Source organism: Medicago sativa, chromosome 3, assembly GCF_051527215.1.
Source record: "Medicago sativa cultivar Bolivia chromosome 3, Bolivia_mono, whole genome shotgun sequence".
NCBI classification, from domain to species: Eukaryota; Viridiplantae; Streptophyta; class Magnoliopsida; order Fabales; family Fabaceae; genus Medicago; species Medicago sativa.
The window spans coordinates 61,625,805-61,697,135 of NC_140751.1; the positions used below are offsets into that span (position 1 = coordinate 61,625,805).

A 71,331-nucleotide genomic window follows, 5' to 3' on the forward strand; every position below is an offset into this window, starting at 1 on the left:
CAAACATTGTCCTAACATGTTTAAGAAGTCGACAAATAATCCATCCAACTCCACCCATCAGAATCAGCAACATAGCCTAAACTCCTGTCTCGTAACTGGTTTTCAAATTACTCCTTCCACTCATTATCATTATGATGATTATTATTATTATTATTTAATCAAACTGAAATGTATGCATGTATGAAAGATCCAAATCAATGACTCTACAAACTCAAAATTCCAATCAAAACAATTATATCGATTTGGTTTTTTCCATGTTGGGGTCATATAACGAATCAAACCAAACAAATTTTATCTCTACAGGTTTGAATATCAATTTCATATCAATCAAAATTGATCGCTTGAGATCTGAACGAACAATTATATTTTTTATAATTTATTTTAGTTTATACTATACTAGTGTACGAACCCGTGCAACGCACGGCTGGAATATTCTGTTAATTTTTATTTAAGTTCGAAAACAACGTGAGCAAACCAAATATATTCGGTTAAGAATAAATATTATCACTCAGCAACAGCAGCAATAATACAAAAACAACCAAAGCACACATACATAATATTAAGCATCAAGGGGAAATCCACAAAGAAGAATACAATCTCTCTTTCTGTACTCTGTTGTGCTAAAGATGCATTGATAAAGAGCACATCCTTTCACAGACTGTTCAACTTCACAATGTAAAAAATACTCCTTTTTGTTCGAAACTATTCACCTTGTTTCCCTTTTTCACCCATGCACTTTCAAAACACAAAGAAATATTAAACATATTGTAGAAAACACAATACAAAACGGACAAACTGTTTACATAATGTATTGTATAAACCATATGAATCTACATGCTTTCACAGACTAACAAAAAAGAAATCTAGATGCTCATCAAGTTCATTGTCCCCTAGAATAACATTCACAACCACCGATTGGAAAAAACTCAAAGTCAAACTTGGAATTCTGCACAGTAGAAGAAAGTTTTGCCTAAGTCTCAACGAACATAAAAATAAAAAAGTTTATGAGATAAGTGTGTAATATCAAAAGAAAAAAGTACATCACCTTCCTATTGAATAGATCAATGATGATTGGATTGCCACAAATCTCCACAACTCTATAACAACAATCCAAGGTTGGATTGGAAGTAGACTCCTTTTCCACCAAAAAAAGCAAATTCTTCCCAAATAAGGACTGAAATTGATGTGGGCAGACCTTTGAATGATTTCTGTATCGGTTCAATCAAGACAATAAATAAAGACGTTAAGTATTTCTCAACAAACAACCATACATGTAAAATTTTATGGCCTTAAGAATAAAAATTGAAATTGGTGTTAGAAGATAGTTGCAGAACCTCTGTGTTCGGAAGCAAATGAGCAAATCTTTCTTCCCGTGTATCATCGTCGAACAAAACAAAAACATCCTCATTGCTGCCATCAAAGACAGTTAGTTTCGCCCTATAACTGTTATCACAAAAAAAAACAAAGAATTAGGTACGGAGATATTGGGATGAAAACCATTATATACAAACCGGAATGAATCAATAGAGCAAATATCGACAAGAACATTCATCAACCTTTGAATTAAATGGAATTCATAAGCAGCATTTCCATGATCACCTATCAAACTTGATTCATCCTCCTCAACCTCTTCGCAAGAAAGGGAATTGGTCCAACAATCACCACCATCAATAAATCCAGTCAAACATGCTGAGATAACAAACTTCCCATCTTCAATGATTGAGTCAAGTTCAGCCATCGTCTTTTTCGGGTAGAAGAGCAAAAAATCAGCCTCGCTGTAAAGAAAATAAAAGACACACGCACGCACACTTTTCTCATTTTTTACGATTTACATTGACCTAAAACACATTCTAAGGGCTATGCAATAAAATAAATGATAGAATTTAAATATGCATATGATAATAGTAAACAATAGAGTGCAATGCAAAATAAAATAAGAAAAAAAAATGCATGAAAGACATAAAATAAAATAGAATAGAAGATAAAAGAGAAGGGGGTGCATGCAGTAATATGGGGTGCAAGAAGAAGAAAATGATGCAGATTGGACCTAAAGGATGCAGGGGTGTGGGCCTGACAGGGTTAGACCGATTCAGGCCGGTTCAAAGGCTGAACTGGTTCGGTTTAGTAGTATATATAGGTTGTACCAGGTTTTTTCTTCATTTTTCCTTTCCCTTGTTCTGCAATTTTTTTTGCCATGATTGTGTTTTATGCTGAACTATGTCTGTTTTATCTTAATCGCCAACAAGATGTGTTAAAAAAACATGTCAAATAATTATAAATTGATACAAAATCTTACATGAATGACATATACGACAAACTCTCTTTTAAAAAAAAAAAATATGACACAAACTTACGGTCTAGACACATTAAAGAATCCAATTTCTTTTTTTTGAACAAAAAGAATCCAATTTCTTATACACACGTTTGGTTGTGAACCAAATAAAACAAAATTGTGAACCACAAAATGACTTAATCTATACACATGTACAATAATTATTTGATATCATTGTACAATCAAACAATCAAAGTGATATGATAGTCTAAGAGCCTGTTTGGTTCAGCTTTTGCAAAGCCAAAAACAATTTTGAACTGTTCCAAAAACAATTCTACAATATTCCAACATGTTTGGTTTGGCTTTTCAGAATTGCTTTTATCCTCCAAAAGCAATTCTCCATGAAGCTACAAATCCCAGCTTCTAGCTTTTCTAGAATCAATTCTCCAATAAATTTTATATTTTATTATTACAACCTATTATTTTCCTTTATTGTCCTTTATAAATTTTCATTCTTTATCAATTCTCCTTTAACTATGTCTATTTTAGTAATTATACATTCAAAAGCAATTTTGATCAAAATCATCCAAACAACATTCAGTTTGTTTAATCAATTTTACATAATTGTATCCAAACATAAATCAATTCTCTCAGAATCAATTATGTCAGAATCAATTCTATCAGAATCAATTCTGTCAGAATCAATTATATTCAAAGCTGAACCAGACACACACTAAATAGTTGGAATATTTAATCATTGAGATTTTTTTCCCATGTATAGTATTAGTGACAACTTTTATTTGATTACTAATAGTTGATTATAATTTCAAAAATGACATATATACTTCTTTTTTTTTTCCGGAGTATATTAGATTTTTTCTAATTAGCATAGAAATTAAACAGTCAATTAATATTATAAATTGATTTTATTTAGTTAACCTGGATCAAATTATAGCAATCAAAGAATGTCTTATCATCCCAAATTCTACGTCATTATTGCGATTTTATGAATATTAAAAATTTAACAAAGGAGTCTTATAATAAAAAACAATTTTTTTTATCAAAAGAGTCTTATAATTTAGGACGAAGATAGTAATTAGAATGATGCCCCACCTTCCCAAATGATAAGATAAAAAACATTTTTTTTTTCCAAAAATATAATCCATATAATCATTTTTATTTTTCTTAAAAAATGTTATTTATGTTTACAATTAATAGCATTAAAAACAATTAATAAGTTGAAAAGAAGGAAAAAAAACGAAACTAACACTACACTACTCTCAAACGTTCAGACTCCACACCCTCACCTATCTACACTTCATTTGATTTAATTATTTTTCTCTCTCTTCCTCCTCACTTATTCACAGAGAGAGTTCTCTCCTCCCTCAAACAAACCCTAGCAGCCTCCCTTTTCCTTCACTTGGCTGTGGCCGCGCCTCCATCAGCACAAAGCTTTTAATGTCCATTAAAACACTACCAATTTCTTGATATCATCATTTATTTTCTTCTCGCGTGTATATTTTTTCAAAAGCATCATATTGACACTGTAGCACCGCCTCTAAAAGCACCATTTTCGACCTCATTCATGGAGTTTTGCAGCAGATCTGGAACCTTCATCTTGTAAGCTCTCCTTTGGACCTATTTCTTCATAAGTTGGGCATCAAACCGCTGGACCTCTTCTTACACACATGCAACAACAACAAAAAATCAAAGGGTTTTAAGATCAGCTTGTATATTCATTTCCTTAATCATATGAAACTGATTTATTCATCACTACTTATTTGATACATGCAACAACAAAATGACATTTATCAAAGGTAAAACGAGGTTTTGATTTGTTTATGTGGATCTTGTGAGAAAACGAAATTGGTTATAAATCAACAAAAAAAATTATGTTTTGCTGGTAAGTAATTTGTGATAAATAATTTTGTTGGTTTCAAAGATCTATCTATTTTTTTTAATATCAGATCTATAATAAAATCGATAAAAGGAATGATTTACATGATAGAAAAAAAAAGAAATAATTCTTTTTTAATTTCATGTGTAAACCGTGTTTAATATTTTTTTTCTATCATTTAAATGATTTATTTATGTGGATAGAAAGAACAGTGTAGTTAGTGTTAGATGATGATGATATGAAGAAAAAAAATATGAAAATACCTTTTTAGTTAAGAAAAAAAAAAGTTTTTGTTAGGAAGAACAATGAGTGAAATGGAGTTTTGAATCTTGGATAAAAGTTTGTTGAATATATAATTTTGGTATGATATATAACGAAGTTGTTTGTATTTGAAACAAATATGTTGCTACCTTTTTATCTTATTCTGTTTTCGATGTTTATTGCAGGTTGTATTTGAAGTTTGAAGATGATAGAGTTGAAAAAATCTTCATGATTTCTTCATTTTATTGTTACCACTTTTCTACTCATGTGTAGATCATTTTTTGAACTGTGTTGAATGAGAGAAGATGAAAATAAGAGAATGGTGAGAGAGTATTTAATTTGAAATTTTAATTTTTTAGAACTTGCCCCCCAAATTTGGTTTGTAATTGTGTAGAGTACACATAAAATATATTGATTTGAGACATGAATGACACAAATCAGCTGTCATTGGTAGTACTATCTTGTTTCCCTCTCAAATGACCCAGCCATCTCTAGTTGGAATTGAATGTTACTATGTTTTGTATTAAGTAAACTAACCAGCATATAGGCTATTAGTAGTTACATTACCTCATATTAGTTACATGACCTCATTTAGTCACAACAAGCAATTTTAAGACATAATTTACCCTCAAATGTGAGATGTGGCAGCCAACCATTGATGGGCATAAGTTAGTTTTTCACAACATACTATCTTCTTATATTAAGAGGAAGGATGGTCAATGTCAACCTATAACTTAAATTCGCTTTTAATAAACTGAATTTTGTGTGCAGGAATCTCAAAAGGGTGGAATAGTAATAGGCACAACCTTGGTTGCTAATTAGCATCTTCCACTCTGCAGCTGGAATCAGATAACAAACCATGGTAAGGAATATTGTCAAATAGAGAAAAAATTTGGTTTGTTTTTGTCTTGCTGTTTTCCCACTTTAACTGGTTTTACTTTTCAGGACAAACAGTACGGAGAGAGAAAGAAAAATTACCTCCTGAATCAAGGTAATCATACTTATCCAAGATACCATACGTTTACCTTTTGTCCACTTCTATGGACTACTATTGCACTGTTAAGATAATGCAACAAAGAGGCTTCCAATTCTGTCAATTTTGTTGAACTATATAACACGTTGGACACATTGCATTAACATTGAAATATTCAATTTTTCTCGTACACTCTAATCATATTCCCATTAAGATGAAAAAAGTGTTTTTCATCTTAGCTCATGATTTGTATGTAAAATCTAATCATTGCAAGTAAATTTGAACTTGTTTTGCTTTAAATAATTCTAATGGAAATAATGATAAGATGATACTATAATTTTAGTCTAAAAGAATGTTCTAAACATGTATTTCAATTTTTTCTTGTAGTATTTAAACTAAGAGAGAATAAACATTAACATAAGTTAATGTATTTTCTCTCTCTCTAAAATAGTTGGAAAGATTTTTCCATTATTGGCTATTCATTAAAAAAATAAGAACTACCTTCAATAAACATTCAATCATAGATCTAATAAGCAACAAAGAACTACCTCCAATAAAATAAAATAAAATAAAATAAGGACACTTTATTTTTTTGAAATACCCAAAGAAGAGTAATCCAGAGTTTCAAAACAGTGAATTGTGCATTTTCAGAAACAATGGAAGAAACAAAGAAGAGTGTTTGCTTCAAGAGTTTCTCCAACAATGATGTTTCTGATTCTTGGTTTTGTTGTTCTTCTAAAGTTACCAATGGTCTTAACTCCAAGGTTTATGTCTGATGGTTGAATTAGTTGGAACATAGATTTCAACTACACTACTTGGTCTAAGGGCAAGAATTTATATACTGGTGATTGAATTTGTAAGCTCACTCTCTATATCTCTCTAACTCTCTCTCTAAAGTTAGAATCTTTACTTTCATAAACAGTTTATCTTTTGTGCACTATCCCTAGATTGGATCTAAACTTTTGAGTATAGGTAACCTGAAAATGCTAACATTTTTATAGTTTTGAGACACAAATAATCATTGTGAATCATAGATTTGATTACTAATCATTTTTTCATATTCAAACAAATCAAGGCTATGATGTTAGCATCCCAAATTTAAACAAATTAAATAAAAAAACAAACAAAATTCTCTTTGTTGACCCTAAAATTAACAAACACCTTTGCATTTAGAAAATAATTAATGATGATTAATTAGATCAGTTTGCTAATATCTATTAAATGTTTTCTCTTCTTTGAAATAGCTACTCCAATATAAAGGAGTACTTAATGCTTTACTTTGATTTTTGTGCTAGAAACTCCAAACTTGGAGACTGATTAATATTATTTTTGTCTCTAATTTCTGTTCGGAATTTTTCAAGCAAAGGTTCTATTACTTTCTTCTTTAAGATCTGAAAATTATTTTCTTCTATTATTTTCTTCAAGTTTTTCATAAGTTCTATTATATTGCAATGTTGCATAGCCCGATCATACTCATAGACTAATTTATGGTAGTTTAGCCTCTTAAAAGGAATACTTAAGGCTTATGAATTGCAACTTAAATTTGAAACTTATGAATCAAATTAAATTTAAAACTAATAAATTTCTCATGAATTGAAAAAGTTAGGAAAGCCTACACTACACTTGCCTCTTCATTAAAATGTTATAAATTAAACTTCTCAATTTAGAAAACATATATCATTTGCTTTCTTAATGAGGCTTCCAATTGCAAAAATGAAGAGGATGAATATGATAGAAAATTAGTTAAAAAGTGGATAGCAATTGTTGTTTTCAGCTAGGGTTAAGATTTAGTGAAAAAAAACCCAGTTTTGCATGATAATTTCTTGAGTTTGATTTCATGTAACTTGATTTCTTGGGTTTGAATTTCAGATCAAGATTTGTATGATATACTGGAAAAAAATTCCAGCTATATGTATGATTTAATGTATAGCAGAGATTTGACGAATACCTTATTATAAAGTGTAGTTGGCATTAGTAAAACATTCTCCCCTATTCCTTCACATTTATTTTCTCTTTACCCACTGTTCTGTTGCAATAGCTTTTCTAATAATGCCCCTTCTTTCTTCACAATATTCTGTAGGAAAAAGAAGTCTCATTGTCCCTTTTGTTATTTTTTGTTGTTGCAGGAACTCTAATCCTCCATGCATCTCTTCCAACCTTGATATCCCTCAAACAATGCAATTTCAGATTTTACCAAAGAACTAAAGTAAATGTTGTAGATAACAATGGTACAAGAGAAATCTAACAAACAATGTATTTATAGGAGTTATTCTAGAAAGGCTCCATAACATATTTATGTTTATTTGTACAATTAAATATATCATATTTGATGTAGTCCACATTGATTACCGATAGCTTAGCAGCTAGCAGCAGCCTCTACTGGACCAGTTCCCCACTTAGTGTATAACAGCCTAATTGTAAAACCATCAAATCAGTTCACTACCAAACTATTGGGAGTCACACATAATTATAAAAAATCCTGTTGAGGGCAGTTGGTCAAATCAAAGCCTTCCATCTACTCTATAAGATGCACCGAATTTGGTCAAAATAAGTGTAATCATCATTATCAATAAAATTTTATAGCTTGAAGGCTACTTTGATACTAATTTTTTATTAAACTCTATTATTTTAGGCATGCTAAGATTTTAACTGGGCCACCCCCTACTAAAATTATTTACTCATTTAAAATAAATGAAAACTCTAAGATAATGCAATTGAAGGTGAACAGTTTCAGAACAATAAGTGGATAGGCAAGTGTTTTGATCTGTGGTGTTTTCTTAAAAAAATTATATTTTCTCAATAATTATATAAATTTTGCTAGTACTTTATATAATTTTTTAATGTATAAAAATATTTTTTTTTTTTTAAAAAGTTAGATTTTTTTTAGATTTTATAAAATAATATAAATTTTCTTCATAAGTTTCATTTTGTTTGAATTTTCGTTACTCTTGTTTGATTGGCTTATAACAAATATTATTTAGGTGGAGATGCTGAATTGGATTGAATTTTCTTTATTCTAGTTTGATTGGCTTATAACAAATATTGTTTAGGTGGAGATGCTGAAGAGCAAATCTGTATTCTTGAAGCCCTCTTCAACTCAGAGATGGTGAATCCACCAAGAGATGAGATTAAGAAGATACGTGAACAATTACAAGAATTTGGGCAACTTGGTGATGCTAGTGTCTTTTACTGGTTTCAAAACCGCAAGTCCATAAACAGACAAAAGAAAAGAATCCCCTACAACAAGAGACCAGAAACACAACCAAATGCAACTCCTAATAACTCTCACACAAATTAATACACCTCCTTCCAAATCATCTTCATCATCTTTCATTGATCATCAAAAAGCCTCTCCCGGTGAAATCATAATATGTCATTAATGATCAACTTCAAGGTAATTAATATCAGCATTTGCAAAGTGGTTAAACTCAAATAGTTAATAGTTCTAATTAAATACAAATGGTTTAAAATAAACTGAATTCAAATTCTAGTTGGAACAAATTTTTTTTTCCAGACTTTACTTACATTTTTGATTGTACCAAACTTTAAATTACCTAGTTCCTTCCTGAAAAAAATGTGATTATGTGTTATATTATTCCATGGACATGTGCCATGTGCATGACTTCATTTAGTTTATGTTTGTGTTTTCAGGTTGCATATGACAGATGAATTTTTGTGTGTTTGTCAAGTTTCGGTAAGGAAGATGGTATGGCAAAATGTAGGGTGATTACTAATGGTGCCGTATTCGAGGTTCATGCAGGGCCTTTTAACGTTCGTGAATTGTTTGGTGATGAAGCAGTTCTATTTGACTCCTTTGGTACCCCTGGTTCTAACCGATGAATGGGGTGTCCCCGTCAACTCACTCCACCATGGGGCGAATTATTTTCTAGTCTGCAATTTTTTCTTATAACCTAAGCCTTATTAGTTAAATTTTGGTTAATGTGTACTTTTGACCCCTTATGTTTTCCAATGTTACAATTTTGACCTCCTAGTAAAAAAAAATGACAAATATAGTACCCTATCTTTAGCCCCTTTTGCAATATTAGTCCTTTGTCCAATTTTGACTCAGTCAACGCCCGTGTGGCAACTCACTTAGCTTAGTGGTATGCCATATGTGTATTTTTTGAATAAAAAATATTAAAAATTCTGCATGTGTATCTCATGAATTAAAAAAAGTAAAAGAAATAGGAAGGGGCACGTGATGGGTATCAAACCCATACATTAATCAATTTCCTCTCCCTTCTTCTTCTCTACAGAGCCGCTGAAGTTGTTGGGGTGGAGATGAGACAAAATTCAAGTAAATGGTTTCATTATCACCCATTGTAGTAATTTTAAGATATTCAAGGTGTTTTAATACTATTACAACATCCCCATGTTCTCTTCTTAACTTACCTACTTAACTAACTTAACATTTTCATCTCTTGAACAAGATCTACTCCCCCATGGGAATAACAATCCAACACATGTTCATCTCAAGACAAGATTATACTATCATCATGCAATATATTACTTATCATGCAAGATTATTTGTTAATTTCTTCAAAATTTCAATCCTTCTAAAGTTTCACAAGCACATTCAATATTCAGTAAATCATACATCAAAGACAGAAAATCACATGTTTCAGTACCTTGGGCTTGAAAAAAAAAAGGGTTTTGAAAGAAAATGGGCCAAAAAAGGCCCAAAATAAAAAAAAAAGTTTTTTCTAAACGTAAACTCGGACAAGTTTAACAAGTGTTAACTCGGTCAAACTCGTCAAACTTTCCGATATCACCATAAACCGAGTTTTCGAGTTAACACTCAATTTGTGGAACTGATCTGCCCAATAATCATTGAACCCATCAAACGTGGGAATTGCAGGTGGCATGAAAGGATGATGATCCGCTATAGCTGAATCGTCAATTCAGCTTCAAGATCACAAGAGAACGATTGAAGAAGGATCTTGTTGAATATCTATGAGAAATTGAAATGAAAAACGGTTGTCACTAACTTTCCTCCAAAAAAACTGCGTTTTTGTAAAGATGAATGTTTTGCGAAACAATTCATAGTACCTTTAACGGGGCTCGTAGTACCTTTAACAATGCTTTATATAGCAAGTGTTCATGATAGAGGTTCAACTAACTAGTTTACTTGTATAATAAGTAAGCTCTAAAACTAACCTCTACCAACTAACCATATACAAATTAATGAAATATGCCTAACATTATGCCCCCCGTGATTCTACTTTTTTTGTTTTTATTTAATTTATATTTCCGTTTGCCTAGAAAATAAAACTTAAGCTGAAAAAAAGAAGAAATGATTTACTTGTAGCACAGGGAATAGTTATGTGTGATAAATTTAAATTTGTTTCACGAAGGTTCAACATTTTCATATACTATTGGTAATTATGAATTTTTGAAAGATGAATTATGAAAACATATGTCAATCAAATATAAATAATAAAACGATAATTTTAATTCCATTTGCATCTCACTCGCAGCAGTTCTCTCAAATAACTGAGTCGACTAAATGTAACATTAAAACCCTACACCATTACCATATAAAAGATAAAATCAGTAATAAAAAAAGAACAAAAGAAAAATGAAACAAAAAGAAAGTTTGCAACATTCGTACGGTCTTTTAGCTAGAACTAGAATGTCAAGTTTTTTTTAACGTCACCAGAATGTCATGTACCAAATCTTCCATCTTAGTGATCACTTTTTGCCATGTGAGCTTCTAATCTGAATGTCATCCGTCACGTATGAGCACTGTAAACATAAACAAAGAATAATTATAAGCATTAGAGAGTTTCATGTCCCACCCTCTACTCCTGGTTCGGATTATGAAGTCCGAAATGTTGCAAGGTGTTTTTAACGTGTTTTTAGACTGTTCGGATGATATAATCTGAAAAGTTGCAGGGCACGCGAGAAGCTAGTAGGATGGGATAAGAAACTATCTAAAGTCTAAAAATTAACAAATTGAATGGCCAACCAGAAGACATGTAGCAAAACAGAATGCAGTTAAAAAAAGGCCAAAACAGAACTTTGTACACACAAATGCTTTTCATTGAACACTCATTGTAAACAAGTGATTGAATTCTACCTTTTTAAGTCATTATCTTACAACATGTGGTTCTTTCCATGCACAATAAAACCTTGAATATTAAATTGAAGTGCAACTTAAACTGAATAATATAAGGATTCAAATTATTTTCAACACTTGCTTTGTTAGGAATGTTAACAAGCAACAACACATTTTTTTCAACACATTTTGTATTTCATTTTTTCGACACATTTTGAATTTCATTATTGACTCATTTTCTAGAAATCACTTGCAACAGAATCAACTTATTTGGGAGGTGAGACATTACGCCATATGGAAACATAAAACAGGTTGTGTATAATAGAATTAACATTCTACAAATTTTTTTATTTATGATCATTGATTATCAAAATAAAATGGATTTGGATTTTCTTCATTCATAATCTCCTCATTTTTTTCTCAAGTGGAATCTCATCCGTCAAACATGACAGAGAAAAGGAGAGTGACATTATAAAGAAAAGCGGATGGTATGTTATAATGGCGGAGATTGAACATGGAGAAAATTTGAGAGGATTCCCAATTTGATTCCTAATCCCACATGCTAAGAGTTTCATAGCTACTGGCCTACGTGAATGTTATAAACTAGATATATTGCTTGCTCGCAGCGGCGGAGCTAATATGAAACTTAATCAATATGCAAAAAAAAAAAAAAAAGGCTTAATTGCATGTTTGGTCCCTTATGTTTATTTTTAGTTTTCAAGTTGGTCCCTTATGTTTTGAAAGTTTCAAGTTGGTCCCATACGTTTATTTTAGTTTTCAAGTTGGTCCCTTACGTTTTGAAAGTTTCAAGTTAGTCCCTTATGTTTATTTTAGTTTTCAAGTTGGTCCCTTATGTTTATTTTAGTTTTCAAGTTGGTCCCTTATGTTTTGGACCGACTTGAAAACTAAAATAAACATAAGGGACCAACTTGAAAACTAAAATAAACATAAGGGACCAACTTGAAACTTTCAAAACGTAAGGGACCAACTTGAAAACTTTTAAAACGTAAGGGACCAACTTGAAACTTTCAAAACGTAAGGGACCAACTTGAAAACTAAAATAAACATAAGGGACCAACACATGCAATTAAGCCTAAAATATCAACTTACACTAAGAAAGTTAAACTAGACGAAACTTCAAATAGTTAATATTTTGTTCTGTACTAAAAAGATTTAGCAATGTTTTGAATGTTATATCTCTTTGGACAAGTGAATTCGTTTGGCATATTATTAGAGTAATTAAGTAAAAAAAATATGCTTACTTATTAAAAAAAATTCCAGTGCCGTTTGGTATTGGATTCGACCAGGCTACTAATAATTCAACGGATGTGCTCTCATCCGTTGGGTATTGCAGCGGATGAGAGCACATCCAACGGTTTTCTCTACACATATAGAACATTTGGGACATTTCTGCCACTTTTGTTTCTTACTCAGCTGCATAAACTTCTTATCCAATTGTTTTTCACCTAGACCCTTTTTCGATTTCAGAAAGTCTTGAAATTCCCGGCAATTCTTATCTGCGTGCCATGGAACGTTACATTGTACACAAAATAGCCTATGACAAGACGGACATTCACAACTTGTAACACCCTCTAGTCCGTCATTCACCAACAGAAGAGAACAATTCTTATAAGGACAATGAATTTTTTGCCTCTGAGCGATAGAAGGCTCATAAATTGCAGATTCCCAATCAACAATGACTTTTTTAGGTAAAATGGATTGCAAATGTTCTGGTTTCAATTCAACAGAACATTCTGGATCAGGACACTTCACTTTCACCACTTTTTCTTTTCTTTGAAATCTTCACATACTTGGATATGCACATGGTACAAAAGGGGTAATTGCATGAACCAGTTGCGAATATTTTAGAGTCTATTACAGAATCAAGACATATACCGCATAAGCTTTTTGAGAATTGAGCTTGCGAACGAGGCGTTATTGCTTTCTTTGTCTTCTTCTTCGTTACAATATCGCTGTCTTCGGAAAGAGATTTTCTCTTCATCGAATTCTGATATTCATTTGCTGAAATAAAAGTAACAGAAGGAGACATGGGAGGACTGTATTCGTTTTTCATCATGAATTTTTGCAGAGGCAGGCGTGCTAGGTTTTGTTGTTGGTGTTTAGTGATCTCACACAATTCTGAAAACCAAACCAATAGAGAAGTTTTAGTTTTAATCGTGCAAGTGGATTGTGGCATTTACGAGATTAAAGGAGAAAAATAAGTACATTAAATAAGTCTGGCACATTCAAAATCAAAGGTTTCCAACTTAAATGTTAACGAGTAATGTGCAATCTTTTCTAAACACTAAACAAATTTAGACGCTTTTCCTTTACATTTCTTCATAACTTATTGCAATATTTATTTACAAAAGTAATTCACAGCTCTTTCTCATTTTTTGTTATATCAAACCATTTTTACATTCATGTACTTTTATCTTATGCATTTTACTGATTTCAGTCAAATTTAACTAGTTTTCTTCATTATAACCATTCATTGTTCATTGTTTGAAATAATTAAGTACATAGACACTTTGGATTCCATATGAAATAAGATGCTAATTAGGAAAGCTGAGATTAGAGGAGACTTACATGGAATTAGCATATGTCATAATGCTCCGGTGGTGTCAAACCTTTTATTCGCAGATAATTGTTTTTTATTTGTCAAGGCTACGGATAGCGAATCGCTTGTAATGAAGACTATTTTAACAACGTATGGAGCCGCCGCTTTAGGTCAAGCTATAAGTCTCCCATAATCGGAAACCTTTTGTAGTACGGTTGTGGAGCAACAAGTGAGGAATTCTATCACTAATATTATTGGTGTACAAGCGGTGTTGGCACCGGTAAATATTTAGGTCGCGAGGTAATGATTAAGTCTGTTATACAATATACTCCATCCTCGTCAAACCGAGGCTTTTGGTGGATGTCTTGGAATAAGCTTACTGTTCATAAGATACATAGAGGTATGTGATTTAAAGACCTTTCCTCTTTTAATAGTGCTATGCTAGGTAAACAAAGGTGGAATGAAGATTGTCTGGTATCAAAGCTTTTTAAAGTGAGATATTTGCCTCGTAGTGACTTTTTCGGGGAAAAAATTGGCCATAATCCAAGCTATGTGTGGCGTTGTATTTTGAGTTCTAAGGATGTTGTGAAAATGGAGGCTCAATGGTGTATAGGTACATGTTCCAATATTTCATTGATGGATAATCCATGGGTGGAAAATGGCAGTTGTATCTCAACTGCACATACAGTAAATGTACAATTTTGGGCTGCGCACGGTGTTTAGCTTGTTGCAGCATTTCCAACACTCACAAGTTGAGCGCTTCACCGTGATATTATGGAGTGTTTGGAAGAGAAGAAATTTAAAGTCATACAGATAAGACCACGTGCTATTCACACTTTGGAAGACTTGAAGCAAGCACGCGTATTGAATTCGGGTAGCAACATGAACAACGCACAACAACAACATTCTAAAAGTACAACCACCAGCAATAGAAAGTTGAATAAACCAACACTCGGAAGAATGAAATGCAACATAGATGTCTCCTTTTCATCATCCCTCAACAAAGTGGGTACTGGTTTGTGCATACATGATGAGGATGGAAGTTATGTGCTTGCAAAAATAGTTTGGTTTTCACCTTTCTGCTCGGTTGAGGTTGGTGAGGCATTGGGTCTTTATCATGCGCTAATTTGGACTGCCGATCTTCAGTAAGATAATATGGATTTACGCTTGACTCGAAGCTAGTAGTCGATGCCTTTTACGGAGATAACAACTACAGAACTGAATTTGAAAGTATTGTCCAAAGTTCTAAGCAGATGTTTTCTTTGTATTTTCAGAACTCTATGATCAAGTTTAGTCGGAGACAAGCCAATAGGGTCACTCATGTTTTAGCAAAAGAAGCTCATTATATGCTAGCTCCCATGTGCTCCTTGATGTACCATCATGTATTTCTCCTTTGATTGATAACAAAATGCTATGAGTCTTTTCACTTCAAAAAAATTCACGTTTTATCCTTGAATCAGTCTGCATATACATAAATGCTTTAAAACTTACTTTTCAACTTGTTTAACACTAAACATTTTTTTGTAGAACAATAAACATTTTATTTGTTGATGTTGTTGATCACTTCCTGTCCAATAATTAAAATCAACGATAACATGTCCATAACTTTATTATTTATCGTCGTACCAAAGCTCATAACTCTATAAAATACTTAAGTCAATGTACCTTTTAGATTAAAACGTTGCACTATATAAAAATTGAAAATCACTAAGAAAAATAAGCAAATAAAAAAGAGAACTTCATAGCTAGAATGCCTTTGACCAACTGTTATGCTAGAAAGTCTTGTACCAAATTTAAAATTGTTTGCAACATCAAAACATTCAGTTTTTTTTTAAGATTCCTGCTCTTCTAGGTAGAAATAAAATTGTTTGCAACATCAAAACATAGGTTTTTTCAACATTCCTGCTCTTCTAGCTTTCCTCTGTGATAACTTCCTAGGACTTCTTGCACACTTGTCTCCCGCGCCTCCGACACTTCTGTCATCAGTATAAACATAGTACAAATTAGAGTTAGTTTAAGCTTTAAGAAATTGATGCCCAACCAGCAAACATATACCAAATCCCTCTTTACAGCAAGGCCAAAATTGAACCAATGTATTTTGTGCTTTCCATGAACACTCATCGTAAACAAAATTACCATTGAATTGTACTTGAGTGAGAATCTTCTCTCTAACTTTTTTATAATATGATTTTGTTAAAATTTCTTTTGATTGATCCAAATTTTCCATGAAGGCAACAATTCTATGATGTCGTTTTTGGTACAAACTACATAGACTCTAAATCCAGAGTCCCTTAAGAGATATTTGTGACAATAATGGATCTAGCATTGGGTTTTGTTGTCAAAAAAATAGTTGGCTTTCTTTATCATCTAACTTGTGATTGCACCATCAACACAAAATATGTTCTAATTTTCAAGCAGTCTGAAACTTAAGAAGTGGAAAGTAAAAAGAAAACTAGTACTCCATAATATAGCACTACATTATGTAAAAGACTTGAAAAAGAGCTATTGCTACTATTGCTAATATGCTTAAATTAATTAACATGTTTTCCATATAAAAATGTTTTAATACAAAATAAAAGTATGAACTGGTGTAAACATGACGTAGGCTATCGTTTGATCTGTTCTGCATTGACCAATCATTTTCTGAAAAGTTAATAGAGAAGGCATTGTACAAAATTCCTAAAAGTATAAAATAGCTGGATGTCAAGTCTACTATATTATGTAAAAGACTTGGAAATTTAAAGTTATCTATATGAATGATTTTCAAAATAATGAAATGATATGATACAGGTTCTAAACAAATGTTGGTACTCAATTTCCATACCAAATTATCTAAAAAAACTATTCTTGTTTTTGTTACGATACCAATTGAAATCTGGTTAAGAACGATAAAAAAACTTAAAATCCCATTATTTGAATGTCGTTCATGTCAATCGTATGACAAATCGATACAGAGAAACAATTATATGATGTGTCCAAATAATTTAGAAGACCACTTTGAAATTACTATATATTTCAAGACTCAAAACAGTTTGTTCATTTGGGAGTTGAAACAAATATTTTTTGACAGAGGGAATTGAAACAGAGGGAGTAAAAACTAATTCAGCATGTGAAGAGTTACCTCTAAAATAAGGGAGTCATCAATATTTTCTCCTCGCATAAATGCCCATGCTTCCATTCCTTTCCACAATGGTAGCAGAAGTTACATTTACACCTGAAAAAAATGGAGCTAGTATTAGGATATGATGCAATAATGAATTACATGTGAAAATGATAGAGATTGGCTATGAGAATGTTGAATACAAAATAAACCTGCATTTCATGTGTTCGCATCCATCACTTCTCTTGACATAGATAGAGCAATTTGGACATCTCTGCCACTTATTTCTTTTAGCCAACTCCAAAAATTTATCATCCAAATCTTGTTCCTTTTTACGACGTTTCAAATCTTGAAACTCCTGACAATTCATCTCCGCATGCCATGGAACCTTACATTGTGCACAAAATAGTCGGTGACAAGACGGACACTCACAACTAGTCAAAACCACACCCCTATCATTATCATTAACCAACAAAACAGAACAATTCTTAAATGGACAGTAAGTCTTTTCGTCCAATGCAATTTCAGACTCATACATTGCGAGTTCCCATCTGTCAATAAATTCTCTAGGCAAAATATGTTGCAAATGTCTCGGCTCCAATTTCGCAGAACAATTTGGAGTTGGGCAAGCCACCTTAACCACATTGTTGTTAATTTGAGAATCCACATATTTGGAAACACATTCAACACAAAAGAGGTGGTTGCAACTCTTTCTTTTGAACATATCTGAATCTGTTTTCAAATCAAAGCATATACCACATAAGCTTCGTGAGGATTCACCACCAGTCATCTTTGTGGATGGTTTTTCTGGCTTGTTATCAAGGATCAATGATTGTGATGAACTCCTAATCGGCGTGAGTGCAGGTTTCTTCTTCTTTTGATCATTGATGTCTGAATGCGATTTTCTCTTCATACTATTACATGCCGAGAGTGAGTGTTTCTTGACCGGTTCTTTTGACGGATCCAACCGTGTCTTTTCTGGCTTGTTATCAATTATTAATGATCGTGATGAACTCCTAGTCCTAATCGGTGTGAGTGCAAGTTTCTTCTTCTTTTCATCATTGATTTCTGAATGAGATTTTCTCTTCATACTATTACATGCTGAGAGTGAGTGTTCCATGACCGATTCTTCTTTTGACGGATCCAACCGTGTCTTTTCTGGCTTGTTATCAATTATTAATGATTGTGATGAACTCCTAGTCCTAATCGGTGTGAGTGCAGGTTTCTTCTTCTTTTGATCATTGATTTCTGAATGAGATTTTCTCTTCATCCTGTTACATGACGTGAGCGAGTGTTTCATGAACGATTCTTCTTTTGACGGATCTAACAGTGTCGAGAATGAGCGTTTCATGATTGATTCTTGTTTTGACGGATCTTGTTTAACTTCATCTTTCTACCAAAAAAACGAGCACTTAGTATACAATACGTCTTAGATGGTTCACATTCTTATATACATACTTTATTTTTGTAAAATTATATATGTGTAATTAAAATTTTTGGGTCGGTCCTGTACGTAATACATGCATACTATTTGTGAGGAATGATCATTTTGGGGTGGATTCCAAAAACAAGCAAACACGCCACTAGACACGTACAAATAGTTCAACAACAATAATAAACCAACAGAAGGTTCAAAAATAAAAAATAAAGAACCAAGAACTAGATTTTTGCAGCAGTAAAATAAAAATTACCTGTCAACAACAGTCGCAGATGAAGATAGTAGCTGCCGATGAAGAGGCGTTACGTTTGTGGCTTTCGTCGTCGTACCGTATAAAGGTGTTTTTACCACTTTTATTGATGAGAAGAAGGTTTTTGAATTCTGCTCTTTACCCAACAATTTTTGCTCATTCTCAACTGAAATGACCAAAATGCCCTTGCATGAGTTAACTCTTTGGAAAAATTCAACGTGTGTTAATTCACTTTTATTGATATGCAACTTTTTTTTTAGAATTTATTTAATACGCAATTTTAATAAAATCATAAAATAAATGCTAATATAAATAAAAAGAAAGGAAGAAAGGAACATAAATAATACACAATATTATTTAGATGACAAAATCATAAAATAAATGCTAATATAAATAAATAAAAAAAGAAGAAAGGAACATTTTTAATACATATAAAACCTCATTTTATTAATAATTGATACATTTACATAAATTGATACATTTAATCGAAATTACAGGGGGCTGTATTGGATTAGGATTTTGAAGGACAATTTTTGCTTAAAAAAGTCTCAAAGATTTTAAAAGATTTTGTAGGATTTTAATGACTTTCATGATTTTAAAAGACAATCAGGATTTTCAATTTGGATTTCAATGGATTTAAATCATAAGATTTTAAAGGATTTTAAAGGATTTTATGGATTTATAAGATTTCAAAAGATTTTATGAATTTTTAGTACTCATTGAAAAGTAATGATTACAACACACTCTCTATCATAATATTTTGAATACATGCTCTTATTTTTTATTTTATTTTTATGAGAGATAGAGAAGGGGAAGAGAGGAAGGAGAGAAGGGAGAAAATAGAGGAGATAGAGGGAGAAGAGAGAGAGAGAGAGAATGGAGAGAGAGGGGAGAAAAGAGAGGAGAGAGAGAGAGAGAGAGAGAGAAAAGGGGGAAGAGAGAGAGAGAGAGACGAAGAGAGAAGGGAGAGAGAGAGAGGAGGGAGAAAAGAGAGGAGAGAGGGAAGGGAGAAGAGAGAAGGAAGAAGGGATAAGAAAGAGATAATAAAAACTTTTAAAGAAAAACAATCCCAAGAAATCTTATGTCTTCATGAAAGACTTTTTTTTGTTAAAATTTCACTAGACAATCTCACAAAATCCATCAAAATCTAATTTATTAAACAATCCTTTGAAATTTGAATGATTTTGAATACCATGAGACTTTTTTTAAGTGATGAAAAGTCTTGATTGAATACCTCAAGACTTTTTTAAAATGACAAAGAATCTTGATTGAATACCACAAGACTTTTTTAAAATTGCAAAGAGTCTTGATTGAATACCACAAGACTTTTTCATAATTAAAAAGTCTTTTAAAATCCCTTAGAATCCTAATCCAATACATCCCCCTAAGTCTGCTTCTTTGAGGTAAAAAGAGACCAACCTTGGGGTAACAGAAGACCAAGGTTGGGGCAAAAAGAGATCAATCTGCTTGGATAAAAAGACATTAACCATTGACATAAATCTAAATCTGGTTCTTTTTATACGCCAAGAAGAGTCTTTTTACCCATGGTAAAAAGTTTTTGGGGTAAAAAGAAGCAGATTTACTTTTACCCCAAGGGTTAACCTCTTTGTCCCCCAAGTCGATAGACCTATTTTTATCCCTTGATTGACCTATTTTTACCCCTCGATTGACCTCTTTTTACCCTCAAAAAGGTAAAAAGATTGAGACAATAAACGTGAGAGGGTGAGGAGGAGGAGAGAATGTGAGATGATGGTGTGATGAAATGGTGAAGTTCGGAGGTGTATTTATAGGGGGAGATTGTAACATAGGTTATAACTACAATAAATATAGTAAAAAACGTGTAAAAATATATAAAAAAAACGTGTAAAACCAATTAAAATCACTTGACCACCGTCCACAAAACGTGTTCTTGATGCATGAACAACCGACTATTCTGCGCGAGTTAACTCACGCTGCCTCATGCATGCAACGTGAGTTAACTCACGCTAGTGTTAAACTACGCGTGAGTTAACTCACGCATGGCCGGTTGTTCATGCATTTTAAATGATTTTTACGTTTTTTTTAAGTTTTTTCACGTTTTTTGAGAGAGATTTGAGATTGGAAATGATGAAATGAGGTTCTGCCTGGCCTTAAAACAGCACGTAGGGTGACTTAACTCACGCAACGTGACTTAACTCACGCAGCGTGAGTTAAGTCACGCTAGTGTAAATCTCTGCGTGAATTAACTCACGCACCTTTGGTCAGTTGAAAAACGAGAGTGATAAGAAGAAAGATAAATCGACTCTGACATGACACGGAGTCGAATGTGATGGTTCCGTAAAAAAAACAGTTCGAAGGTGCCGGTGTACAATCATTCCAGGTTGAGGAGGAGCTGAAGGACTTGTTATTTTTGTCCTCAACCAAAAGCAGGTGCCTTAGGGACTGTCGAGGACAACCCATTTAACTTAAGCGACGAAGGAGATAATTAAATGTAATGACTTGCAATATAGTTGGATGTTTTCTACATTCCTTTCTAATGTAATGGCTTGAATAAATTTGAATAAAATTACGTTTTGAATAAAATTGCGTATTAACTAACTAACACTAGCGTGAGTTAACTCATGCAGGGGCGATTTCGTCTTTTCAGTTGGGAGCGAGCAATTTTTGTTGGGTAAAGAGCATAATTCAAGGTTTTTTTTACCACTTGCCACTAGTAAAAACCAACCCAATAGACATCATCCAAAAAAATAAAAAACCCAATATATACTAAAGATTTTCTTTTCCCACCCTCCTCATTTCTCGCGCGTTCTTAAATAATTTTAAAATAGTTTAGTTTGGAATATATAATCTAAATATTTTTAAGTTTTTTGAATTATACACTTTAATTTGTGATTAACCAGATTTTCAATCATCTTTTCAACGGTTGCTTACATTAAAAAAATGACCTAAATGAAAAATAAACATAAATTTAAAGAGACATAATATAAATTATTATAACAATTGAACGCATTTTATTATTTGATCAATAGTTCATACTACATTTTTATTAATATAATGCTTATTGCAATAAACTTTTAAACAGAGAAACCTTTACCTTTCCTTCGTTTCACTTTCGCTCCATCCAAAACAGAAAATAAAAAGCACTTTATTTTCTTCTACCTCACCTCAGAACTCATCGTAATCGAAACCTAACCCCATACAAAAAAAAAAAAAAAAAAAAAAAACCGCGTTTGGCATTGTATCAGAAACGTGCTGGAATCGCATTGAATTCCACTGACCGGAAATCGCAACGGAGTCAACAACGCATAGCACTTTACAAAGTTTTTGAATTTTTTATCAAACCAAAATTTCAATGGAAATTCAACATATTGTTTCTGGGTTTATCCCAAAATTATCATCCGCACCATCAATTCCAATCAAGAATCAACTTTACTCATTGAAATTCCCTTCTTTACTTTCTTCATCATACTCTTCTATTCAATCCCAAAATTTCGAGGTTCGGAGCGGAGCTTTGTGCCCTATCAGCATTGCAAAAAAAGATGGATGTTACAGTTCTAGGAGGAGAGTATGGTGTAGTAGTGATACTGCAGATTCAAGCAAGGAGCTTGAGGCCAATGCTCCAGCCACAGGGAGAAGGAAAATGCTGGCTGTGTTTGTGTCTGGTGGAGGGTCGAACTTTAAATCGATTCATGACGCATCCAAAAGGGGATCACTTCATGGAGATGTCGTTGTATTAGTCACAAATAAAATTGGTAATGGTCCTTATAACTAGCCCTCTACTTCTATATCATTGAGCTTAGCTACATTTTGCTTGGCTTCTCGCACTAGTTTTTTTTTTTTTTTTTTTATAAGCATATTGTATTCAATTTTGATTGATGAAACGGTTGTGGTTAAGCTTTGTTGTCAATAGCACCATGATCTCGCTATATCAGTTTTTCGGAGCAGTTTAGCGGTCTGCTGCGAGCCTGCGAAGCAATTTCAGTGCTATCTGTGACCAACAGCAGTTGCTGCTAATCGCGGAAAAATAGCGGCAGAAAAGTTGTTTCGCGGCCACATCTGTTAGGAAACCAACTGTGGGATCAGAATCCCTAATCCATGGTGTGAACAATTATGTAAGGGAAATAGAGAATAGGCAGTAATTGCTGATGTTGCAGAGTAGGGTATATAGTTGTGGGTGAGAATTCTGTTATAAGGAAGGAGTGAGGGGAGGATGAGAGAGGGTATGCGAAAGTGTATTTATGTTTTTAGGCAGAGAATTGAACTTCTCTGAGGAGCCAGGCACTATGGGTAGATTGGGATCTTAATCCAATCCGCATTCACCTTTAACATTGAATTATAGAAAGATAATTCCATTTCTTGTGCTTGTTTTTTTAATTGCAAATGTTAGTGGTTAGTTTGTTAGATTAATATTTTACTCCTTGTCCGGGTATCAACCCAGGACCTCCAACTCCTTTTCTCTTTCTTCTGCCTCTATTTTTTGTGTGTGCAAAGCCATTTGCTTCTCAATTTTTTGCTCAGTTTTTTTAATTCAATTAGTAGTTAAGAGTGACTACCCTTATGTTTGTGACAAATTCACAATGTTATCTATAAGAGTGACTACCCCTTTAATTTTGTGTATTTTGTTATTTTTTAGTATTTATGTATCTTGTTGGGATTGATTAGTTTGTATACTATTTTTTCCTCTTTGCAATAGCGGCTATCCGCTATACTGCTATAGCAGTTAAGGGGGCCTGCGCCTTCTGCCCTGCTATCTGAGATTAACAACAGTGATTATGATGGCAATGACATGCATATCTTTAAAGATATTTTTATTATACATGTCTTTTGAAGAAGGAAGCTTCTTTGTGTACTGATGCAACATGTTACATGTGACAGGATATTGGCACTGTTTTGATTTACTTTTACTTTGAATGTTTAGTTTACTTAATTTTTCTCTTTCTTTTTACATCAATACCAGACTGTGGAGGTGCGGAGTATGCTAGACAAAATGGTATACCGGTTATATTGTTCCCCAAAGCAAAGGATGGATCTGATGGATTAAGTTCAAATGACCTTGTTGATACACTAAGGTTAGATGCTTCTTTCTTTCATTTTCTGCTTTTGCATTTAAATTTTAGTATATCATGAATTTGATATGTGAATGCTTTACTTCAAATTTGAAATTAATTTAGCTATAACTAAATTTGCAAAAGCAATAAAACTTATGGTGAATGTGATATAATGAATTTGATATGTAAGTGTGATATGCTATATGTGAATGTGATATAATGAATTTAACTTTTAATATATAACTTTTAGTATATAATGAATTTGATATGTGAATATGATATGCTACATGGAGACATGTTTAGATTATCAGCTTATGGTGCATTTTTTTATCAGGAGATTCGGAGTTGATTTTATTCTTTTAGCCGGATATCTCAAGCTTATACCAGTGGAACTGATCCGGGCTTATCGAAGATCTATATTTAACATCCATCCATCACTTCTTCCATCTTTTGGAGGCAAAGGCTACTATGGGATGAAAGTACACAAAGCAGTAATTGCTTCTGGCGCAAGGTACAGTTATTTCAAAATAAGTATGTTATCTCTATGAAAAAACTTCTATACTTTTTTCTCACTACTTATCATCGCGTCTTTTTCTGTGTTAGATTTTCAGGTCCTACAATTCATTTTGTGGATGAGCATTACGACACAGGGCGTATCCTTGCTCAACGTGTTGTCCCTGTGCTTGCTAACGATACTGAAGAAGAGTTGGCTGCAAGGGTTCTAAGAGAGGTAATGGCAGTTTATAACATCATTCAGCTCCCCAATAAATTGTGGCATTTGAAACCATTGAACAAATTCAATCCTGAATTGAATTTAATTGATATATTTTTGTGTCAAAATATTTATGCAATAAAAATAGTAATAATTTAGCTTTTTGACAAGATAAATATCAATTATTAGTTGCTTGTTTTGATTTCCAAATTTAGGAGCACCAGTTATATGTTGAGGTCGTAGAGGCTTTATGCGAAGACCGTATAGTTTGGAGGAAAGATGGCGTTCCTCTCATCCAAAGCAAAGAAAATCCTAACGAGACTTACTGATTTATCACTTATATGGTCAGAACCAGAAATTCTCTTTTAATTTTTTTACTACACACTTTCAGATTATATTATGTTTGCATATTTTCTAACTTAATTTCTTCATCATCTTCTTACCACAAAGCCTTGCATCTGACGTGACTTTGTTACATTTGCAGGGGATTTTCACCACAAGTTTGCTCTGAAATCTTCATATTTCCACCGAATCAGTAGCTAAGATTTATCGCAGTCAATTCATATAAAGTGGGTAAAGTCTCTCCATAGAGTAGCGAATAGCAATCTTGATCCCCCCCTCACATGTGCATTATCATACTGCACAAGTATTGGCCCTCCTTAGAGAAAGTGACTGAAGTCTTTCCATGGTGTAGCAATCTTGATCCCCTTCCACTTGTGCATTCCCATATTGCAGAGAATTGATGAGTGTTTGTGTGCTGCCTGTGCGATGACTTTTAATGATACATGACTTTATTTGTATGTCCTGTTGTTGTTTTTGATAATGGACATGCTTGGATTAACTTAATTGAACATATTTACTGACATAAACACTTGTGAGTTGTGACACTGTTCAGAAGAGCTTATGAAAACAGCTTATGATATGTTCATAAACTGTTTTCAGCTTGTTTCTCTAAGCTCTTTAGGACATTTTATGAAAACAACTTATAGATTATACACAGTTTGATTAAATTATATGTTATAGATAACTTATTCATAAGCGCTTGTGCTATAAGCTGCACAATAAGTTATTAGTTCAAACAGGGCAATATCTTAGTTCAAACATGCAATCATTAAATTAATTTTTTTTAAGGAATTAAATTACTTTTGTTGTTGATCATCATTGTATCATAACATAGTGGAGACTGAATATTCTAGTTTATGTTTATCTTTTACAATTTTTTGCAGAATCATTTTAATTTAAATTCTTTGGTTCTGTATGTGTTTCATAAGTTTAGGAGAGATATGCAGCTGATCATGCATTCATTAAGTCTTTACTTAAGAAGCGTGATAGCCAAATTATATCTGTGTTTGGTACATATGAGAAATAGTTACACATTTTCAACAACAATATATAGTACTATACATATTTCATACTCTACTGATGGTACCACTAAGACTAAATAACTATAAGCTATTCTACTGTATTTGACACCAACACATTTTAAGACAAAATAATGGAATGCAATGTATAACATGTAACAGTAAAAATGTCATCATCCACTAGTACACATGCTCTTATCAACATTAGGATGGGATTAGAGATTTGTAAATGGTACTGTATATATTTTTTTTTTCCTTTTCATTACTGTAGAATCCATTCCAAAGCCATCCCCTGAGCAGTCAATATTATATCAGGGTATGATATGTAGTGTGCTGGATGTGTTCAATTATTTGGTTTAAACTAATGGCTGATTAACATTCCTTGGAATCTGGGTCATATCATTTGTTCTGGTGTAATTCGTTGAATTTTCCCTGATGTTGTTTTCATGGCATACTCTTGCTTGAGTGATTCCTATTATTTTCAGGACTGTGTATCTCTCTCTCTCTCTAAATGAATGAGAGTAATTAAATGAAAAAGTTGATTGTACTACAATTTTATGTAAGAAGAGCTTCATGTATTTCAATTGTACCTGCTAGCATGGATTGATTACTAATGATGTACTGTGACTTGTTCCTAAAGTGCTTCTACACAAGCTTAATCAATGGTATACAAATAAAAAACTCAATCATTGTGCTCATGACATAAATTTTGTTAAGATTAAGCGTATATATGTTTGGAAAAGATATCTGAGACATACATTTATCACCAAATGTGCATCTAACACGAAGATACTATTTGTAGCTTATTGTTTTGCTAAACAACTTTTAACTTAAAAATAACTGTAAAACTAAAAATAATAAAGTGACCAAACAACTTTAACTTCTTTCTTAAAGCCCTTAATTTTAACTTTGTTTTAAAGTAGCTTTTATGCAGTAAACAAGTCAGGCCAACCAATGCCTAATATAAATGAATGAATTTTCTGTTTTCATGGTACACCTATGCTTCCGAATTTTTGCTAAGATTTTATTGTTTGGATTTTGTGTAAATACAATGACTTCAGTTGTATTGTTTCCAGAACTCTTAATCTCTCCCACTAAATGAATAAGTTGTTGATTGTACTACCATTTTATATGTGAAATTGTATATGTTGGCATGGATAGGTTAATAATATGTGAAGTTGTCGTGAACATACGGAAATGACGGCTACTGTTGTGACTCCCCTCCACCTTGCAGAAAATTGGGCTTGGTTTTTCTTCTCTAGAGCTTGGCACCGAAAGGCCTCCGCGGAAACCTCCATGGGTTATTTTTGGTTGGGTTTGTTTAGCTTCGATTGAATTCTGCTTTTCCATTTGTGTGTTTTTTGTGGGTCTTGTGTTACTTATGTTGTTTTGTGTGTTGTGTTTTGTTTTTAAGTTTAGTTGGTTTTAAGTCTTTGTCTCAACTGAGTTTGAATTGCTGGTATCACACAAGCTTTATTGTCCTCTATGAAGATGAATCCAATTTCACTACCTTTGCCTTTTATCAATTGATTTATGTCCAACATGATAAAGTGAACAAATTTAAGATCAAGTGTAGTCGAAATGGGCGTGATGTGGTTGAAGAAATGATCTGTAACTGGATAAGAGAAAAGACTATGGATTCTCACATCTTTTTTAGAAATAGAAGATGGAAGCTCGTGATGGATGAGTTGTTAAGTTATGTAATTTAGCTTAAATTCTCATACTTGTCTGCAAAGTTTATGTATATTGCAAATCATGCTTTAGTAGGCTTTTTCTCTGGTATTGACTCTTCAAAATTGTTGGGAAATACCCCTTCAATGTTAACAAGAATGAAATCTAACAAAGTAATTTTTTCTTGAGTTATGAATCTAGTTAATGGTAACCTTTTTGTTTCTTTCACTATTTATAAAAACATAACATGAATATTTTTTTTATATATTTGTTTTGCTTTTGTATGTGTTATTAAAAGATAGTCCAGTTATCTAATTAAATAATTTTAACAAATTCAGAGACTCGGTTCTAATTTGGTTACTTACATAATAATTAAACTTTTTATATTTAAAGAAGAAAATGATGATCAATAAAAAAGAAAATGATGATTAAAGGGAAACTATCTTTTATATCCTTCTTTTTACATAATTGAGTCTCCGAATTAGCACCTCAAAAAAAGATGGATAAACAAAACTAGCAAAAAGGAAGAAAGTGGTGATCCGCACAGACGCAAAGAAAACAAATCGGACCGTTAAAGTTTACTTATCGACGTTCAGTATCCTTTTGCGTAACTACACGCGGATCGATAATATTGACCGTCGATAACTTGAAATTCAACGATGGAGATCAAAACTCAAAATTGAGTTTCCCTCTTATTCATCCCGCTCGCTAGTCGCTACCATTCATAAATACTCAGATCCGTTTCTCTCTTTCCCACTACAATTCAATCTCTTATCAAAACCCTAATTTCTCAAATTTCCCAAATTTTTCTATTTCGTTTTCTCAAATTTTCTCTTGAAAATGTCAGGCCGTGGAAAGGGAGGTAAGGGACTAGGAAAGGGAGGTGCAAAGAGGCATAGGAAGGTTCTTCGTGATAACATCCAGGGTATCACCAAACCTGCTATTCGTCGATTGGCAAGAAGAGGCGGTGTCAAGAGAATCAGTGGATTGATATATGAAGAAACCAGAGGTGTCTTGAAGATCTTCTTGGAAAATGTCATTCGTGATGCTGTCACATACACTGAGCACGCTAGGAGGAAGACTGTAACAGCAATGGATGTTGTCTATGCTTTGAAGAGACAAGGAAGAACCCTCTATGGTTTCGGAGGTTGAAGATGAAGAAGAAACACTATATTCTGTTTTATGCTTTAACTGTGTAATTTGAACATGTGATTGTTCTTTAAAATGCTTATTTGGATTGTTCCTTTGTAAGTTTCAACAAGATTTGAATCTAATGAATTAGACTGTTCTTTAATATTTTCTGGTGAATTTTGATTCTACTTTATGTTTTGACTTTTTTAATCTTATAGAAAATCATTTTTTATGTGGTTGATAAGTCTATAGTTTAGGTATTTGATCCACAAGTTTAGGAGAAAGATTCTGCTGATTATTTAAGCACTTATCTAATAGCTTAGTTTGTAGCTTGTTTGATAAGTGTTCATCATGATAAGCACTTATGTATAATCTAGTTTCTTAAGTTGTGTTAAAGAGATAATGAAAATAAGATGAAATTTTTTTGTATGCTATTCTCAGATCTTTTATACAGTTTTAAGTGCTTATATATAAATAAACTCAAATAAGTTAATCTAAGGTATTTAGTTTCTCAGTTTGTGATATACACTTTCTGGATATATTTTTTTACATATATATGCCAAATTGTTACATACATGGGTAAGATGGGAGAAATTCATGTAACCAGTGCTAGATGAACTTATCGCAATTTCTCAGCCAAATAGGAGGTGAAGTTGATTTCACACTGCACAGGCCAATGAAATGTGGAACAAGGGTAAAATATGGGGTAGACAGTTCTGTTTTGGAGGGTGTTTCTTAAACACTATACAGCCCTAGTTTCCAACAAAGTGTATGCAGTTCGATTGATTGCAAACCAATTGAGTGCATGAAAAGCAAGAAATACGAAATTAAATTGTAAGAAGAACACATGAGAAATTTGGTTACTCAGTTCAGAGATGAACTTCTATGTCTGAAGGATGAAATTCAACCTCAATGATTGAGAAAACTACACCTGAGAAATGATACACATTTTATGAATGCGTTGCTCTTAGTGTCCTATATATAGCCTCAGGAGTATGAAAATTTGCACAAAACACTTAAATATGTGCGTGATTCTTTAACATTAGAAGAGTGAGAAGTTGACACTTTGTAAGAAACACAGTCATCAAGGTATTGCAGAACGTTCTTGGCAAGGTTGAGGGACTCATAGTGATGACCAATAATCAATTTGCATCTCTAATGAAATGTTTGCCTTCATTCTAATGTCAACTCTCCACACAAAGAACTGAATGTATGAATTGAGTGACCACACCTTCTATTACCACAATGAATATATTTGCTGTATTGATTACTTTTTCTCAAGCATTCACAACTCACAAACCTCAATCACATATAAGGATATTTTCTCAATGTTCACATTTACTTACCTGTGCAATCTCCTCTCTCTGTCAATGCCGGTGGATCACATACACTCAACAATCTTCACTTTTGCACACTAGCCAACTCCATCTTGCTCCTTATCTCTACCTTACTCCTTAACATTCATTATGTCCAAAAACAACCTGAATTTTGTTGCTTCTGTATGTTGGAACAAAATGTTTTATGGCCAGTGTGTGAATTGATTTTTTTTTTTTTTTTTTATAAGTCCCACATAGGAGAGACTACACATAATGTCTTAAAATTATAAAATTACATATAAAATTTCAAATAGAAGGGTTCAGTTCACCTTGATGAAACACCAGAATGACGATGACGTGAAAACTACATTCTCTATATTTGGTCAGTATAGTTTGAAGGGCCGACCGAGTTAGTAGATACCTTGGTGATATATGTTCATGCTATTTGAGAAAGTTTGATTCTGCCCTGGACATAAGAAGAAATCACGGGGTCAATGGATGAATCCGATGAAAAAAATTAGATTTGCTCATCCATCATCTTGTTTGTGTTTTATTATGTTGCCATTATTATTGTTGTTATATTATGTTGTTGAATATACGTTGAATTATGTTGTTATTGCTATTGAGGTAGAATGTGATTTAAAGGAAGATTCTCTGGTACTCTATATTCTATTCTATAATCCAAAGATATCAAAAACCGCTTCAGATTATATAATCCCAACGGGGTAAAATGAGGATTTTGGAGGGCGCGCGAGAGGAGTGAAGGGTGGGAAAAGAAATTCTCAAACTGTAAAGCGATCTTAACATAGAAAAAACTAATAATTTTTAGTATATTATATTTTTTGCAAAAGTTTTAGTATGTTATATTATATCTTGCATCAAACTTGTTCACCAAATTTACTTAGTTTTAAATTATAATTTGGATCAACCAAAACCAACCCATTATTTTACTAATAAAAAGTTATCTTTGCGCTAACAACGAGAGTTGAACACACACCCTTGTGGAATAAGAGTCAATTCCTTATCCAAACTTTTTTTTTGAATAAGTTAAAATGGAATATATTACTAAAACCCTGGAAAAATGAGCACAAGAAGTGCCAAACAACCACCTAAAAGAGTATTAAGTTACATCAGAATAATCAAAGGTAACAAAACAAAAAAGGGGCCAAGTGCCAAGACCCCCTATTACATATAAATGCCCAAACAAGGTAAGGAATTCAACCACCAAAAATGAAAAGAGAAAACCAAGGCAGGGCTTTTTTAATGTATTGTTGTGAATTCGATGAAAAATCACACCAATAACAAACTTGATGTGTGGAGCAAGGGATAGTCAAGCAACCAAAACAAAGTGTATGGAAGTTATAATCACAAATAGAAGTAGAAAACAACGAGAGAAAGAAAGAGAGAACACAAAAGAATTTGTTGACCCAGTTCGGTCCAAATTGACCTAGTCTGGGGGAGAGAGCAGCCCCCCGTTTCACTATATGATGAGTAACTTTACAAAAGAGATGCCTTAAAAAAAAAAAAAACTTTACAAAAGAGATATCAATGGGTTACAAGAATAAGTCTCCCGCCTAATGCTACCCAAAGCCCCCATCTCATCCCGTAACCAAGAGACTCAATCCTAATAGTGTTTCCCAAGGTGAATCAACCCTCAAACCCTAGTGCTTGTTGCCAGGAGACAAACTCTATACAAACCCTAGTTTTGTTGTTGCCTTTCTAAACCCTTGTTTCAACCCCCTTTATCTCAAGGTTTACATCTGACACAAGGTCTATATTTATAGAGAAATATAACTCGTAAATTTGGAACGGATATCACGCTGAAGATACTTTTTTTTGTGAAAGAATATTTGCATAAAAAATATAATATTCCCTTTCAAAATATATTTGCATCAAATCGTCCATCATACGGTACAAAAATATATTTATTGTCCATAAATATATTTTCAGCACAAAATATATTTGAAACAAATCTTTTATATTTTTAGCAACAATATTCTCCATCCATCAAATTTTGAGTCATACTACAACATGTATGTATGTATATATGGGAAATTTTCTTAGAAAAGAATACACATTACTCGTTAACATTTCTTTGGAAACTTTTTTTTGAACAATATAAGAGTAATGATATTTGTACACCTTCAATATCTTTACACTTATTCAACAACTTTTCTATTTTTTCTCTCTATATCTCTTCCATGAATTCACCAACATACCATATCTAATTCTATCTCTTTCATGGTGTGGTGTAGAAGAGGTATTTCTATCTCTCTCACGGTGTAGTGTTGAAGAGGTGTATGGTTGTCTATCAAATATTTTCCCTTCTAATAATGTAAAATCTCATTTTAGTTATTCACTATGTCTTCCTAATCAAACCAAGAGAGAAAACTTTAACAAGCACAATCTTAATTCAACCTTATTAATAATTAATCTAAAAAAACACAGAACAAGACAGAACATCAGAGGAACAAAATGACCGTAATAACAAGCTTCTTTTCAGGAAAATGAACAACTAACAAAATAGAATAGTTTAGTGAAGAAAATAGAATACAGAGAAACTTAATTAAGGATAAAGATCAAATAGAAAATTAATTAGAAGACCAACAAATACGTGATGAACTTGCTCAACAAATTACAATTTCTATCTCAATGTTTAAATTATTCTCGCAACTCCCTCCCACAATATATGCTCACAAAATCAAACCCCAACCGTGGCAGAGCCAGAAAAAAAGTTTCGGGTGGGGCGTTAAAATAAACAACAAAGTACAATATAATTTTTTTGGTGAGTCTTTTATAGTTTTATTTTAGCTCTTCAACCAGAAATGTAATATAGTTAACTCATATAGTCCTAACAATTTGAAAATATACTTTATCCTTGATATAAGTAATTGGCATATATGTATGAAAAGTTGTTTTTAAAACTTTATAAATACCATACTCAATAAAAAACTTTATAAATACCAAATTATTTGGCCACTTTGATTTTAATTTCTTATAACACTTCATCTTGTTCAAATAAGTGGAAAACAAAAAAGAAAGGGGAAAGCATCAAGAACTTGCTGAAATATTTATCTTTCGTTGTATCCTTAATTATATTCTCATTTTGTTTCGTTACCAAAGGTTAAGAAATTAGTTTGCACTTTGAAATTAAGACAACATGGAATAAATTAATTAAATTAGAAATGTTAACTAGATCCCCTACCCGTGCTGACGCACGGGCATTTATAGTGTGGATAAAAATATAGTAAAATATAACACATAAGATATGTACATGTTGATAAATAGTTCCAAGCCAGCCTTATATAGTAACACAAACATTCCTTGAAATTCAAAAACATTCCTTGAAATTCAATATTCAACATCACACAAAATTATGACAACTGCAAGTCCAAAAACAATACAAATGACTTGATTATATAATTCAAGTTTTACACGTTTAAAAAAAACTCTCTATACAACACATTTGAAGTCGTATTAATGCAGTTGACATATTCATCAGTCAACAGAATTTTCAAACCAATTCTTAAATGTAACTCTCATGGGTGGATTATACAGATGACCATGTGAAAACACTGACTGTGGAAGGTATATGAGAATAGCATTAAGATAGCATTGAGGTATGAGAATAACATTAAGATAACATCAGAAACTTTAAGTTAATAATCCTCGAGGAATGACTTTATAAAATAGAGATAAGTTCCTTGGAGATCAACAATGATGGTGCCTTGGAAGTAGTTTGAATTGAAGCAGTCTACAACTTTCACATGACAGAAATCAATAGTCTTACTATGAATCAGGTCCACAAATCCTTATCATGTGAAGGGTGCTGATAAAAATATACACTCGCCTAAAACAAAATATTGAAAGTGGTTCATAAGAGAAAGAGTTTTAAGAAATAAACAAATATAATACGATCATATTTTTTTGAACAGGATATAATATGATCATATTACCAGATGCTAATGCTTTTTGTGTCATATTGCATAAACTTTATCAAGAGATTTATGATAATTCTTGGGATATATTTCAACCCAAAATTAAATGAAATCAGCGTGAAAGAGACAATTTTAAGATGGAGAGAATACATAACTTTAAAACTAATTAAACAATTCTTACCTAACATACTCATGTCCCCACAAACCAATATCGCCCTCTGAATCTAGTAACCTATATTTGAGACTTTCCTAGCAAAGTCATTGGCAGAGTGAAGAGTCAATCAATATAATGAAGGCAGGCCAGTTCTCCCTCAGCAGACATTGTAAGCACTCCCGATGATATGCCAGCCAAATACTCCCTCCGTCCGCAATAGATGACCTATTTGAAAATGTGCAATTTTGACCTAACTTATTTTGACCTTATTTTTCTACTAATATACAAAGATAAATAATATCATATAAGATGCCTTCAGATTTGTCTCGATGAGTATTTTCAAAATATCAAATTTTTATAATTTTTTCTAATATATTATTCAACATATTTAAGCTCAAAGTTATGCATTGGGATGCGTAATAGGGTCAACTGTGTCATGTATTATGAGACGGAGGGAGTACTTTTGAAATACCTTTTATAGGACCTTGTACTGCAACTTCAGTCATTTGACCGTTTATCTTCACAAACCAAAACAAAGAATGAAATTAAATCAATCCATTTTAGTTTTACCTTGTATGGACTTACTATTGAGTATAACAATTACACAAATTAATTGAATAATAACTGCAAATTTTACCTTGTATAGACTTATTTCCCTTCTTTATGCTCCATAACATCCATTTAAATTACGGAGTTATAGAGAACCAAAGCCATATTTTTAACATATCAATCATTCAACCTTCAAATGTCATATAACTTAAACCAAAGGAAATCTATAATGTATGCGTTTAAAAAGCAGAAGAGAAAAGAAAAGAAAATTTAAAGTAAACTCCTTATAAACAAATTTTTTTTTGATAGGCAAATAGAGAGGTTAGGAATCAGGCAGAAGCTGAAAAAAAAGAATAAACTCCTTGATAAACAATTTTAGGAACCACAATAAAAATCATTAAGTGATGCATATATATGTCCATAATCTCAGTGCAGCACCCTCATAATTTAGTATGACCAAACCAGCCCTTGTTGATATAATTGCACCATCCTATTTCTTACAATAGAAACATCCTTTGACAACACCAATTTCAGAAAATGTCAAACTAACTACGACCACAATTTAATAAATCAATATCAAATTCCATTAAAACAATACATTACCCAAATTTATAAAACTCAGTAGTAGCTACAAAATTAACATTTTGAGAAGTTGTAAGGGAATATTAATTGTACAAACCAATCAAAGCAACAAACGAACATGCTTTTCCGATTGACAAAAATAATATCTTATGAGATTGAGAACCTGAACATTTTTGTGGATCTCTTCCTAGAGAAAAGCTAAGAGGTACCAATTGAAAAACAGAGTTTTCAAGCTTAACCTAACACCCCAATGAGAACGCCTTATAGTCAAAGCAAAGGAAGAAAAACACAGTGGAGAATCAAGCTCTTTCATCAATATCCTAAACGAAATCGAAAATACAACAAATTTCATTCAAATCAGGAACACAAATTTATGAAGCAGAAAAGGAAGAAAAAAATCCCTAACAAAATCTGAATTTAAAAGATACCTGGAAGTTAGCCGTAGCTTTTAAGACGATCTTCGAGTTCAAGTATATCAGTTTAAATCTTATACAATTCTTCGCAGTGGCCTAAATGCTATTCAAAATACACAGTGACAAACAGAAACTGCTGGCCACCACATATATTAGTGTTAATTTCCATTGACAATTGCAGTTTTTCAAAATCCTTTAGTAAAAAAAAAAAAAATTAAAAATTCCAAATCCTCATTCCAACACTTCAAATTCCCAATAAAAAATAATTCACCCATATCATCGATGAAATTTTGATAACATACTTGTCACCTATAAGGAAAACTTTATGATCAACTTGTGTTTCCTCTTCAAGAGAACCTCTTATCTCTCTCAATCACTTGCTTCTGACCTCTATTTTTGTGTTTAGTCATAATGCCTTCTTTTCATCTTGTTTAAAAGAACAACAAAGATTCTTCTTTTTCAGCTGTAAAAACATATTAATTAACATAGAAACATCAACTGAGCAGCCATATCAGCCATTGCAGTGAGTATGCAACAACACATACAAATGGAAGAGTAACTACTAATAAAAGATTCTTAGGGCCAACCCTGAAAGTAGTAAAAGAGAAGCTATCCATAAATAATATAATCAAATATATAGTATAATAAAATTCAAATGATAGATATTGAATGTATTGATTCTACTAACTAAACCCAACCAATTCATCTAAAAACGCAATTGACAATTAAACTTCTTTCATTGAAAAAAAAGAAAGAAAGAAAACCTCAAATAAAGTCACAAACTTAGAGACAAACACGCACTCCCTATGGATAAAGCAGTGTACAACATGGTTACAAAAAAGCCTAAACACCAGGAAAACATGGCAGTTTAGAGCATAATTAATATCACCTTATGGGAACCCAGTCCACAGTATACGTTTAATTACCAATTTTAGAAGAAAACCAAAATAAATATCACCTTATAAAATCTCATTGATAAAGGAGATTAAGATTTGACCAGAAATCACAACCACGACGTCTACATAAACAGGTTTAATTTGGCGAGGATGTTCACTACAAGAAACATTACATTTTGCCAGGGGCAAAACCCTTGTCAAAAGGACAGAATCCCTGGGAAAAGGGACATTTGTGAGGGAATTTCCCAGGGGCGAAAGCAATGGCAAAAGCGCTCGTCGCAAACATTTTGCCAGGGGTTATACTCCTGGGACAAAAACGAGGGGCTCAACCCCTGGTATATGGCCTGGTTTATTCCCTGTTATAACCCCTGGCAAAATCCCTCACTTTTTTCTGCAATCGACTGACACATTGAATGACTAACTGTCGGCACTGACGCACCTGATGGAATGTCAAATCTATTTCGCAAAAAACCAGGGACTAGTGAGGGGTTTAACCCCTGGCAAAGTGCATATTATTTTTTTTAAAAAAATGTTTTATTTATTAAACCGAATATTTATTTAATTAATTAAATATTATTCAAATATTTTTAATTGATAAATTGTATTTTAATTAATTAAAAAAATCGAATTTTTTGCTTAAATTTATTTTTGAAATACAATTAAATGTTTCAAAAATCATTTCATACAATACTAAGAAGCTAATTATCAAAAGGCATTTTCCAGCAATGACAACAAAAAAGTCCTTCCAGCAATCAAAACAGTCTACTTGATCTTCTTCTTTGGCCTCAACTGGTTGTTGTCTCCGCACTTCTTTTTCCTGCAGTTGACAGCAAGAGGGTGTAAACGTGCATAGCACTTGCGGCAGATAGTCTTATCCTGGTTATACTTCCTGGCCAACGCCATCAAAGAAGGCTCAATGATTCCACCACGAAGCCTCAAAACAAGATGCAAAGTTGATTCTTTCTGGATGTTGTAGTCAGCAAGGGTACGGCCATCTTCCAACTGTTTTCCGGCGAAGATCAACCTCTGCTGGTCAGGGGGAATTCCTTCTTTATCATGTATCTTAGCTTTGACGTTGTCGATAGTGTCGCTTGACTCCACCTCAAGAGTAGAGTGTATGAGAATTGAAATGTTAAAAAATTTCTAAGTGTTAAAGTGGGAGGATAGAACACGGTTGAGGATTATATAGACTGGGAAAAAACCCAGGGAAAAAACGAGGGGCAAGCCCTGGCATGGCATGCACACAGCTACGTTCAGCCTAGGCGCAGAATAGCATCAGAATAGCATCAGAACGGGCAGCAAAAAGCCACGGATTCCAGCAATATCCGAGGGGTTATGCCCCTGGCATGCCTGCACCGGTGAGCTTTTGCAGGCCCTTGTCAAGTCTGCTCGAATACAGCAGAGATTCCTTGACTTTTTGCCCGTCCGACGGCCTTTCCTTGGCATATTCCGTCGGTTTTTTACTGACACAACATTGATTCCTTCAGCTTTTCGAATATCATTCTGGCGCCAACAATATACGACGGATTTTTACAATATCCGACGGCCAAATTCCTGGGTTTTATGCCAGCAGTTCTCCTTGGCATTTTCCCTGGCAAATTTGCCAGGGGTTTCAAACCCTTGTCAAAATCCCTGGCAAAAGGTAGTATTTCTTGTAGTGGTTGTCGCCGGAGAAATTGGATTTATTCTGCTTAACAACGTCGTATCAGTAGCACTTCTGATCTATTTCCTCTTGTTTTGTTGTTTGGAGTTTCTGCCAGATCAACATCAAATGATTAAGAGTTGAAATGATGGCGACTAAATACAATCATAAAAGAGGAGAACGATGAAATATTAAGGGTTGACATAAACAGAAAATAAAAGAATAAGAGTATGAAAATTCACCGATCAACATGTGATAGGAAAGCATGGTCTGAAAGTCATGGTGGTGGGCCATCACTGGAAACGGTGCGTACACTACATACTTGAAAGCTTGAATATATAGAAGGCAGAAATCTTTGATATGAAACCACAAAACCTTGGAAAATCGGAAGGCAATCAATACTTTTTGGAAAATCAATAGTCAAGGGAGAGTGGAATACAATAACCGCCATTTAATTCTTGTTTTGAAACTAATCTGAAAGGCATAGACAGTAGAAGTTGTATCATTGCCTTGTGAATTGTGACAGCAATAATGACGTGAACCAAAAAAAAGCACGGAGAAGCGTTTCCAAAAAAATAGGGAAAAGCAGGGCGCCAAATTTAGTGGAATTAGGGTTGGAACAAAATGTTAAAAATGTTATTCGTATTAGAAATAAGTATGATGAAGGATGTTTCAATCAACGGTGACGACGACGAAAAAGCAAATAAACAAAGACATAGACATACAACAACAAAACACCTATCATTTCAAAAATCAACATGAGACAAGAAATTGACTTTCAAATTCGAAGTGAAAAAACTGAGATAGGGAGTGAGAGTGAGGCTATGAAGAGGGCTTTAACCTAAGCTATGACAATACCGATTGAATATATTGAAAGCGGAACGGGCAACGACAGTAAAAAAGCTGAAGAGGGAAGTTAAAATTGGAAATTGCGTGCGCTAGAAGGACCTGAGGGAAGGAAGGACCGTTCTTGAGCAGCATAGAGGGTGGACCATTTTGTATTTTTCATTAATAATAAGGGGTATTTTAGTAATTTCTCTACAGGAAAAATTTGTTTTGCTTTTGTGGTTCCGATTATTGAATGTTTCTCTCTTCAAATTCAAATTCCAATTCCTTTATTTTACATGTTTCTCTATCGGAAAACTTTGATTTGAGTATTCAATTTCTGAAAAATTTTGTCAGGTGAATTTTGTGTGGGGTGAACTCAAATTTTGTTTGTTTTATTTGTAATGACTATTAACAAGAGTTACTTCAAGAGATGGGTTGAATGCAAACGAAAAAAAAGGGTTGATGATAACCAATGATGAATGTGAAAATACGAATGTCGCTTCAAATGTCGTTTTTATAGTATTTTGTAATGTATGATAACTAATGTAAAATGTACGGTTTTCAAACTATATTAATGTCAAGATGATATGGTTAATGTAATACATTTTTATCATGTGAATATTTCATATTTTTTTATTATTATGATATAACTTATTCGTATATATTTTAGTCTGTAGGACCCGTGCGGAGCACGGGTCAATGGTCTAGTCCTTTATTATAAAAGCTAGAGTTGTTTGACAATCATGTTTGCCCTAATCCTCCCTACTTTGCCCTAATTCCCTAGCTTTTTTCCCTCCTAAACATCCTTTATTGCTCGAGTAATCTCATCCGTTCAAGCACTTGATCACATCCGTTTATTCAAACTTGAAAAAAGTTCTCTCACTTCGTTAATGCAATTGAATACGTGTTAAAGCCTAACAAAGTCGGTCAACATTCCCCTACACTAATTGCTAATCAGAAATAACTAATTCCCCTACACTAATTGCTAATCAGAAATAACATAAACATCCCTTAGAAAGTGGCAATTGAAAATGTTTCACGCATACATTTTTTACTGTTTCACGCATACACTGATTCCTATCACATTATTCTATCGACATTTCAATGTTTCACGTGCATTTTTTACACTATAATGTGCTATCCGATATAGAGTGATAGGAATATATGCGTTTCAAGGTGAAATTTACCTCGAATTTTACCACTAAAGTATGCACTAATCACTCTACCAATTACTACCTATTAAAAGCAATTATGACCTGCTTATTTCAAATATTAACACGTATCAAGGTTGATTCAATTTTGAATATTAATTATTATGTACTGTTAATGACAATTAAGAACGTAGTTAATGGCTTGAAAACGTCGTTAATGGCAATTAAAAACTTTTTAGTCGCATATTTTTGTATAGGAATTACTTTTAATTGTTTTTATGCATTATGCACCAATCACTCTACTGATTACTACCTATTAAAAGCAATTAACTACGTACTTATTTCAAAAATTAACACGTATCAAGGTTGATTCGATTTTGAATAGTAATTATTACGTACTGTTAAATGCAATTAAGAACGTAGTTAATGGCTTGAAAACATCGTTAATGACAATTAAAAACTTGAAAGTCGCATATTTTCGTATATGAATTACTTTTAATTGCTTTTATGCATTATGCACTAACCACTCTACCAATTACTACCTATTAAAAGCAATTATGACGCACTTATTTCAAAAAATAACACGTATCAAGGTTGATTCGATTTTGAATAGTAATTATGACGTAGTGTTAATGGCAATCAAGAACGTAGTTAATGGCAATTAAAAACTTCTGAATAGTAATTATTACCAATAGAAGACTATGATTAATCACATTTGAAACTAACGAAAAGAATTGACAATTACCTATTTAAATACCACTTAGTTGTGCTAATACAACCATTCTCGACTTTAAGCAAATTTAAGCAAATATAATTCTTTCTTGCACTTGCTAATATGACAAACATTTTCACCCCCATTGCAGCTGTGACAGGTGGAAGGAAGGATTTGAAGTTGATTGTCCGTGTGGCCCATATATGGCTGATCCGTGATAAGGAAAATCCAGACGATATCATCTTCATGAACATGATATTGGTTGATGAGAAGGTATATTATATAAATCGATTGTATAAATAAATGATCCTTTTTTCAAGTTGTCACTACGATAACATATACTATGGTTTATATTTGATGACATGTTATTTTTTGTTTAGCGAGGACGGATCCATGCCACTGTTCGTAAGTTCCTGGTGTCAACGATTCAAGGAATGGTTGAAGAAGGAGGAACATATAAGCTAGAGAATGTCATGGTAGGATTTAATGAGGGGCCTTACAAACTCTTGCCACACAAGCACAAACTTAATATGGAATTGGTGTAAGGCTTGGATCAAGTTTCAAAGGAGTCAATTTTTGTTTGTTTTATTTGTAATAACAAGAGTTACTTTAAGAGATGGGTTGAATACGTAAAAAAAAAGGAAGATGGGTTGATGATAACCAATGATGAATGTGAAAATACTAATGTCACTTCAAATGTCGTTTTTATAGTATTTCGTAATGTATGATAACTAATGTACGGTTTTCAAACTATATTAATGTCAAGATAATATGATTAATGTAATACATTTTTATCATGTGAATATTTCATATTTTTTTTATTATTATGATATAACTTATTCGTACATATTTTAGTCGGTAGGACCCGTGCGGAGCACGGGTCGATGGTCTAGTTATTTCTAATCTTTGTTAACATTGCAATATCCTTGTAAATCCTAACCCTACTACATTTGGGCGCCAATTCATGTCAGCCGTTGATCTCCAAGCAATCTGATCTGCACCATTCAAATTTGAGTCTCAGTTTATCTCTCTCATCCTTACTTTTTGTTTCCAATGCTAATTTAATGTGTTTCCAACGTTTAGTACTCTCCCTTAAACTCTCTCGGGCCCCACTCTTTTCACTTGGCACGTTTTTCTTTTTATCAACCAAACTTTAATTTTCTATACATGCATCAATTATCAAGTGCACCCTGTGTGCCTACGTTTATTTACTCACTACATTAATTAGCTAGCATGTTCTCAATGGAAACCATTTTCCACTTCCAATGATCAGAACTACTACCTTTTATAAATTGTTGGGCTATTTGACTATCTATTTCCAATGTATGTTGCTCTCCAAAAAAAAATAATCAAATGCATGTATTGTTGCACACGGCCATTTCCAATGCCATTTATATATAGATAAGAAAAACTATACTATTTCCAATGGCTATCTTCATTCAAATTTTTTTCCTCTCTATATGCATAATCGTTTTTTATTCTGAGGTGAGCAACAACATCAACAAATTGTTTGTGATGTTGCTTCCTTTGTCATATAAATCGATCTTCCAATGTATTCGTGAAACTGAACCCGACCTGTCTTAATAAGTTTCGTCCTCGATATCTTGATCACCTCCGAGATGGTTTAGTGGGTGGTTCCGCCGCCGATTTGGAGAATAAAGAGAATGTTGCGGGAGACACGGTTGACGTCGATGAGTATATGGTGAGGTTCAGTTGTCCGAATCTTTTTTCCCATTCACTTCTTCTAACCATTCTTCATGTTTGCTTGCTATTTACATTAATGTATTTGTTTTCCAGCCATGGTTGATCTCAACAACCTTTTTAATTTCTCCATTATTATAATGTGTTTGTTGTTTTTCGGATTTCCAAACTGTTGTATTTGGATTTCCAAATTTTATTATCTACCGAAGTTGTTACTAGGTTGAGTCACGACCAGGTCGCTCTCTTTAAGACGTTTCGTGGTACTACCCAAAATTGTGCAAGGTAGACTATCAACCACGCCGCCTCCAGGATAAAACAAGCCCAGCTACAACTGTTCGATTAACTACTGCACTGTAGTTAATCGTTCGAGAATTACTCATTCAAATATGGTACTAAGACCACTCTTTAATACTGAAACCACTTTAATATGGTATTGTTACCACTCTATTATGGTGCTATGATCACTCAAATATGGTGTTACCACCATTCTAACCTTAATTTCTCCAAAGTATCAATATGGTACTACGACCACTCAAATATGGTGATACCACCATTTCGCCTCAAATAGAAAATATTGAAATAATTTTTATATACCGTTAAGATCATTCTTAATTTCGACGAGACATTGTTTATTCCAAATAGGGATTATGATCTTAAAAGTACTATTTATTCCGAAGGGACGTATATTACCGAAGGGGCTATGAACTTAAGACCATTCTTAATTCCGAAGGGACATTAAACCGAAAAGGGACTATGGTCTTAAGAACACTCTTAATTCCGAAGGGACAGAAAGGAGTAGAAAAAGGAGAAGGACTTGTTAAACAAGTCGAAGGAGGGAGAAGAGATGAAAGACTCGTCAACACAAGTCAAATAGGGGAGAAGAGAGAAAAAGTTTCCGACAACTCAATGAAACTCTTTGGTGTGTGGAATGCACTGTGTGAGCTCTCTATTTATAGAGAAAATTCACAACTAATAAGTGAGAAACTTTGGGAACAAGTAATACATTACTTTGTCATTAAGTAATTCACATATTAGATCTAGTACAAAAATATCTCAATTGAGTACCAAAATATATTAGATTTAGTACAAAAATATTTTAGCAAAACTTGGGGACTAAGAAAGCACTTTCTAATAATGATTAAATTAATTATTTAATTTATCATTTCCAAATAATAAAATATATATCAATATATATTTTTCTCTAGTGCTTATGTACCCCCATTAATTGGAGGTACACCCCCACTATATAAACACTACTAATGTGTGTGTTCCATCCGATGTGGGACTTCCACTTTTTTCAATTCACACAACACTAGTTCTACCCAATGGGAATTTGTGTTTAGTCTTTTTAACTCAATTTCCACACATGTTCCAACAATGTTCTTACCTTCATGCTCACATCTTTTTTCCCTTTTAGGTTTGCAACATGCCTGATAATATCAAACGAAACAAGAGGTTCAGCAGTGTGCTGTGTAGGCTCTCACAATAAATACATCAATCTTCATGATTGTGTGAACTTTCAAACAAAATTTCGATGAAAATGAAGTTATACGGTCTTCATAAAGGATTATCCAGTGTTATTTGTGCTCTCAACCATTTGCCTCTATAAGCCACTGCCCCACAATTCAATAACTTAAGAAATGACAATGATTATAAAATTCCATTATGCAAATACTTTCTCAGATTCTTGCTTCGTTGATTGTCTTTGTATATGCAATAAAGAAATATAACCACATACATATGTATCTCAATTGTCAACATGAATTTCACAATAATTATTTATTTATCCTATTACCTATGTCGTGGATTGAATCAAAATAGGTGTAGAATATTAAAGTGAATATTTCAAAGGCTAAATATCCTTAAAAAAAATCTCAAAGGCTAAATAAATATGATTTTTGATAATTCAATGTACCTACAAATATTAAAGCTATAGCTTAAGTGAAACGATATTTTGTTGAATAATCTATTTAAGTATATTTATGGATTAATTTGTTTTCTTTTGGTTCCATAATCTATCAAATTCGTAATTTTCTTACTTGCTGATGTCTTTAGGTTCCCTTTAGGCTCCTTTATGATGTCTTTTATCCTGCAGTCCAAAGACAGAAGGATGTCTTTTTCTAACCTTTACTTTTCAAGAATGGTTAGTTTAGATAATTTCTATGATTTTTCTTATAAAAAATCTATTTATATTCACACGTAGTTTTTTCATATTTAAAATAATTTGAGATATTCTTTAAGAAAAAAACAATTTGAGACATGGAGCATAACTTATTTTATTTTATAATTCAAAGTAAATTTTTCTGGTGTGATTCATATAAACATTGCAGTGCAAGTTAAGAAATGCATGGTCTTATATAACACTTCATATACCCGTGCTTAACATATTTGTTCATGTGGTTTGAGTTGTTCTAAAGGGTTTTATATCATACACAATAACGGTTTTTTTTCTCTATTCGAACCAAATTATTGTTAGTGTGAGAACCATCATGGAGCCTAACGAGAAGTGTAAAATTGTTCAACGAAGATCCTCATTGTTTGATATCACGAATGACGTACATAATCCTACAATTTAATATATATGGTGAATTCGACCTTTTTTTTTTTGTTGGTTCTATACAGCTTATTATTTTTATTTGGAGAAATGGTCTTAAAATTTTGTTGATTGATAAAAATGGCAATTGCATCAATACTACATCAAATGTAGTATACAAAGATTTTTAAAAGTGTGTAAACATCCATCGTTTAAGTAATAAAATACTCTTGCAATTTATAGTACTCTTTATCAAAATAATTAGTGAAATAAGTGATGGATTGTATTGTAGTACAATATTTGCAAAGATGTATATGACCCGTGCGGCAGTACGGGTGAAAGATCTAGTAGAAAACAATACCTAGTAACCCTAATAAAACACCGCAAAACCTAGGATGCGTCCGCACAAATTAAAACCTAACGCAGTTCCCCTAAAAAAAGAAAAAAACCTAACACAGTTACCTAGGGAATCGATTGCAGAAGACTGTGCTGATGAAAAGAAGATGCCGATGAAAGCAACCATTAGTCGTCAACTTCGACGTTTTTCAGCAAAAGGATCTCAAAACAAAACAAAGAAAGTTGTCGAACAAGGCCAATCCTCAAAAAGCTTATGCGGTATATGTCTTGATTCTGTAATTGACTCTAAAATATTCACAACTGGTTCATGCAATCACCCCTTTTGTGTTAAGTGCATATCCAAGTATGTGAAGGTTCAAAGAAAAGAAAAAATGGTGAAAATGAAGTGTCCGGATCCAGAATGTTCTGTTGAATTGAAACCAGAACATTTGCAATCTATTTTACCTAAAAAATTCATTGTTGATTGGGAATCTGCAAACTGTGAGGCTTCCATTGCTTTGAAGGAAAAAATTTACTGCCCTTATAAGAATTGTTCTCTTTTATTGGTGAATGACGAAGCAGGTGCTGTTACAAGTTGTGAATGCCCTTCTTGTCATAGGTTATTCTGTGCACAATGTAAAGTTCCATGGCACCCAGATATGAATTGTCAGGAATATCAATCGTCGGAAATAGAAGGCCAAAAACCATCCGATAGGATTTTTTTGGATTTGGCTAGAAGAGAAAAGTGGCAGAGATGTCCAAAATGCTCTATGCATGTACAGAGATCTACCGGATGTGTACATATGACATGCAGGTTGTATTGTATAATTATATCTTACCTTCTCTAGCTTATCCTTAATCATTCATTTCACTAATTTTAAGTTTAATTAATTCTATAGTGTATTGATGAAAAATTATTTAAAACGACTCAATGCTTTTTCTTTTTAGGTGTGGTTGTCAGTTTTGCTACAAGTGTGGTAGGGATTGGAGTAGGCTTCATACTTGCATTCAACAGCCAAGGTCAAGGTACTATATGAAACTATTTGCATATGAAATTAGAAATAAGGCATATAAGAAGGCATGTAATTCTAAAACATACCAACAAAATTACACATACACCTCACTCAAATTAAAATCACTTTTTTTACTATTAGTAATCTATGATAGACATATTTTTTTAAACGGCAAAATTTATCTATAACCAAGTCCCTGCACAAGACGAACATGGACCGGTAAGACATAAACTACAAAGCAAAGGACGCCGTATATAGGCGGGACCCCCCCAAAAGGGAATGCATATACCTTACATCTTAAACCCAAATAAAAAACAAACCTCAAAAATTAAATCTCCACCAAAATCAAGCTAAAACTCCACAAACCAACATAAAACAAAAGTTGAGCCAAAACATCACACTCCATCGTGAATGACCACAAAAACAAAATCCAAACACTTATCGTCTGCTTCTCACATCAAATCCACTCCAAAAAACCATCACACCCGTTCAAACCCCTAACAACAACACCTTACCTTCAACAGAGCCAAATTCCAGCACTCATTCGGATTCCACCACCAATCAATTCTCGGTCTGTCGGAGAAGACACCAAAACAAGGCAAAAAAGTGAATAAACCGACTCCCGATCTCGATTTAAAAGCGATCGGCTCACCAGAATCCAAAAACAAATCAATAAGGCACGCCTCAACTCCCGGACTTTCGGAGAAGACACCATAACTATCCCAAAAACTTGAAACTAGATACTAACTTCTGATCTCGAAGCAAAAGCGATCGGCCCACCAGAATCCAGAAGACAAATCTCAAGGTCAGTAAACATGTGGAACAATAGTGCAAACAGATCCGGCTCACGAACCATCCAAACCAAGTCACGGACCAACACAAAAACAACTCAAAACCAACACGAGTAAGCAGCGACGGAGATAGATTAAGATTCGAGATCACTACATAATCCAATTTATCACCAAAATAAAACGAGATTCTAGACACAAACAACTGACACCCATCCAAATCACACAACCACCAATTGATGCACGATTATGCCTCTCCCTCATCAACATCCTCAACTTTTATGACCAACACCCTCGTCAACACCCCGATCTCAAAAACCAAAATCACCACCTTAAAAACAATCAATAGCGAGACCACCCAAAGGTTTGTGTTACGGCCACCAATAACCACTCACTTCACCGTTAACACAAAACAATTATATGAAACTCTTTGCATATTAAATTAAAAATAAGGCATATAAGAATGCATGTAATCCTATACCACACCAACAAAATCACACATATATTCACTCTAACAAAAATCACTTTGTTTACAATAAGTGTTCTATGAAAAGACTTGAAATCATTTTAAAAGCACAAGGCACAGTTGAAATGTTTTTACAAGTTATTTGTCAAGGAATTTTTCTTCAAATAAGACTAAGTGTTTTATAAGAAGGTATTGAAGATAAGCCACAAAGAACTGACTAATTTTATTTTAATATGTGGTCCGATCATTCAGAGGGCAGGAGGACGCTTGTGCGCTGTTTTCATTAACGTGCCTATTTTTGGGTGGTATATTTTTTATTATCTACTTTTCAATAACATTAGTTCAAGACTTGGAATAGAAGTTTTTTTTTTTTGTGTGTGGATATGTTTATCTACAAGTGGATGCAGCTATATCGGATTAAAGAATTCAGGAACAAGTGTATTCTTTCGGCATCTCAGATAGTTTACAAACCCTACCTGATCTGTCACAATATTCCTTATCAAGAAACTTTTTGGAAGGATAAATCCAGGGTTCTATGATTTTCTATGGGTGTCGAAATTTTTGCTTTCTTTCATAATAGTTGCCAAAATCATGTCTACTATTGAACCTGTTCTTAGGTACTTCAGTTATTTTTATGTTTTTACTAATTTTTGTGTGCTTAGCGACCTGATTTTTTTGTGATCCCTTCTGTTAAATTTTGGGAGATTAACTGTTGGATTTTCACTATCGCACAAGCTCAATTTGAGTGTAGAAATATAATAAGAGTTAGTTTGTATTATAGTGTGGAGGTACACAGTTTAAAGGCTTGAACAAATGAACTAAAACTTTCCATTACTTATAAATATTTTAGGTTTTCTTGTTCCCTCATATGTGAGATTACTTAATTTTTAACACTCCACCTCAAGTCCAACTCTCTTCCTTATTTATTTTCTTCCGGGCTTGTCCTCAACAACTACCGATTAGTCATGGTATATGAAAGTTAACATTAAATGTATCTTTAACAAAGGGTAATTTAGTGATAGTCATACACATTTGAGAAAAAGTGGATCTTGTAGCGGACGCATTAAGTAGGAATAACATGGTGCATAGAAGAATTCAAAGATTTGAGTTTTGGTCTCGAGTTAACATATAAGTGTCAAACATGGAACGTTGAAGATAACAAGTGATGTGTTTGAGCAAATAAGAAAAGATCAAGAAGGTTATTAGTATCAGAAAAAGCAAAGACATCTCACTGCTCAAGGAAAAGGAAATGATTTCAAAAAACAAGATGGAATTCTTAAATCCAAGGACAAGGTCTATGTTCATGAAATTTCAAAATTAAGGAAGATGATTCTAGAAGAAGAATTTAGAAGTAAGTTGAGTATTTATCCAAGAACTACCAAGACGTATCACGGTCTCAAGAAGGTGTTTTGGTGAATTACAATGAAGATGGATGCAATCAAGTTATACTACTAAAAAAATGCATTTTTCGGACGGATTTTCAAACGGAATTCAGACGGTTTTTGGACGCATTTCACACGGATTTCAGACGGAGAGTTGTTTTCCGACGGAATTTGCTCCGTACACTACTACAATTTTGGCTTTTAATAGCACAATTTTAATAGCATTTCTATATAAATGCTATTAAAAAGGCAACACACATGCCTTTTATAGCATTTGGCCGAGCGCTAACAAAAACTACTCAAAATATGGATTAGATAGCGCTTTTAGGAAAACGCTATTACCTAGCTTCGCAAAGATAGCGCTTTGCAGTGAACGCTATTATTGGAGGGGGGCATAGTTAGCGTTTTTATACAAACGCTATGTTTGGTGTTTATCAAAATATATTAAAAAAAAAAGGAACTCACAAAAGGCAATCGTACGTGTAGCTTTTCTCCATCAAAAAATGAAAACCTCTTCTCCTACATCGAACCTTTTCTCCTCCATCGAACTCCTTCTTCTCCGCCGCATCGTTGTTCTTCTCCACCACCACGCCGCACGCCGTCTCCAAACCCAGGTATATCTCTCTCTTCCTTCTCTCACTCCAACCCATCTTACCGCATCAAACCCTTTCTTTTCTTCCACCGCGAACCCATCCTTCCCTCGAACCCATCCGCCGTTGAAATCCATCGATCTTCATCAATAATCACAAAATCGTTGATCTTTCTCCGCGAATCTTTCATCCTCCGCAAACCCGTCATCCGTTGCGAACCCTTAGTTGAATCCTCGCAACCCTCAATCAGGTATTGCTGAAACTAACATGATTAATTTGTTCACTATTATGTCCAATAGCTAATTTGACTTTACAAATGTGTGAAATGATTGCAGCTCAACGTGAAACCCTCGATCTGATTTTTTTTTTTTTTTTGGATATCAAGAAAGAATGGAAATTGATTTGGTCCTGATACTGAACGATAACTTTGTTTTTATTTTTGCAAACCTCTAAACATTGTAATATGATGATTTTATTGTTGATTATAACAAGGGATGGTATCCTTGAGTTAGTTACCCCACAGACATGCCGACTATCTGACCGAACGTAGGAATCGTTTTCCTTGGAATCATATCTAATGTTTTTAATTGGATGCTTCTGAGCTGTTCATAGAATTCTAATAATGCTCAAAAGCATTCTCTTAATTTTCTTCTTAAGTTCTATGTTATTTTAATTTCTTTTAGTTTACTTATACTACTGATTCGAAGTTGTAGTGAGACCATATGCCACTTTTTTTTGTTGTGCCTAACTTGCTGTGAATTATGCTTTATTTTGTCTAATATAAAGGTATGATGCTCCGATATATGTCGACGTTGAATACACTCAGGGAAGTCCAGATAACAAAATTAGAGTGCCAAAGGTAATTGACCCCCATTATTATATTATCTGAATTTGACAAAGATATCTTTTATTAACTGAAGCAATTTTTTTTTTCTTTCCGCAGACCGATGTTTTAATTGGAAGATTGCCTATTATGTTACGGAGTTGTTGTTGTGTTTTGTCTAATAGAGATGAAGCCGAGCTTGCAAAACTTGTTCGTTTTATTCATTTAATTGTTTTATTAATCTTTTGCATTTCTTATTATTTTAAACAAAATCTTACCTTCAGTTTTTCTTTGATTAGGCGAGTGTCCCCTTGATCTTGGAGGATATTTTATAGTCAAAGGGAATGAGAAGGTGATATTCTAATTTAAAATACTTCTCAATGTTAGAAATGCTGGCTGATATTTATTCTGTTTAAGGCCTACTGACTTGGGAAAAAAATTAATTTTAGTTATTTGTTGAATTGTTAAAGAAATAATGTCAGAAGTAAATGAATATAACTACAAAAATAAACTGATATATATTTTTCATTGACTTGTTGAACTTGCATGAGATCAGGTCCACTAATGCCAATTTTAGTGGATTTTTTTGCTCTTTCATATGCTGGATTTTTCTGCTCACGCCACAGAATCACAAGTATCAAGCCCACATGTCATTCTTCAAAAATCTTATTTTCTTACAGTGTCATATTGAATTTAAATATGTTATCGATTTTTTTTTTGTTGCTAAATGTCTGATGTCTTTTTCAGGTCATGGAAGTAAAGTTAATTTAGGAGGAGGCTTTAGGGAACTTACAGTCCTTCCAACTCTGTCTCAGAGGTAGTTTTTCCATGTATTGAACTACTCTTAATTTTTGGTTTTGTTGTAGTTGATATATGAATCTTCCATTCAAAACTTGTTTATGATTGTGGATTTTGATATTGCAATAAAGTTATGGTGATTCATCACCGTATTGAATATGTATGACTCTAGTACATTGAGACAAGTCATATCATATCATACTCATACTATGGTTGTGGAATTTGATGTAACATTAAAGATCCGGTAATCAATACATTCTTTGAATATGACTTAAATACTTCAAAATAATTTAGGCATATGATAGCAATAATATTAGCAATCTAGGTCTCTTTGACTTAATTCTACTTGGGACACGCTATTGACCAAATGAAAGGAAATAAATAGCAGTAGTAGTACCAAATAAGTTGTGGATTGGCTATTGCATATTGCTTCTTTATCTCTCAATTGTTTATGAATAACAAAAAAAAAAAAATTAGGTTGATCCATTATTGATGTTATCACATCAAGAATAAAGACATCTGTAGGAGAGAAATGTGAATTCATAGCAGAACTTGTTACAGGTAATTGTCGTTCATATCTTTGCTTCAAACACTTGGAATATTTAGATGCTAGTAGCTTGGTTATGGTTAGAGTTTAGAAAATTGCTTATGGTTGTGTTATGTATAAGATACTATATAGAGGCTGATTTTGCTTCTGTTATACTATATAAATTATAACATATAGAGGCCGCGTTCAGTTTTGGCTTTTGGGGCTGTTTTGGTGTTGGTAGTTTGCGCTCAGTTTTTATACTTATAGCTGAGTTGTTTTCAAGGTGTCCCGCTTATATACGGCGCCCGTTGTTTTTTGTATTGCACGTTTGATCACAACAATGGACCATAACATTTACTGCTCCATTTTTCTTTATTCTTGTCAAAGGGTTTGTTATTAATGAGCTTTGTATATATGCTCATTGTAAGTTATCTCTAAAACATAACACATTGTCTTCTCTATTGGTTGTCATCTTCTCTCTTGCATGAACGCCTCTTTCCCTCTTCTCTTTCTTTCAAACAAAAGGTAAGTAAACCCCAAATCTCTCTCTCTCTCTCTCTCTCTCTCTCTCTCTCTCTCTCTCTGATTTTGCTAGGTTTTCTTTTTGAAATATTGTTTTGTTTTGATTTTTCTCTATATGAATTGATTGTAGATAAGAATGAGAAAGTATTTAGAAGTTGAAATCGAAAAAGAGTTGGCTTCTTAGTTGCTTCCTGTCTCATCATTGGTTTAGGTGTTTCTCTAATCCCTAATCTTAACTAAAGGATTAATGAAAGGATTTATGCTTCGAAAGGTATGTACTCCACTCTTATGACTCAAGTTTTTTAGGTGCCTTTACTATCAATATTGGTCAATGTTCAGCTTTGAATGCAGAATTAATAGTAGCAATGGTAGCCATAGAGCTGGCTCATATGCATCATTGGCAGTCTTTGGCTGGAGACTGCTAGTTCAATGTTTGTTTTTGTTGAATAGCTTTAGATTCCAGGTTACTCATATATATAGAGAGGGTAACAAATGTGCAGACATATTAGCTAACATTGGTCTCGCTTTATCCTCACATTTCCGGTACAATGATTTGCCTCTCAGATTCTGGCAGAATTTGCTAGGAACAAGACTGGTTTCCCAAATTAGTACTTTTTGGAGGGTTTTGGTTTTATGTCCCCCCTCATCTTCATCTTTATTTTGTACTTTTATCTTTTTATGGAATGAATTATGAAGATTGTAATGAGATTATCATGAATGTAATTTGCTATATTCATATTTCAGTATCTTATTATAGCGTTTAATTATAGCATTTTTAGTTACATTTTTTTTTAAAAAAATACGCAACTTTTATTAGCGCTTTTAGTAAAACGCTAAGAAACCCCTATTTGAGTAGAAAGGGTACGATAGCGCTTCTCAGAAAGTGCTAAGAAACAACTGTTAGAAAAGCTACTTTAATAGCACTAGAATAAGGCTATATTAGCGCTTTTTTGAAAGCGCTATTAACGTGTTGCTATTTAATAGCGTTTGGAAAGCGCTATTATAGGCTCCTGACCTTTTATAGCGGGGGCTTTCTTAGCGCTTGAGAAGCGCTATTAAGAGCCAAAATAAGTGCTATTAAAGGGGGTATTTTGTAGTAGTGGTACAAAATACCCCCTTTAATAGCACTTATTTTGGCTCTTAATAGCGCTTCTCAAGCGCTAAGAAAGCCCCCGCTATAAAAGGTCAGGAGCCTATAATAGCGCTTTCCAAATGCTATTAAATAGCAACACATCAATAGCACTTTCAGAAAAGCGCTAATATAGCCTTATTCTAGTGCTATTAAAGTAGCTTTTCTAACAGTTGTTTCTTAGCATTTTCTGGGAAGAGCTATCGTACCCTTTCTACTCAAATAGGGGTTTCTTAGCGTTTTACTAAAAGCGCTAATAAAAGTTGCGTATTTTTTTTTTAAAAATTTGTAACCAAAAATGCTATAATTAAACGCTATAATAAGATACTGAAATATGAATATAGCAAATTACATTCATAATAATCTCCTTACAATCTTCAGAATTCATTCCATAAAAAGATAAAAGTACAAAATAAAGATGAAGATGAAGATGAGGGGGGACATAAAACCAAAACCCTCCAAAAAGTACTAATTTGGGAACATAATTAAACAGTTCCAACAATGACAATTTACTTAGAAACCTCTTGAGAACAGTACTAATAGAAGTCACAGAAAATTGAATTGTTCCGAATCTATTTAGAATTATGATAATCCTATATTACATTATGCTACAACTAATATCTAATTACCTCTTTAGCAATGACAAGGGCAGTTGCAGGCATCCTAACATCAAAATAGGCCACTCTAGCTCCATTCAATGCAGATATCAATTTTGCACGTGAAAGATCTTCCGGTACCATTGTAGGAGATCCTTCTGTGAATATACATGTTTGTGTCTTCCTGAATGTTCAACGTTATAAGATAAATTTATACATTACTTATATGAGTCAAGATTAACTAACACCATGTGTCAAAATTAGCAGTTGCATTACATCTCTAATAACTTTGTGTAGAATACGAATCAGATCAGACCGATTATCAAACCACATGCTTAAGAAATCCAATTATCTATCAAGCATGTCTCACTAGACTGTAGACACTATGTTATTGGTTGTTCCTTCTTAATACTCCTAGTGCTTAAATTTAACTTGATCATAATTTTTGGATCGTGTAATGCCAATAACTTTCATATACTTGTATCATTGTCTTTTCAGAGCCCCACAAGTGAAAAATTAGGAGGAAGGTAAAATCAACACAAATTTTATGTAAAATCATTTAAGCAATGGTACATACGTGTGGTTGTCAATAATAATGTAGCTAAATGGTGTAGTCCCTTCCTTTGAGACCTGGAAACAAATGAGAAAGGAAACAAATTATCAATGTAATCAAGTAAATTGTGAATAGTCAAGAGTTTAATGTAACTTCTGAATATCAAATGTCTAGACAAAAAAAAAAAATAATAAAATAAAATAGCAAGTTTATGATGTTGGTCTTGATATATGATAGTAGTACTTATAAATTTATTTGATATATTTTACTTTAGATATGATTTTTTTGAAGTAATTTCTTTTAGATATGATTGATGCAGTATGAACTTTGAACTTTGAAAATTCTTAAATGAAATATTAGTGCCTAAAGTGAATATGTAAGGTCCATTATGATACCCTGCCAATCACATGTACATTATGAAACCGCCTTCTTGGTATACACCAGAATAAAGTACCTTTAAAGAGAATTAAAGAACTGCATGTTAGTGACATCAAAAGGATTTGAATTTGGATTCATTATTTTTGTAGTTCTACTAAATTGGTTCATGTCCCTGCCATATCTCTTTCAATGCAAATCATAGTATTCATCCATTCTAACTAATACTAATTTAAGAATTTATAAAAATAGGTAAGAAATAATAATTCCAATGACTTAAAGTATAATGATATCATGAGTGGTGTTGGAATCCATGCTATTGCCTTATGAAGTAGCATCTATCTAAGGAGCTCCCAAATCGAATAAATGTAAAAATAGAACTACCAAAAGTTTCAAGAGTCATAGAACTCTCAATTTACCATCAAGAAATATCATGAGTGAGACCAAGACACACGCACTAGATAGATAGTTAGGAATATCTTAATGTGTAAAACTAGGAAATGTACAAGAATGAATAAAAGACCTATATAAGCATTCTAATTGGATTAGTGATTCTTTATTATTTATTCATACCCAGTTGTATTTAACTTCACCAATATTTTATAGACATAAGCAAATCATAAACAAGAGTTGCTTTAAAAATACACTATCTCTTATATTACACCCTCCTCCTCTACTTCCCTATGAAAAAGGGAAGTGTATCATAAATTTGTTATCTCCAAAGTATAGCAACTTGTGTGTTGGTTTAGTATGAGTTGACCAAGTCTACAATAGAAAGACTAGTAGTGACTTACGTGCTTTAATATATCTGACTTATCTATTAATTAACAAGCTGCATATGACATTTTCTCATATGAGAGGCTGCATTCAAAGGAAGCAAAAGAAAGTATCACATGCTGAGAGGTGAGAACAAAGTACAAAATAGTTTAAGTTACCTATCTTGACTCTACAAGTGCATAGTTTGGTTCAAGTAATCAACTAAAGCTAACTTGCTACTACTGGATGTTCTTCAAGAAGTTTTCCCATTATCTTTAAAAAGAGGCTCATTCAACATCTACTCCTTTATTATATAATGCTCATAACCCTGTAAACAAAGCATAGAAAAAACTGCACACAAACTGCTACTTAAAAGAAACCATATTAATTATTCTATATAGCATCACATCTTATTAGAGGAAACTATCTATAATTCATATACTAGCAAGGTTCATGCACTCTATGTTCAAGAGTAGAACATTGCACCTTGAGCATGGTACTAGTCAACACACTTATAAATCTGTTTCAATGGTCTCCGACCCAAATTAGAAAAAAAGCAAGGATTACTTTTGATGTTCAGTTTCAACATTAAATTATGAACAATTCTATCACACATGATAACCTCAAAGCCTTGAATATATAAGTAAGTAAGATGAACACATACACATCTCTATTGCTTGTCAACACAATTCAACATGATCTTACTTCCAAACATTACAATGTTTACAAAAAAATTATAGAAAACAACTAGTACACATGGAGATAGCATATGTAGGATTATAGCAAAGCTATCCAACAAAGCAGTGTTGTCAAATAACGATTGTAGCAGTGATGAACAATTCTGAACAATAAGCAATTTACCACAAACAATTCTACACGACACAAAAAGCAAATAAGCAATTTTCTACATAATAAGCAATTTTGAGCAATAAGCAATTATCATAAACAAGCATATGATAAGCAATTTTCCAATTAACAATTTCGAATTACCAATTCTGACACCCTAAAACAATCCCCAATTCTAAAACCCTAAAACAATTTCCAATTCTTAATTCTGACACCCTAAAACAATCCCCAATTCTGAAATCCTAAAACAAGTAATAGGAGAAGGAAGGAGAGATTGGTGAGTGAATTGGCTTACTCTGACAAGAGGCGAGAGAGTCGAGAACTGACATGAGGATGAGTTGGTGAAAAGAGGAGAGATGAGAGAAATAGCTTGGCCACTGGATATTGTTTCGCCAACAATGACGAACAAATGAAAGATTTGCAGCTGGGTGTTGCAATCGAACCAAAATGAAGAGAGAGAGAGAGAGAGAGTGTGTGTGTGTGCGTGTTCAAAACCACCACCAAAGCATTTTCACCACCACGTACAATACCGAAATGAAGAGAGATCTAGACCAGATCGTGAGGGAGAAGGTTTTCACCGAAGAAGATCGTGAGGGAGATGGAAGATGCGAAGGTTTTCCATTTTAGGAGAAGGAAGAATGGAGGTCGTGGGTTTTGTGGGAGAAAATAAAAAAATTAACATCCACCTTTTTTTTTTTTAAAGAAATCCACCTTTTTTTTTTATTAAGTCCAACCATAGCGTTTTTTGAAAAACGCTATCTGTACCCTCATCTAACAATAGAGTTTCCTAAAAAGTGCTATCTACACACCCCTCCAACAATAGCGTTTATAAAAAGCGATATCTTTGAGAAACGAAATAATAGCGTTCACCGAAAAGCGCTATCTAACCTAGTTTTTAACATGTTTTTTTTAGCGCTTTCTAAAAAGTGCTATAACAGGTCTCTGGGTGGAATTTTCAATAGCATTTATCCAGAAGCGCTATTAAACTTGTGCTATTAAAAGCCAAAATTGTGGTAGTGGTCCGAAAAAGCCTCGTCACAAATTTTAAGATCCGTTCCAAAATCCGTCCCAAAAAAAACCTTAATTCTGTTGCTTCTGAATCTTTCATTTCAATATATAATTGATTTACATATTTAAGTATGTTGGAACAAAATGCGTATGCTAGTGTGTGAATTGATATATTTTTGGTCAAATGCATATAAAGGTCCTTTAAGTTTTTTCATTTTTCCCAAAGTGGTCCTTTAAGTTTCAAAAGTCCCAAACAAGTCCTTTTAGTTTTTGAATCGTTTCAAACAAGTCCTATTGTAGATAATATAGTTGGTAATTGCTTCCTTGAACTCATCTTTGGTACAAAATCTGTCCCCTAACACCCACTTAAAATTAGTCATCTTTTTAGGTATGACAAATGGTGGATAATACTCTTTGTTGCTATCATCTGAATCATCACCATCATCCTCTAAAATGACTTGTTTGAAACGATTCAAAAACTAAAAGGACTTGTTTGGGACTTTTGAAACTTAAAGGACTTGTTTAGGACTTTTGAAACTTAAAGGATCACTTTGGGAAAAACGAAAAACTTAAAGGACCTTTAGATGCATTTGACCTATATTTTTTTTATTTTTTATAAGTCCAACATAGGAGAGACTAGACACAATACTAATATTTATATAATGCATGTATGATACCTTGGGCTGTGCTCGAAGGGGTGCCCAATTTTAAAACCGGGAGATGACATAGTTAACATGATCAAATCAGATGCGTGCCCGACACCATATAGTCGGCTGGGCTTGGACTATGTGGCAAATTAAGATCCTGTCCATGACATCCCAACGTCACGCTTCAAAATCTGTTTGCGTGTGTCCAACACATTCCGCATCCACTTTAATTTTTGGTATTTTCAGGTCGTTTGTTTCCCAACAGATATGCAATATAAGTCATCATTATTGTTTCATTTTTAGTTTTCGCACTATATAAAGGGTGCTCGGATCTCATTTTAACTCACACCAAAACTCAAAGCATTTATGAGTTTTCTCTCTTCTCCCTTTTCTACTTGACGCACTTCCAAACCACTACTCCATCTTTCCTTTTATCCCTTCGAAAATAGTCCCTTCAAAAAAATTATCTCTTTTTCCATTAATTTGTCCCTTCAGACAAGTAGAAAAAAAAAAGGAATACTCCTATGAAATAAAAACGATTATCTCAGCAAGATTTTATTCTTATTAGACTTTCTGATGGTTTTTGTGATTACTAATTTTCTACAGTGTGTGGAAGTCTGCCAATGATTTGTTCTTTCTCTAAAATGGTTGATTCCGAAATGATTTTCATCTCGGCCATTTTTGCTCGACTTCTCATCTCAAAAACCAGACTTTTGCGAGATGAAAACTCATAAATGCCAATTGTGGCTCGAGTTGTCTTCTCTTCAACAATCATCTCCATTGGCTTTTCATTAGAGACTTCAACGTTGTCTTAGGTAGGAAAAATACTTATTTGGCCACAATGATTCAGACACACATATATCAAAATATTAAATACATATCATTTAATTATTTTAAAAATATACATCATTAATTATTTTTCTTTTTACCTTTTTTCATATATGTGACTATGTCTAAATATTTGTGATCAAATGGATCAAAATACATATCATTTAATTATTTAAAAAATATACATCATTAATTCATTTTTCTTTTTACCTTTTTACCTTTTTTCATATATGTGACTATGTCTAGATATTTGCGATCAAATGGTTGTAACCACCAAAGACTTCCTCGTCTTAGGTGTCCATGAAAAATGAGGTGGTCGTCTCTCCTAATTTTTCTTGTGAAGATTTTAAGGCTTTGGTCTGATATTTGTTCTCTGATTCATTTGCTGAGGCTGAGGCTGAGGGGTTGAGTTCATTTGGTCTAACGAGAGATATTCTTAGTCATTATATTCAAATGAGGCTGGATATATATATATATATATATATATATATATATATATATATATATATATATATTACAACATTCAATGGTTTTCTTGTGGGAATATCATTTCTTGTTGCTGATAGGCCAAACCGCAAGTGCACGGTCTATCGAAGTAATAGTAGTAAGAGAGAGTATCGTTCCGCTAGGGAGTTGTGAACTCAATTAACTTTTAGAGAATGATTAGAAGAGAAGAAAGATTATAAAATACGGGGTTAATTGCTGAAGGTAAATAACAATAATAATAAAAGAGTCTTGGGATCATTGGTTCGTTATAATAACAAACCCTTCACTAGACAAGACTTTAACTTCTAATTTCATGGTTTACACCTTAATTTCTAAAGACCAGTTTCCCTTAGCCCCTCACCTTTCCGATGAAAGTCCGGTGAGAGTTTACTCCTAGTAACCAAGCCTATTTCGCTGACTTGATTACTAGAAGATGCTTATAAGGATTGAAACTACTTGTGTCTCAATAATTGCAAAGACTATTTCGCTGCCTTTGCAATTATTGTCTAGATTAACTTGTTCCAACATCAAAGCTCCGCTCTCGCTTTATGAATTGATGTTTGGGATGATGGATTAACAATTATCAAACCCTCCACTTTCGCTTCTACAGTTTGATAATTGTTAATTCATGTTAAAACGGTGAATCTAAATTAGAAATTACGGTTACATAAAATTAGGGTTAAAGCTTGGTTCGATTAGGATTATGTCATTAGACTTATCCAACAATCCCAAGACAAGAGAAGTCTACTCACTAACATTCATTGTAGACATGGGGGAAGAAGAGAGAAAACAATAAAAGAACAATAATATAAAAGTGAACTTTTATTCCAAGAACAAAAGATGAATGTTTATGATGGAGTGCTACTCTATTTATAGCTTTACAATTGACTGAAAATCTAAGCAACTACTAGGGCAAAGCAGTAAAACTACAACAGAGTAACTTGGGCTCGAAGAAAAGCAGCAAAAGAGGCTTCTGGGAGGTGGCACGGGCCGTGCCAAGATTCTGACTTGGTAGAGACATATTTTTGTCTCGTATCTTTGTATTTTTGCACTGTATTTGCTCCAGTCCTCTTTCTTTTGCTCCAAGACACCTTCCACCATATATTCATTCCTAAAATAAAATAAAAAGCAATTTGTAGTAAAATATTCAAAAAGGAAATAAAACTAAAATAAAATAAAACTAAATCTAAATAAAACGGTACTAAATAAAGCATTAAAATAGACTATTCTATGACTCATCAAACTCCCCCACACTTGAATCTTTGCTTGTCCTCAAGCAAAAGGCAATGGACATAACAGCAACTAAAAGGATTAATTATGGAAATGCAATTGAAAACACAAGTCTCTTTGAAGGTTTTGTTTCAAGTACACTAATCACAATTTCAAACATTCCTCATGAACCTATTCAACCCAACATCAAGTCTCAAGTGAGTGTGTGTGTGTGTGTGCAGTCCAACTCTTTTCTTGCTCCTGTATAAGACAGATATTATGAGGAACAGGTTCTATCCTTAATAAGAGTGATGAGAATTTAAGTTAAAATTAAATTAAATTAACAATTAAGCACAAAGGGGCTGCAGATGCTTAGGGGCTATCTATCCTCATAGGAAGTCTTTTTGGATGTAATTGTCCTTTCCCCCTAGATTCAAAATCACCCTAAGCAGTGCTGCAAAATTTTCTTTTATTTCATCTCCGCGTAGGAAGTCTTTTTGGATGTAATTGTCCTTTCCCCCTAGCATTGATGAATTTATTTTCTTTAAGTTCAAATTAGGGAGTCACCACCACAATTAGGAAGTTAGGGATTGTCCTTTCCCCCACATGTTGGTGCCATTCTCCCGCCCCATTATAACTTTAACAATTAAGCATATAACAATTAAGAACATTTGATTATTTTCCCACACAAACTTATATTACTTTTACTCTGAAGACTTTAGAGGGTCTAAGTTAACACTAAAGATAGAACGTGCTCCTTAAAATACCTATTCATACACTTGCTCAAAGACTGCAACTGGGTGCTTTTCTCATTGGAGATTTTTCACAATAAAACAAGATGTGGGTATAGCATGAACACAAGAAACCACTTTCATGTACAAGAAACAACCGTTTAAGAAGAGACAAAACAAAAATTTTTATGCCATATTTTACATTAAAAACAAGCTACTAATCATGCCTTTCGCCATAAAAACAAAAGAATAAAGTTCAAGGGAGTTTGGAAACACTACGACTCTAGACACTTTATTAGCCCCCCCCCTCCACCACACTTAGGGGAAGCATTGTCCTCAATGATTCAAAAGAAAAAGAAATTAAAAGAGAAAAAGAAGAAGAAGAAGTAGAAGAAGAAGGAGTACAAGAAGAATTAGGAGAAAGAGAGAAGAGAGAAAGGAAGAGAGGAAGAGGAAAGCTCACAATGTCTACTGAGGTCCATAAGGAGGACCTTGGAGTTGTAGGTGTTGCGTCATCCGGCGGAGCATCTCATTGTTTTCTTGTGTTAAGCGGTTGCCGCTTTGAACATCGTTCCTTAGTCCGGAGATTTCAACACCTTGCCTTTGTTGTTCGGTGCTCATCCTTTCAACTTCATTGTGAATCCATGCCCATCTTTGATCTTCATTAAGCTCACCGGCTTCATAGCCATGGTATTCTTCTTCGTGGTGCAAGTTAGCACCTTCACCTTCATCATGGTGCAAGTTAGCACCTTCTCCCATGTCATGGTGCAAGTTAGCACCTTCGCCTTCATCAACCTCTTGCTCACCAAGAACCTGCACATCATCAACATACAACCAATTTTCTACCACCTCGGTGGTAGTCCGAGGTGGGTTAGGTAGTAAAAACATGATCGGGACATTTAGCTTGAGTTGGTAATGGAGTGGTGGACGATGTTTAATGAAATTCATAGCAATGAGGGTTTCCCTATTAAGCTTATCGTTTCCCTCAATTGGTTTGATCCCCTCATCCTCACCCACACCAAAACACCTAGATATGTATGTAATGATGCCACCCACCACTATGTCTCCCTTACCGGCCGGTCTATTACCGACGAAGTCTAGGTAATCAATCAAGTAGAAACCAGTGTTAATGGGGTGGTTGTAGAGCATTGCCCATAACATGAACAGCTCATCGGTTCTAGTGTTTCCTAGCTCGGTTCTGAAGGTGAGAAAAAACACAAGAAGGGGGGTTGAATTGTGTTTTTAAAAAATTCTTCGTTTCTCCTAAAAACTGAACACACTGATCAGAAGCTAAGTGAGACAGCTTCTGAAGTGATAATCAGAATCTAAATGCAGCGGAATAAAACAGAGAGAGAGAAGAAGAACGACACAAAGCAATTATACTGGTTCCTTCCACAATCTGGAAGTAGTCCAGTCCCCCTTGCACTTCCAAGGAGATTTCACTATGAGTAATATCTGATTACAAATGCTCAAGCACACAAGCAAGAGACTTCCAATGCTCAAGCACACAAGCAAGAGACTTCCTTTGCTCAAGAACACAATCAAGAGACTTCCTGCTCAAGCACAACTGCAAGAGACTTCCTAACTAAACAAAATTACACAGAAAATTGTTTAAGGTTGAACACTTGATATACAATCAGAGGTGCTCACAATACAAATCAGATACAGACTCAATGAACTTAAGAATTTCTAAGATATGACTTTGAGACACAGAAATTCTAAGTGAATGCAGAACAATTTTAGCAGAGATTTGGCACTTGTAAAAATGTTACGAGTCTTTCGTTCAGCGTTCATGCATTACCAAATCTCTAGGTCTTCACTCCTTTATATAGAGGTGTGAAAGAGAAGTAGTGAAATTGCCAGCACACCAAAGAGTCGTTGTTGAAGCTTGATCTTTCACCAATGATCTTTTGCCTGATTTGGTTGTTGTCCTATGAAGAACCAATTTGAAATCTATTCCTTATCCAAAGGAACATCTATGCAGGCGAAGCCGTATTCTGGAGCTGTTTTCTTGTCTTGTAGCGTGGACACAAAACAGAGTAGTGGAGAAGGTGGTTGTACAGTTCGTACAATAGTACAATGTCAACGCTTTCGTCCAAATTGTAAGCACATGCCTTCAAACGCCTTTGAAATGACCGTTGCAAAACTTCGCTAATCCTTTGTTTGTGTTTTCGAATCCAATGGACAGCTTTTGCATTGATAATTCTTCAATTCTTGAATCTTTTGCAAATCCAGTTGAGATTCAGCTTCTGGTGAAATAGCTTCTGATGAGGCAGCTTCTGATGATGCATCTTCTGATGATGTGGCTTCTGATGATGTGGCTTCTGGACCTCTTATCTTCAGAAGCACTATTCTTCAGGAGCGCTATCCTTACTTCAGAAGCGACTTAACTTCAGAACCGCTTTTTCTCTTCAGTAACAAGTTGCCTTCAGGAGCGTCCAAGCTTCAAATTTTTGTTGTTTCCTTTGCTCTTTATTTGCTCATTCAGAACCAATGATGATGTAACTTTATAATTATGATCCTGTACACTTGAACAAATATTAGCTAGTCCAATTTACAATTTTTAATACCTTGTTATCATCAAAACTCTTTAAGGTTCATTGTTCAACACATTTTGTTCCAACAATCTCCCCCTTTTTGATGATGACAAACAAAAGTATTTAAAATTGATCAATTGTTGTTAATCTAATTAACAAGTTGACTTTGGGGTTCTGAGGTTTGTAAGCTCAGAGTCTGAGGTTTGTAAGCTCAAACTCCCCCTGAGTCTGATAGTCTTTAAGGTGAGGTTTGTAAGCTCCCCCTAAGTTCTATCCAGGTTAATTAAATTCATTTTTCGCACAATAACAATTATCAGAGCTTTAAAAACTTGAATCATTGAAAGAATTAACTTATAGATAAGAAGAATGGTTCAATTAATTTTACTTGAATTTTGATACTTCTTCGTTCGTTCATAACTTATACCAATAAGGTAAAAAAAATGATAGAAGTTTTTCAAAAATTTCAAATGCCATTAATGGGGCTCAGAGCCTTTAAATACTCGTCACATATACTCTCCCTTTTGTCATTATCAAAAAAATAATAATAAAAAAAACATAAAAGACAAAAAGATTTTGAGAAAAAACTCAAACAGGAGAGAGTATACAAGAAATTAATTAATTCAATCAGATCAAAATATATGAGCATGAATATCCAATTATCAGAAGCAGCTAAGCAGTCAGAAGCAGTAAGCATTCAGAAGCATAAAAATAAAACAAGATGGTTTCAGAAGCAAGGACTAAGAATTTTAAAACAAACAACAAACAAAAATAACACAAAGGTGTGCAACTAAGGGTTGGTTTGTTGTTGTTTCTTCATCTCCTCCATTTCTTCAGTTTTCTTTTGCAACAGTTCTTCAAGCTGTTGTTGCCTCTGGAGAAGAGCCTGTTCCCTTTCTCTAGCTTCTTGCTGCTGCTGTGCCATCTGTTTCTTCAGAAGCTTACACAACCTTGCTTCTCTGGTCAAGTAATCCGTTTCTAAGAAGAAATGCTGGTTTGCCAGGAGCAGTGTAGAACTTCGTACTCTGAGACTCTGATTCAAATGCTCCATTAGCCTTCTGACTGAAGCTTGCTTGACTCTGGTGCATTTAGCCTTTATATTTTCAATAAGCTCAGCTGCCCGGTTCTGAAGAGATGCCCAGGAGTCTTCATATGCGTTGGTGAGATCAATTGACCTTCTTTGATTCACCAGATTATGCATTTGACTAAGGATTGTCAGAAGCTCAGCATTGATATATCCAGATTCCAGAATGTTTGTGGGTGGTTGTTCAAGAGTTTCAAGATCAGAATCACTGATTTCCAAATCTTGAACAGGGTTAGGAACTGGAATGGTAAAGTGTGTTTGTGTGTTTGAAGATGAAGGCTGGTCAGAAGCAATATGTGTGGTAGAGGTTGAGACTCGAACATTGACTTGAGAGATGTCAACATCCATAGGAGTTGGTTCTGGGGAGTGTTCAATTTCAGTTGGTGGTTGTTGTGGTGAAGTTGATGTTTGAGTGTTGAGTTGGGGGTCAATGGTAGCTATTGGTGATTGTGGGGGTGTTGTGGGTTTATGTGGTTCAGGTGTTTGTTGATGGGGGTTTTCTGAAACAACATTTTCAGAAGCAGCTGCTTCTGGAGTTGTTTCAGAGGCTTTTTCTGAGGTAGATTTGTCAATAGGTAACTCACCTGAGTAGTGGAGAGCAAGATTGTCTAAGACAGAAGTGTCTTCTTCTTGCTCAGTTGCTTGTGGTGAAAGGGGTGAAATGGGGGTAGATGTGACTGGAATCTGGATTACCTGAACTGCAGGGCCAGCTTCAGAAGAGATCTTCTGTGGACCAGCAGCTTGAGGAACTACTTCTGAAGTTCCATCTCCTGGAGCATCCTCCATAGTAATCATCCTTTCATCTCCCTCGCTGTCTTCAGTAGTCTTACCAGCAATGGCTCTTACTTCAGCTAATTTCTCTTTGAAGAACCTATCACAGTCATCCAAACCCAAAGCCTTGAGCTTTTCATCTCTTTGATGAGTGTATTGTGCTTTTAGATTCTTTTTGTCTGAAATAAGATCAGAAGCACGTTCATCTGCCATCCTTTTCCTTATTGGAGTCATCTCAACCATAGGACTCACAAGTTGAAGGGGAGCCTTCTTCTTCTTTAGCTTAGGATCAGCCTCTTCTTTCTCTATTTCTTGAAGAGCTTCCTGCAGCTGCTCTTCAGTGATTACCAAATCTGCCTTACCTTTTCTTCTTTTCTGAGGAATAGATGCAGCACCAACTTTCTGCACCTTTCCTTTATCCTTGATAGAGACAGGTTTAGCTACAGACTTAGCAACTTTTTGCTTTTCAGATTTAGCAATAGCAGCTTCTGACTCGGTACTAGTTCTGGCCCTCTTTCCTTTAGTAGGAGCAGCATCAGATTCTGAACTAGTTCTGGCCCTCTTCCCTTTAGGTGCATCAGAAACAGCAGCTTCTGACACAACAACTGCCTTGGCCTTCTTGCCTTTCCCTTTAGCAAGAGCAGCTTCCTCCTGAGAACTTGCATCATCCTCCAAGATGTACTCAGCTACTAATCTAGCTAAGTGTTCAGGATTACTTTCATTAACTAAGGAAGGAAAGTCCCTGATAATCTCAGATTCTTCTGTGGTCATCTCCAACCACTTCTCATCTTTAGGAGCTGTCTTGAAAAAGTGCATTGAATGCAAAGTCTTGCTACTGATAGTCTTTTCTGCAGTAGAAACTTCGAAGCATTTATCAGAAGCATCCCTTGTTCTTCTCAATAAATCCAGCACTCTCCCTTGATTAAAGATCTCAGAGAGCAATCTTCCACAGGGCACTTGTTTTCTTCCTTTGACTGTGCCTTCATTAATAGCCCAGTAGAGATGATCCAATACATATCTTGGAAATTTTATCTTTTCCAGATTGGTCATGAAATAGATTGCTAGCTTCTATTGGTTGTTGGGTTGATCAGACCCACCTGCTCTTTGAAAGAAGCAATCGTTACTGAATTTCACCAACATTCTGTTGTGAATCTCCATTTCAGAAGGCTTAGCATCTTTGTTACCACCCAGAAGAGTGTTGTAGTAGTTTTGCAGCAGGACATCATCCTTTTTAACTATTTCTTGAAATCTTCCTTCTGCATCCATTCTACAAGCTTTAGCAATTATCTCCTCTGTGATGATTACGGGAATACCCATCACTTCAGACCTTATCTCAAGGCTACTGAAGGAAGTGGGATTCAACTCAATCTCCTTCTTTCCTTTCTTCGACCCAGCTGGTTTATCTGCTGTCTTCACAGGCTTTCCATTGACGATTTCAGCCCTTAACCAGAAATCTTTGACCAAGTTCACATAAGTTGGCCCATTTAGCATGTTGAAGTATCCAGACAGTTTCTGAGTTTCTACATAGCCTTCCATGTCCACTTCGTACTTCTTGAGTGAAGTGAAGTCCACTGGTGATTCTACTTGGACGATTAAGGATTTCCATGGAATATCCATAGTCTTCTCTTTGTAGATGGACCCAGATTCTGATACGCTTTGCTTGTTTGATGTAGATTCTGAAACTTTTCGTTGCGAGCTTGATGATGCCATTTGATGATTGACGAATATTTGAAGAAGATGAAGATTTTAGGGTTCTAAGGTTGAGAGAATGCGCTTACTTCGCAAGAGGTTTGAGAGCAAATGTGTTTGTTGTGAGTGAGTAGTGTGTGAATTGTCAAAGTGTTAAAAGTAAAACGATTGCAATTCAAAAGAGACAAACAAACATAACATTAATGACAAAATTGGGGGCGCGTGAAAAGTACTTTCAAAGCTTTTAAATCATCATTGCCCTTTTTGTTATACACCAACACATACAGGCCACGTAAGAAGTTCACAGAGTAACTACCAAGTTAGTGGGCCAGAAGTTACTTTTTAAAAGGTAACTTCCAACGTTTCCACTAATTCAACTATTCAGAAGCAACAAATCCAGCTTCTGGACTTCAGATGCTGAAGTCATCATCAGAAGCGAGTTTTCCTCAGAACCTCAATAAAGAGCTTCTGATGGACTACCGCTTCTGAACTGACTTCAGAACCTAAAACCCTATTCAGGAGCAAGCAAGCATTTAATCAGATACAAAGTGCATGTTCAAATTTTTCTTTATAAAATCAAATCTTTCAACAGTTAAAGGCTTAGTAAATATATCAGGCCATTGATTTTCAGTATCAATGAATTGTATATCTAAAATTCCTTTTTGAACATAATCTCTGATAAAATGGTGTTTGATTTCAATGTGCTTAGCTCTTGAATGCAAAATTGGATTTTTAGACAAACAAATAGCAGCAGTATTATCACAATAAATGGGAATACTGTTAGCAGTTATCTGATAATCTTCCAACTGATGTTTCATCCAGAGTAGTTGTGTACAACAACTTGCAGCTGAAATGTATTCTGCTTCTGCTGTAGACATAGCAATAGTTGTTTGTCTTTTGCTAGCCCAGGATATAAGATTATCACCCAGAAATTGACAATTGCCACTGGTTGACTTTCTTTCAATCCTATCACCAGCATAATCAGCATCACAGAATCCAATTAGCTTATAATCTAAGGATTTCCTATAAAGGAGTCCAAGATTAGTTGTTCCTTTCAAATACCTGAAGATTCTCTTGACAGCAGTCATATGAGATTCTCTAGGATCTGATTGGAATCTTGCACACAAGCATACACTAAATAAAATATCTGGCCTAGATGCAGTGAGGTATAACAAAGAACCAATCATACCTCTATACAGCTTCTGATCTACTTTAGCTCCTTCATCTTCTTTGCTTAAGTTGCACGTAGGGTGCATTGGAGTGTTCATCACTTTACAATCTTCAAGTTTGAACTTCTTCAGAAGCTCCTTTGTGTACTTTGATTGATGAACATAGACTCCATCTTTGCATTGATTGATTTGAATGCCAAGGAAGAACTTCAGCTCTCCCATCATGCTCATTTCAAATTCATCCTGCATTAACTCAGAAAATTCCTTGCAAAGAGATGCATTAGTAGAACCAAATATTATATCATCAACATATATTTGCACAACAAGAATATCTTTCCCAAGGGTCCTCCTGAAGAGTGTAGTATCAACCTGTCCTCTTTTAAAATCATTCTTGATTAAGAAATTACTTAGTCTATCATACCAAGCTCTGGGAGCTTGTTTCAAGCCATATAGTGATTTCTTCAGTTTAAAAACATGGTCAGGATATTTAATATCCTCAAATCCAGGAGGTTGCTTGACATACACTTCTTCTTCTATGACACCATTTAGAAATGCACTCTTGACATCCATTTGATATAATATTATGCCATGATTAACTGCATAGGAAAGAAGTAACCTGATTGCTTCCAATCTTGCAACTGGAGCAAACGTTTCAGTGTAATCAATGCCTTCTTGTTGACTATACCCTTGTGCAACAAGCCTGGCTTTGTTTCTTGTTACTTCACCTTGCTCATTCAGCTTGTTTCTGAATACCCATTTTGTTCCAATAATGTTCTTGTGCTGAGGTTTGGGTACCAGATCCCACACATCATTTCTTTGAAATTGATTCAACTCTTCTCGCATAGCTAGGATCCATCCATCATCTGAAAGTGCTTCATCAACTGTTGTAGGTTCAATCATTGAGATTAGTCCAATCATTGACTCTTCTTGTCTGAAATGTGATCTTGTTCTTCTTGGACTATCTTTGTTTCCAATGATTAGCTCCTCAGGATGTGAAGACTTGTGTTTGAATGTGTTTCTGGGAGGATCTTCTTGATGTGAGCCATCTTGTGCTTCATCAGAAGCAGTTTCATCTTGCGCTTCTGATGTGGGTTCAGCTTCTGGACTATCTTCAGACTCAGCTATCTGATCAGGTTCTGGAGTAGCCTCAGGAACCTGTATCTCTGCAAAACTTTCACCTTGCTTTGAAGTTTTATCTTCAAGCTCCTTGTCATCAAATTTAACGTGCATAGATTCTTCAACACAAAGTGTTTCTGAATTATACACTCTGTATGCCTTTGACCTTTCAGAGTAACCTAAAAAGATTCCTCTTTGGGCCTTGGCATCAAATTTCTTTAGGTAGAGCTTGTTGTTCAGAATGTAACATGTACATCCAAATTGATGAAAGTAAGAGATATTGGGTTTTCTTCCTTTAAAGAGTTCATATGCTGTTTTCTCCAAAATAGGTCTAATATAGATCCTGTTTTGAACATAGCATGCTGTATTCACTGCTTCTGCCCAAAAATGTTTTGGTAAATTGTTTTCATGAATCATGGTTCTGGCCATTTCTTGTAAAGTTCTATTCTTTCTCTCTACAACCCCATTTTGTTGTGGTGTTCTAGGAGAAGAGAATTCATGGAAAATTCCATGTTTTTCACAAAAAGCTTCAAATGGCTCATTTTCAAATTCTCCACCATGATCACTTCTGATTTTCAAAATTTTTGATTCTTTTTCAGATTGAATTTGAGTGCAGAAGCTACTGAATACATCACACGCAACATCTTTACTCTTTATGAATTTCACCCAAGTCCATCTGCTGTAATCATCAACAATGACTAATCCATATCTACTTCCATATAAGGATGCAGTACTTACTGGTCCAAATAAATCAATATGGAGTAATTCTAAAGGTCTTGAGGTTGAAACAATGTCTTTGGTTTTAAAAGATGATTTCACAATTTTCCCTCTCTGACATGCACCACAGAGTGCATCTGAATGATAGTCAATGTCTGGTAGCCCTTTCACAAGTTGTAACTTACTAAGCTTAGAGATTAACCTCCAGTTAGCATGTCCCAACCTTCTGTGCCACATCCATTTCTTATCATTCACTGATAGTAGGCACATCACCTTCTGATCAGCCAGTTCAGAAAAATTGATTTTATAGACATTGTCAACTCTCTTTCCTTTGAACACAATGGATTTGTCTTCCTTGTTGATTACTGTACAGTTGGGTTTTTCAAAAAGTACATCATAACCATTATCACAAAATTGACTAATGCTCAAAAGGTTATGTTCAAGACCATCTACCAACCATACATTATTAATTGAGGTAGAGGAATTACCAATAGTTCCTGTACCTATGATCTTGCCTGACTGGTTGCCTCCAAATTTCACATTTCCTCCCTCTTTCATTGTTAGGCTGAGGAACATGGACTTGTCTCCTGTCATGTGTCTTGAGCAACCACTGTCTAGGTACCATGATCTTTGCTTTGGCACTGCTCTTAGACATACCTGTATCATTGACATTTTTAGATTTAGGTACCCATTGTTCTATGGGTCCTGGAAGGT

General features: G+C 33.9%; 5 protein-coding genes, 3 long non-coding RNA genes and 2 pseudogenes across 16 annotated transcripts; 5 read left to right on the top strand and 5 right to left on the bottom strand.

Annotated features, from left to right (window-relative positions):
• Positions 1-524: 524 nt before the first annotated feature.
• On the bottom strand, positions 525-1,842 carry LOC146938902 (uncharacterized). 3 transcript variants are annotated; one of them, XR_015033411.1, is made up of 4 exons: positions 1,557-1,837; positions 1,335-1,443; positions 1,046-1,208; positions 525-946 (listed from the first exon to the last, which is right to left on the bottom strand). XR_015033411.1 is itself a non-coding variant. In XM_085757882.1 (4 exons), exons 1-4 carry the CDS (start codon positions 1,736-1,738, stop codon positions 881-883), a joined length of 507 nt encoding a protein of 168 aa, XP_085614008.1. In that variant the 5' UTR covers positions 1,739-1,842; the 3' UTR covers positions 737-880. The 3 variants fall into 3 exon arrangements, 1 of the variants encoding a protein (XP_085614008.1); XR_015033412.1 differs by having other exon boundaries at positions 1,600-1,780; XM_085757882.1 differs by having other exon boundaries at positions 737-946; positions 1,046-1,195; positions 1,557-1,842.
• A 1,735-nt stretch (positions 1,843-3,577) lies between these two features.
• On the top strand, positions 3,578-7,904 carry LOC146938903 (uncharacterized). 4 transcript variants are annotated; one of them, XR_015031441.1, is made up of 6 exons: positions 3,578-4,175; positions 4,616-4,752; positions 5,202-5,292; positions 5,376-5,421; positions 6,037-6,259; positions 7,530-7,904. It is a non-coding gene; the product is annotated as an uncharacterized LOC146938903 (long non-coding RNA). The 4 variants fall into 4 exon arrangements; XR_015031438.1 differs by having other exon boundaries at positions 6,055-6,259; XR_015031439.1 differs by having other exon boundaries at positions 3,578-4,089; positions 6,055-6,259.
• A 4,831-nt stretch (positions 7,905-12,735) lies between these two features.
• Positions 12,736-13,535, bottom strand: LOC146938904 (E3 ubiquitin-protein ligase RSL1-like; annotated as a pseudogene).
• Positions 13,536-15,712: 2,177 nt separating this feature from the next.
• LOC146938905 (uncharacterized) lies at positions 15,713-18,877 on the bottom strand. 2 transcript variants are annotated; one of them, XM_085757883.1, is made up of 4 exons: positions 18,813-18,877; positions 17,334-18,514; positions 17,143-17,235; positions 15,713-15,997 (listed from the first exon to the last, which is right to left on the bottom strand). In XM_085757883.1, the coding sequence occupies exons 2-3, from the start codon at positions 18,470-18,472 to the stop codon at positions 17,145-17,147; spliced, it is 1,230 nt and encodes a 409-aa protein (XP_085614009.1). In that variant the 5' UTR covers positions 18,473-18,514; positions 18,813-18,877; the 3' UTR covers positions 15,713-15,997; positions 17,143-17,144. The 2 variants fall into 2 exon arrangements, with proteins under 2 accessions (XP_085614009.1, XP_085614010.1); XM_085757884.1 differs by having other exon boundaries at positions 17,334-18,510; positions 18,813-18,872.
• A 2,931-nt stretch (positions 18,878-21,808) lies between these two features.
• On the top strand, positions 21,809-25,558 carry LOC146938906 (phosphoribosylglycinamide formyltransferase, chloroplastic-like). Its single transcript, XM_085752757.1, has 6 exons — positions 21,809-22,540; positions 23,746-23,857; positions 24,171-24,347; positions 24,440-24,566; positions 24,764-24,892; positions 25,033-25,558. The coding sequence occupies exons 1-5, from the start codon at positions 22,141-22,143 to the stop codon at positions 24,875-24,877; spliced, it is 930 nt and encodes a 309-aa protein (XP_085608883.1). The 5' UTR covers positions 21,809-22,140; the 3' UTR covers positions 24,878-24,892; positions 25,033-25,558.
• A 2,764-nt stretch (positions 25,559-28,322) lies between these two features.
• On the top strand, positions 28,323-28,874 carry LOC146938907 (histone H4). The gene has a single exon (XM_085752758.1). The coding sequence runs from the start codon at positions 28,421-28,423 to the stop codon at positions 28,730-28,732; it is 312 nt and encodes a 103-aa protein (XP_085608884.1). The 5' UTR covers positions 28,323-28,420; the 3' UTR covers positions 28,733-28,874.
• Positions 28,875-37,321: 8,447 nt separating this feature from the next.
• LOC146938908 (ubiquitin-ribosomal protein eL40 fusion protein pseudogene) lies at positions 37,322-38,005 on the bottom strand (annotated as a pseudogene).
• Positions 38,006-45,521: 7,516 nt separating this feature from the next.
• On the top strand, positions 45,522-48,191 carry LOC146938909 (E3 ubiquitin-protein ligase RSL1-like). The gene is made up of 3 exons (XM_085749701.1): positions 45,522-46,276; positions 46,411-46,488; positions 48,137-48,191. The coding sequence occupies exons 1-3, from the start codon at positions 45,522-45,524 to the stop codon at positions 48,189-48,191; spliced, it is 888 nt and encodes a 295-aa protein (XP_085605827.1).
• Positions 48,192-49,412: 1,221 nt separating this feature from the next.
• On the top strand, positions 49,413-53,119 carry LOC146938910 (uncharacterized). 3 transcript variants are annotated; one of them, XR_015031443.1, is made up of 5 exons: positions 49,413-49,951; positions 50,488-50,560; positions 50,645-50,734; positions 50,824-50,876; positions 51,272-53,119. It is a non-coding gene; the product is annotated as an uncharacterized LOC146938910 (long non-coding RNA). The 3 variants fall into 3 exon arrangements; XR_015031444.1 differs by lacking the exons at positions 49,413-49,951; positions 51,272-53,119 and adding exons at positions 50,091-50,247; positions 51,081-51,242; XR_015031442.1 differs by lacking the exon at positions 49,413-49,951 and adding an exon at positions 50,122-50,247.
• A 1,507-nt stretch (positions 53,120-54,626) lies between these two features.
• Positions 54,627-56,873, bottom strand: LOC146938911 (uncharacterized). The gene is made up of 3 exons (XR_015031445.1): positions 55,962-56,873; positions 55,047-55,105; positions 54,627-54,728 (listed from the first exon to the last, which is right to left on the bottom strand). It is a non-coding gene; the product is annotated as an uncharacterized LOC146938911 (long non-coding RNA).
• Between the last annotated feature and the right edge of the window lie 14,458 nt (positions 56,874-71,331).

What these genes read in the sequence shown, in the direction of transcription:
- LOC146938909 (XM_085749701.1), top strand. Translation starts at nt 45,522, where the DNA reads ATGCGTCCGCACAAATTAAAACCTAACGCAGTTCCCCTAAAAAAAGAA. An exon ending in TGTGTACATATGACATGCAG is followed by an intron (nt 46,277 to 46,410) that starts GTTGTATTGTAT and finishes TTTTCTTTTTAG; the next exon opens with GTGTGGTTGTCAGTTTTGCT. An exon ending in ATTCAACAGCCAAGGTCAAG is followed by an intron (nt 46,489 to 48,136) that starts GTACTATATGAA and finishes AAGTGGATGCAG; the next exon opens with CTATATCGGATTAAAGAATT.
- LOC146938906 (XM_085752757.1), top strand. Translation starts at nt 22,141, where the DNA reads ATGGAAATTCAACATATTGTTTCTGGGTTTATCCCAAAATTATCATCC. An exon ending in ATTAGTCACAAATAAAATTG is followed by an intron (nt 22,541 to 23,745) that starts GTAATGGTCCTT and finishes CATCAATACCAG; the next exon opens with ACTGTGGAGGTGCGGAGTAT. An exon ending in GACCTTGTTGATACACTAAG is followed by an intron (nt 23,858 to 24,170) that starts GTTAGATGCTTC and finishes TTTTTTTATCAG; the next exon opens with GAGATTCGGAGTTGATTTTA.
- LOC146938902 (XM_085757882.1), bottom strand. Translation starts at nt 1,738, where the DNA reads ATGGCTGAACTTGACTCAATCATTGAAGATGGGAAGTTTGTTATCTCA. An exon ending in GAATTCCATTTAATTCAAAG is followed by an intron (nt 1,444 to 1,556) that starts GTTGATGAATGT and finishes TTGTGATAACAG; the next exon opens with TTATAGGGCGAAACTAACTG. An exon ending in TTGATCTATTCAATAGGAAG is followed by an intron (nt 947 to 1,045) that starts GTGATGTACTTT and finishes TCTACTGTGCAG; the next exon opens with AATTCCAAGTTTGACTTTGA.
- LOC146938905 (XM_085757883.1), bottom strand. Translation starts at nt 18,472, where the DNA reads ATGAAACGCTCATTCTCGACACTGTTAGATCCGTCAAAAGAAGAATCG. An exon ending in TGCGAACACATGAAATGCAG is followed by an intron (nt 17,236 to 17,333) that starts GTTTATTTTGTA and finishes CATTTTTTTCAG; the next exon opens with GTGTAAATGTAACTTCTGCT.
- LOC146938907 (XM_085752758.1), top strand. Translation starts at nt 28,421, where the DNA reads ATGTCAGGCCGTGGAAAGGGAGGTAAGGGACTAGGAAAGGGAGGTGCA.